Source organism: Monocercomonoides exilis, assembly GCF_001643675.1.
Source record: "Monocercomonoides exilis strain PA203 chromosome Unknown scaffold53-602328, whole genome shotgun sequence".
In the NCBI taxonomy this organism is placed as follows: domain Eukaryota; phylum Preaxostyla; order Oxymonadida; family Polymastigidae; genus Monocercomonoides; species Monocercomonoides exilis.
The window spans coordinates 1-60,589 of record NW_027150598.1 but is presented as its reverse complement, the minus strand read 5'-3'; the positions used below and the strand labels follow the sequence as shown (position 1 = coordinate 60,589).

Here is a 60,589-nt window from a genome sequence, read left to right as displayed (position 1 = left end):
ATTTGATTCAACTCTTGACTTCCAAATGCCAAAAATGTTCTCGATTGGGTTCAAAATTGGAGAATATGCAGCGTTGAATAGAACGACATGCCCAGCTTCTTTAACAAGACTGTCCGTATTAATGTGATGGATTGTTGCATTATCCATTACGATCACAGACGATTTGTAATTTTTTTATGGATAATAGAAAACGCTTTATATAGGCTTCAAACACTTCATGTTCGACAGTTCCTCTAATAACTTCTGTGTAGCCCATTCCTAACATGGATATAGATGTAATAGCTGTTATAGATTGAAAAAGTGGAGGTGGAGGAACCAATACTTTTTCTCGTTTTTCTGCCCAACCGTATTTCCTGATGCAACTGACGTTCCATGACGTCTCATCGATGTGGAAAATAAGCGCGCCATCTTTCTCGCATTGAAATAATTGTTCAATAAAATAAATTCTCCACTTCCTATTTTCCTCTATGTTGGTGTATTCTATCCTGACAGTAATTCACTTAAAAGATAATATCGGAAATAAATCTGAATCATTGTTTTTTTCTTGAAGCATATTGTGTACAGAAGATTTTGAAATATGCAATCCAGTTGAAGAAAGCTCGTGTGAAATTGTTCGAAGTGTGGTTAATGGATTCTGTTTCATTTTCTGTCTTATGAGATTCTTGTAACGATCATTGTTCACTATTTTTTTCCTTCATTTTAGTTTTTCATTGTGAATAATATCTATTCCAATCTGCAGTTTTTGTAAATATCTGCTGGTGGTGATGTTTGTAAGGGTACATTCATTCGCATACCAGCTTTCGGATTTGCTTCTTCCATAAATTCTGAATAAATCTGTAAGTTTTTTTCTTTTTTCGACAGTTGCTGGAGTGTATGGCCTTTTGCATTTTCCCTCAATCTCCGTATCCTTCTGCCTGAATTGTTCAATTTTTTTTTCTCTGTCTTCCTTTTCTTTCAAAGCTGCTCTCATTCTAATATTTTCATGCATCATTTCTTCCAAAGGATGTGAAAAATGCGTTGAGATGAATTCAACTCTGTATCCTGATATATCTGGAACTTGGCTGCTCAATAATGTCCTTTTGTTTGGTGTTCTCGCATCCAGAAAGGAAATTGTTTGCATTGAATTTTTCTCGTAATTTCAGCTAGAAATTGTGGGAATATCTCTTTTTTTAATATTGAGGGATGATCTACATTTTTTTTGGACAGACTGTATCAAAAAAAATCACCCATATTTCTTAAAAAATTTCATAAGAAAAAAATTTTTTTCATGTTCATTAAAAGAAACCAAGATGATATAAGATAAATTTTGAAACATAAAATAGCAACATAGAGTTTGTAATGTTATTTATTATTTTTTTTTTTAGTTTTTTATTTTTTTCAATATATAAAAAAAATTAAATAACTGTTTTGTTGGTCGTCTTGTCGAGAAGCTCTTGAAATGTCGGTCTGTCGCAGAGGCTTAATGAATTTTTAAAGGAATGCGATGAATCTTAAAAATAACAAAACTTCATATTGAAAAATATAAATCCAAAAAAATTATATATTCAGTGATCTGATTATTTTTATTATGGGCGTTAATTTTTTTAAGTTATTTTAATTTTGAAAACAACAATTCTATTGTTTAGATTATGAATTTTACGCAAATGAGCTCAATAGCACATGAAATAAATTTACACCTGCCACTTCGAATTGCAGATAATACCATTTCCTGCATACAAAAAACATTTTCGTTTTTAACTCCAAATGATCAAAAAAAGATTCAGGAAATCGCTGATTTGATAATGGAAGAAATTGGACAAGGACTGATTACTGATAAGTTAATACAACAAATTGACTGCTATGAAGAATTTATTGACGAGAATTTGAGAATTAATGATGAAACAACCAACAATCAGTCTGTCAAAGAATTGAAAGATTGCTTCAATGAGATTAGAAAAATACAGATATTATATGACTATCCACAGGACATCAACAAGCTCCAGAGGATTTCTTTGGAACTCAAAAGGCCAAAAGACTTATCAGGTGGAGTTGAAGATTGTGAGACAAATTCTTCTTTTTGGGAGACAGCAGACGATTATATTCCTTGCGTTGAGGAAGAAATTGATGGCAGAGAGTTATATTATGGGCTTAATGATTCTCTGGCACCGATGATGCAATTATTACAAAAACTACTTGACAAAAGCATTCGTTACTTGGAAACCGACGAAAATATCAGAAATGCTTATGTTGACAGAATACGGAAGAGGTCTGAAGAGAGCTGTGATAACTTCATCAAGGCCTGTAAGCGTTCCTTTCGCATACCATACAGAAAGATTATTCCTGAATTTAATCCTATTTGGACATGTTATATTCCTTTTTATCAATTTAAAGCAATAAGAGAAAATAAAAAATTGATAGAAAATTTTGATAAAAAGTTCAAGAAATACGAAGACGTTGCCCTCCAGTCAGAAATGCTCGCATGTTCGATTTCACTTTTAAGAAAAGCCATCGAAGATTATGGATGCGAATGTGGTTATGACAAGCCAATGTGCATTTTCAGATTCTATAAGAAAGAAAATTTCATTACGGTCAGTAAAGTGGATAGCAATAGTTTGCTTCATGATATCATTAAAAATGCCGATTCAATTGTTTGCTCAAGCGTTTCTTTGGAAAGCAAGCTTACGACATTGCAAGAATGCATCAAAAAAGTTGAAACAGAGCTAAGTCCAACGATCAGATATCCTGTGATTAATGGAGTGTTTTGCTTATTTATAAACAGAATAAGTCACATATTAGAAGGATATGAAAACTACAGGCAAGGCAAAACTATGGAGGAGCTGAAAGCTATGTCCAATCTACGAAAAGATATCAATAGATGTGTTATTGAATACAAAATCAAATATGTTTCGCAGACAGAACCAATACTTGGGGTTGAAATTCACCAATGCAAAGTTGTTGCTGACAATCCATTTCGCAAAATGATTTTTCTGGAAAAGACTGATGCATTGCATTTTCGGCAAAATGTCAATGAAGCTTTTGACAAAAAAGCCGAGAATATATCAAGAACCTATCCGGATGAGAAAATTTCAAGTCAGGAGATCAGAGAAATTGCAGAAAAATTGAATCCGGACTCATACAAAGATATGGTCGAAAAATTACAGAAAGAGCAAAATAAAATGGAATCAGATGCCGAGAAAATGGAAGCTTTTGCCGAAGAGTATTTCTCGAAATTAGTATTAAGTCAAATTAACTTGGTTGGATCTATTGCAAAATTTGGCGCTGAATGCGTGGAATGGGGGATACATGAAGCAAAGGAATTTTTGGTACTGAAGGCCGATTGGCAGAGGATTTTAGCAAGCCGTCCTGGTGTTCCAACAGCCGGCGTGAAGCCAAATGGCTTGTTAACTGTAATTGGAAGTTCACTCACGCAATTGATTGAAAGAAAGATACAAAGTTGGATAGGAACAAAAAAACGAAATGTCGCCGATAAAAAAGATAATCCTGCAAAGAACGAAGGAACGAATGAAAAAGGAGGAGAAAAAAAAGAAGCAAGCAAAAAGGAAGAAGCTGACAAAAAAGTAGACATCACGAAGAAAGAAGAAGCTGACAAAAAAGAAGACACCTCGAAGAAAGAAGAAGCTGACAAAAAAGAAGAGAACAGCAAAAAAGACGAATCCGATAAAAAGGAAGAGACCGATAAAAAAGAAATAATTTTGCAATCCAAAGCTAACGATATTAAGAAAGAATTCCCCGAATTGAACTTGTCACCCCAATACATTGAGGAATTTGCGAAAGGATGTGAATACATGATTAATGCAGATGAAATTCGCAAGAATATCATCATAGTTTCCAATCAAAAAGAATATTGGAAGCGAGTTCAATGTTATGAACAAGATTTCATAAATTTGCTGAAGCTGAGCATTCAATTGAAGTGGGCTAAATTGGATGAAATGAACTTCCAGGGAATTTTAGTCGATGAGAAAAAGGCTGTTCGCAGAAATGACAAAAGCGGAGCAAATCTTGCCAGATTTAATGAGTATTCTGTGAAAAAGTTGAATTGCATCGAATAAGTGGGATTTTAAAAGGAACTTGCCCAAAACAAAGAATTTTTAACCTTTTTTTCCTTCAATATAATTTTGATTTGGTAATTTCAAAGTTAATGGTGTATTTTTAGTGTTGTTTTGCTTTACGCCATCTTTTTTTAAAATTTTTAGGATTCTATTTGTCAGTAATTATTATTTATATTGTGCTCATTGTTGTTTAACTTCTTCATTGCAGACTTTCATTTTCAGAAATGCAGATTTTAGCTTTTTTCTTGAAAACTTCTCGTTGGAAAATTGAAGTTTTTAATTATTGTTTGCAGCTCATTTCAAATTTAAAAGTTTTATGTTTTGGTTGTGGCTTTGTTTCAAGTTCATGAATATGCGAATGAAATCAAAGAATTAAAGTTTTTTTTTTGCATGATGATATTTGATAAAACTATTGCATTTTTTGATAAAAATGAGATATATCGTAATCTATAAACCCGGACTTTTTTTAAAAATCCGGGTTTATAAATCACACAATCTCCTATAAATTTCAACAACATCTGACAAGAATTAGTATGGAAAAACTATTTTTGAAACAAATTAATATTTTTTCTTTTCATATTTTTTTCTTTCATAATTTTATTGATTTAAAACAAAACGAAAACACTTTATTGCTCATTTTTACCTGTGGAATAAACAGATTTAATATGGGAAAGGAAAGGAAACAAACGTTGAAATCTTGGCCGATCAAATGGCAGATTGCAAAAAACGCGATGGGAAAGTTGTCTTTGAAACGAAAGATTTGTTTCAAATTATGGATGAATTTAACGAGAGATGGAACATATGTGAAAAATTTGAAAATCTGGTATTTTTCTTTGGGAAATGTCAGGTTGGAAAAAGCCCCTTAATAAACAGACTGAGAGGAATGGAAATGGAAGAAGATGAAAAAGGAAAACTTGTTGCAAAAACAAGATTGGAGAAAACAGCCAAAATGGGAGACGAAATAAAGGCCGAAACTGTTTTACCTGAAGCCTACGATCTTAATGACAAAATTACATTGCTAGACACGCGTGGATTCTTAGGAGAAGAAATAGATATCGCTGAAGATGTGCTCAGTTCGTTGATCTTGCAGTTCCATCACAAATACGCCACAAAAGTGATGATTATTTATATCACAGAATTTGAAAATTACAGCAGTTTGACAAAGGCGTATGCTGATATGGAAATACTGAACAAGAAATGCAATAAAAAGGACATTCCAATTTTGTTCCTCACAAACAAATGCAAAGAGTACCAGATAATGCAAAAGAAAAATTTCAAAAACATGAAAGAGAACTATCAGAGTGAAGACACTCATGAAGATGCAAAAATGATAACAAAAGAAGCTCAAGATCTTTTGATTAAGAAAATTCGAAAACTTGAAAAAGATACAATCGGAAAAATTGTCAAAAAGTTTTCTGAGATTTCTAAAGATATGACACTTGAACAAATTATTGAAACACTTTTGCGCAAAGAAAAAGGAGCGACAGGAAAGGAAGCAGAAGAAGTTAGAATTGGTTTGAAAGAAATGCAAATCATCTATCTGTGGGACAAGGCAATTACTGAAGGCAGACTGCTTTATTATGATCCAACATTGGCTTGCTCTGTTGAACGAATTATTGAAAAGATTGAGGATTTGAATAATTACAGGGATCCTTGCGATGTGAATCTTGAATTTAACTCGAAATATTATAACTCGTTTATTGATTCAATCACGACAATGGCAAATAAGTATTATTGGTTGGTATTAGCAATGAGAGGAAGGCAACGAATTACAAATATTTTGAAAGACGTTGCAAATACCTGTGAGATACTTGCAAGTGAAACAAGCAAATTATGCAAAGATATTTACGTAGACGTGCTAGAAATTGATGTCTCCTTTAGAAAAATGAATTTCCAGCCTATCGACTTGTTAAAAATCAACGTTAAAACTGAAAAAGTTGCAATTAAAAGATGTGATGATGAAATGCGCAAATATCAAGAGATGATCAGCGAACTTGATAAAGATGAACCAATTATATACGAAACAATTATATTTTACGAGCACAGTTGTTTCTTGACAAATGAGTGCAGAATTTACAAGAAAATCAATGTTCCGAAAGCAATGGCTAAGTTTATTCCCGGAAACGAATACACATTCAATGATGAGACTGACAAGCTGTGCATCAAAGATGGAAAGTTACAAGGAACATTTAGAGCACCAAGAACTGGTCACAGGGTGGCAAATGACATTTTGAGATATGCAACGTTCGATATAGCTTCAATGTTCTACAATGAAACAAGTGTATGCAAAGGAACGATTGAGTTATCTGCTCCAATGAGAGATATCCCATCAAATGTTCAGAAGATTAAGGAATGCAGGATCAAGATGAATTTATGTGAAAAGCAAAAAAACGAATATATAAATAATCTATTTTTTAATTATGAAGAAGTAATTGATAGACTGATCAATAACAAAGAAAAGGAAGATGAAATTCAAGAAAAGGAAAAGGAGAAAAGGGAGAAGAAGAAAAAAATAGAAAAATAGAAAAATGTCGAAGAAAATTGGAAAAGCAAATCATCAAAGTTAAGGGCATATTCTGCATTTTGCGAGGAATGCGACAAGAAATGGGAGGAAAACGAGAACTTTATTAGAAAGTTGTATCATTTTGCAAAAAATTTTATTTCAGAGGCATCTATCAATGAAGCGAAAAGAGAAAAGGCAGAAGAAACAAATTTTGACAATGAAGCTTCTTCTTCAACAACTCCATCGCATCTGCAACACCATCAGCGTTCAGTGTATCTGAGAGCAAACAAGCAATGGCAACATCTTCAAAGTCTTTGAGCGAATCGAAAATGGAAAGTGGGAAACAGGATTTATCTTTCATATTGCAGCCAAATGAGAATTTTAAGATCATTGCAAAGTTTATTATCGCAATGGAAGACATGGAAGCCTCCGCAAAATATCGAAAACAATTAGAACTGAAATATGATGAAAATTTTGATCTTGAGTTTGCTCCAGAAACAGCTGATAACAGCATTCTCGTTTGGTATGAAGTGTTCGAGTGCAAAGGGTATTTAGAAGAGTTCAAAGAATGCTCATTGAAAGAAGAAAATGAAAAGTTAAAATAACTAATGGAATTTTCTTTTTTTGGTGCATAAAATTAAAATTTCATGAATTAATTTAATTGGCATCAAATTGTTCTCAGATAGAGATTTCTATTGTTCCTCTTCTTCTTTCTTCTTCTTTCTTCTTCTTTCTTCTTCTTTCTTCTTCTTTCTTCTTCTTTCTTCTTCTTTCTTCTTCTTTCTTCTTCTTTCTTCTTCTTTCTTCTTCTTTCTTCTTCTTTCTTCTTCTTTCTTCTTCTTTCTTCTTCTTTCTTCTTCTTTCTTCTTCTTTCTTCTCTTCTCTTCTCTTCTCTTCTCTTCTCTTTCTTTCTTTCTTTCTTTCTTTCTTTCTTTTTCTTGACGATTTTTATGATTTGTTCGCTCGCTGTTATTCTAAACACTATTTAAAATTTTTTTATTGAAGTTTGAGGATTTTCAATCAATTTTTATTCTGATAAGATGTTTGGCAATTGTTATTAACGAATTTTTATTTTCTCACACAAGCACATGCCATGAAAAAATTATTGAAATTATTTATAAATTATCCTTGGATGAATTGTGAAATAAATAATCATTTCTATTATTTTGGTTTATTTCGAAATACTCAATATTTTTTTTTTTGAAATGATTTTGTTATTTTCAATTACCAAGGAAGCAAAAGTTTTTTCACCGAAAATGTTTACTGCAAATAATTGGGACAAAATTTTTCGTTTCATGAATTTTGTTCCACACAGTCCTTTCAAAAATTTTATTCGATTTTTCATTATTTTTTTCATTATTTTGCTTGGGAATGTTATCCTTATTATGATACGATGGAAGAAAAAATGGGAACAAATTTTAGTTTTTTTCATAAAAGCAAAATTTTTGCACCAATTACGATGTTTGATTATAAATTATTTCATTAAGGGAGATGTTGATAAGAAAAAAATTTTTTGAAATAAGAAGAAAATATAGCTTTATATAAAGTTATTGTTATTTACAAGTTGATTTTTTATTCATTACAAATTGTTTTCATTTCAAATATCTGGAAATAAAAATAATTTTAAATCAATATCGAAAATTCAATAAACATAATAAAACATAAGTTATCTTGCTTGAAAAGCATGACAATGATTGTTTCAATACTCAATAAATCAATTTTTTATATAGAAATAAGTTTTATGATGTTATTGCAAAGATATTTAAAAATTGAAATAGAAGATCATAAAACTTTTGTTGAAATGAAACAATTCACATTAACACATATAGAAAATGTGATAGCATAACAAGATATTTATCAGACATACAAATATTTGCTGTTTATTTTTCTATAAAAGCGAATAATACTTCAAAGAAATTATTTTGACAAATTGATCAAAGTTGTCGAAAAAAATTACAAAGAAAATATTATAAAAAATAAAAAAGAAATACAAAAATATCTTCTTTTTTCACTTTAAAGCCCACAAATATTATGATCTCATCTTTTTCATCCTCTTCTCTTCTTTTTTTCATTGCCTCAGTTGCTTAGCGAACATTCCATTCAACTATTTTTTTTAATATATTTCTCTGTGCTATTTCTTCTTCTTCGAAAATCACTTTGAAAGCTGGACGGATATGTGAATAAGTTTCATTGAATTCTTCAACAGTCTTTACTGGTTCAGTTTCAATTCTAATAGAGGATGCAAGTGTGACTTTTGAAAGTGGAGAGGATGTTTTTCGGGCTGATAATTATCAGCTCTTAGAGGCTGGTGCTGTGCGAAGAAGAATCACTGGGCGAAGTGGTGAGCACAATGTTTTCACAGATCAAGTGCACTGGGAGCAGCAGTATGGTGGAGTACAGCGGGTGTGTGATTGGGGGTGGGGAGAAGGGGAGCGAAGGCTGGGAATGTGTAATATTCGCAGCGAAGCCAGAGGAGGCTGCGATGCGAGGCACAGACCCATGGATTGAGCAGCTGGGTGTTCTTGGGGGAGGCAGACTCTATTAGACAGTTGACCCTCGAGCGCTTGGTGTTTACCAGATACGATGTGTGGAAGGGCAGAAAGGTGTTTGTGTCACCCATCATGCTGTTGGCTGTGGTTGATGCAGCCCATTTCAAGTGGACCATGACCAGATTCTTCCTCAGTACCCTCGACGAGCTCAGCGGATACGTGCTGGACACAGCCAGCCCCCCTCCCCCCCCCCCCCCCCCCCCTCTCCATTCTCAACCACCACTTCACCTCCCTTCCTTCACCCACTCCATCGCCTCCCACTCCTCCCACCGACCCCGACCTCGATGTCGACCTCCTCCCTTTCATCACCTTCTTCCGCGTCCGCCAGATATTCTTCCACCAGGACACCGGCTCCTCTGCCCGCCAGTGCGGCTCCCAGCTTGCCCCCTGCGCCTCCCTCTCCACAGCCGTCCTCCACATCGCCCCTTCCATCGGCAACATTTTCTGGATCTGCTCCTCCTCCTCCTTCGACGCCCCGACCTCCCTTGCCGACATCCGCGTCGAGTCTGTCTCTGCGAGTCTTGTCCCTGTGCACTTCGCCACCCCCATCCCCATTTCTTCTGATCTGTCTTCAGACCGCTCTGCTGTTGTCGCCTTTCTCAACACCTGCATCCTCACACACTGCCACTTCTCCTTCCACTCCTCCTTCGCATCTGCTCACTCTTCCCTCTTCTCCTTTTTCGACGGATCCCTCGCTGTGTCCTCCTCCCTCTTTTCCGCAGCCGGCCAGCCTGTCTGCCTCAACTGCACCATCCTTTGTGCTTCCCGAGTCACCCTTTGCATCTCCAACATATCTGTCCATTCCCTCCACCTCACCTTCTGTGCCCTTCAAGCACTTTCCGATAATTCCCTCTTTCTCTACCACGACAACCTCTCCGCTCTCAATTTTTCATCGCCTGTGCTCGTGTTTGACGATGGCTCCAGCTTCCACCTCGAGCATCTCATCGCAACAAATCTCTCCATTGAAACAGATAGCACTATCTTTCTTTTTCTTCTAGATCAAGTTCAAAAAGTTGTTCATTCAACATGATGCACTCCGTCTTTACTGCTATCTCTTTAGGCAAGCTTTGAAGTTGTATTCATTTCAACAGCTTAAGACTCGCCAACAATAGCAGCTCCATACAGAATAATCACTCCATGCACAGCAACCTCATCTGCTCAGACGCCGCAGGACTCAACGTTGCATCGCTTTGGAAAGGAGACTGCACGTCCCCTGGCTTTTATAAGTGGATTTTCAACCACAGATGAGTTCTCCGGAGCACTGACTATCAGAGTCCTTCCTCGCTCTTCGTATCTGTGCTTAAAGGCGGCAATGAATGTAGTAACTGATAGAATGATTCAGATATTCAACAAACTGCTTCTTGCTTTGTTGTCGCACTCTGTTCTGGTTCATCATCGTTTTCTCTTCAAACTTTTCATCTTTTCCATTTTACACTTTTTTCTTTTGAAATCTCTTCAATTCACTTTCTATCCGATTTCCATTCATTATATTCTGTCAAAGCAAGTTCGTCATTCTCTTTATCCTCATTCTCCTCATAAACTTTTTTATTTTCTTCTCATTTTGTACTTCTTTCATTTCTTCAGAAATGCCCTTCTTCTTTGTTTCATCCAATCAATTTCTTTCCTATCATCGACAAAATCTCTTCAATCCTTCCAGATAACATCTCCATTCATCACACACTGGATAATCAGGAACTTCTTTCTCGTCTCACTCTTCATTCATATTTCTTCTTTTTTTTCCTTTTTATCTCATTTCTGTTTGAACTTCATTTCTTCGAAAATATCCTTCTTCTTCGATGTTTCTCTTAAAATATTAGATTCAAAAGCAAAAAAATGAAGAAATTCAAACAAACGAAGAGGATGAAGAAGCAGAAGAAGTTATATGAGATTATGTGAGAGCATTGAAAGAAAGAAAGAAAGAAAGAAAAAGGAGAAGAAGATGATGATGATGAAGACGAAGGTGAAGGTGAAGAAGAAGTTGATAAAACTACCTATTATGATCGTTATTTATCTTTTATTTCTTCTTTTTCTTTTTCCTTTCTCATCATTCTCTTGTTTTCCCTCCCTTTCCTATTATCCCTTCCCTCTTCTCCCTCAATATCCTTCACCCGTCAAACAGCCTGATAACTCTTTCCCCATCTTCTCCTTCTCCTTCTTCTCCTTCTCCTTCTTCTCCTTCTCCTTCTTCTTCTCACCTTCGCATCTGTCAGCAGACTCATTCAAATGCATCAATATCTCCATTCTGTTAATGGCAGTTTTCTCCTTTCAGAAGCTGTTCAGTGATAATGGAATGCCATCCAACGTTGATCTGAGCGATTCGATGATTATGGATGGACGGAAAAGAGGAAAGTGCATTCAACAGCAGATATTGCTAGAAGCAATGGCCGACAAGCACGATGAGTGCGAGTGCATTCACAAGCGACTGAAGATTGCCGTGGATGGAATTGATGAGAAGCTGCAAGAAGAAACAGTTTTTGAGTGAAGGTTCATAAAAGTCTGAAAACAAATCAAAGAATAGAAAAAGAAAATGAAAAAAAATAGAAAAATAATGAATGAAAATTTTCATTTATAAACGATGCAATACCTTTTTTTTAAATAAGCACATCTTCTCGCCTCTCAAATTGAAGTTGCTTGCCTTTGATAATCTCTTCACAGCTGTTTGTATTTTTTCTTTACAAAAAGTTAAAAGAACAGCAATGTTAAAAAAAAAAAAAGAAAAAGAAAAAACAAAAGTGAAAATATGAAATTATTATTGTCCATAAAGAATGAGTAATATTTTATATGTGTGATTATTTTTGTAATCATAACTTTTTTCGGGGTATTGATTTTTCAAAGGTTGTTTGTCGTTAAATAAAGATTTTGTATTCTAATGAAAAAGTTCGTCAAAACCATTTCAAATACAAATGTAAAATCTGAAATAATGATAAAGATATCAATTATAAGTATTTTCACTTTTCAGTGTTCTTTTGTTTATATTTAAGAAAATTTTTCGAACCTAAAAATTTGAATGAAAAAATATGATTTCAAAAATAATCACCCATATTTTTTATGATTTCCTTCCTTCTTTCTTTCTTTTTCATTAAAGTTTAATTTTAAAAAAAAATAAATATCAAAATATGACTTTATTTGGATAACACACCTTAACTTGATCAGACACTTCAATTGCAGTCTGTTCTGTCTTGGCAAATTCATTTTGATATCGTTCGTGTTGCTTCTAGTTTTGCCTCGAACTCCATGCTGATATTGGAGAGTCAACAACTGTTAACAAATCAACCAAAAATAATAATTATCCAAAAAACGTAATAAGCGTCCTTATTGAAAAATATTCAACAAGTTGCATCACCATTAAACGAGTAATACATTGAAATAAATACGAAAATTAGTTGCAATTTGATTTCGATATTGCAACAATCTTCTTTTGTCATCTTCTCTCAGCCTCAAAGCCTTTTGGAATAAAATCTCTTTCATTGCCCGATCAACAATGTGGTCCATTGTTGCATCCATGCAGTCCCAAAGGCATTCAGTTATCATGTTTCCGATCTTCAAAAACATGTGGATTAACGAAAGCTTGATACACTCCATCAATTTTCCTTTAGCTCGAATGGCCAACTCAAGAAATTAACTAATAATAAAAGAATCCCAATAGCTTATAACTGTAACGAATAGGTGAAATCGAAATACCCACAGAAACCAGCAAACACTCTGAAATAACAGGAAAAAATCATTTCTATCAAGGTGTGCTCCAGATGACGCAAAACGTGAGTGCAAAAAATGAAATGCTAATGCTTGCATTTTAATTTGGAGGTGAATGAAGCACACGCACGATTAATCATCAAATGGTTTCTTTTTTGTCTCCTCTTTGCAAAGTTCTTTTCAAAGTCTTTTCTCTTCTTCTTCATGTTGCTCAGAATGTTGAAATGGAAATTTTTTTAATATTCAATTCTAGGCATGTGGGATATCTTCCAAAGAGTTCAAAATATCATTCGTAACCCCATTCTTTTCAATGAAATGAATTATTGTTGGCACGATCAAAAAGAAATAAAATTCTTTCGTATTTGGCTAAATATAGCCTATATCTTGACTTCTTTGTAACCCCTTTTTCAACACATATTTTACTTATCAAAGGAATTGAGTTTGGCCTTTGTCTTTGTTTTGTCAACAATCATCAATGTTGTTTTTGTTTTTTGTTTTTCAGTTGAATTTTTGCGGAAATTTGATCTTTGCTAAAAATAGACAGAATGGAAATATGCAATAAAGACAAATCCAATGATTATACGCAGGAGCTGTCATGCACAGATAAGTTTAATAGTTTGTGAATTTCAATTGTCGTTTAAAAGCATTTTAATTGATGCTTTAACATAATTTTGGAAGTGTTGTTTTCAGAACTGGAAGATTGCGATGAAGATGAACAGAGAAAGAAAATTATCGAAGAAATGAATGGAATTATCGAAGAAATGAGTGAAACCATGCTTTATCATGCTATTTCAGAAGAGCTGTTCAACAAAATAAACAATTTGATTGAAGAAAAGAAACTTTCAATGGAAAATGCCATTTTGCTGTTGAAGCACATTGGATACAGCAAAGTGCTTAATGGAGTGTCGAATGACATTTTTGACAAATGTTTACTGAGCAAAAGAATTCAAAGGATAATTTTTGAAGAAGATAAGAAGAAAGGAGGAAAGAAAGAGAATCTTTTAGGCGATCTTTGCGTATGCTATATAATGTTGTATGAGCACTTTATAGATGACAAATTACTTGTCATTTGTGTGCTCCGCCTTCTAAAAATTGCTTTGAAGAAAGAGGAAGATGAGATAACTCAAAAAGAAGTGGAAATGGCTTTGATAGCTTTGAACTCGATTAAATTCTTCAATGTGTGAGAATTTCTATATATTTTTCAAACATTAATAATTTCTCTTTGTTTATTTTTTAGTGTAAATTTGAAAAAGGACAGTTCTTGAATGAGATCGAAGGGATTGTCCAATATCACCAGGAACACCACAATCTGACTCGGATTGCCTATCTATCTGCTTGGCAGTTTTTGATTTACAGATTTTTCAACGACAAAAGCTTGAATGATGTCATTGTGAATGAGCTGCATTTTGTGGGAGAAGCAAGAAGAGAACTGGAAGAACAGAAGAAATATGTGGATTGGAAGAGAAAAGAAGATGAAAATGAAAAAGAAACGAAAGAAGAGTTTATTTTTTCAGAATGGATCGGAACATTGGATTATTTTTTTATCTCATGCTCATCGTGGAATGAAGAATATGTTGAGCTGATAAGAAGCTTTGTTCAGATATATCAAGCAGCGAAGGAGAAATCCAGAGAAATTAGCTATTGGTGCATTTGCTCGTTGAGAAATGCAGCAAAGAACGAAGCTATCAAAGTTGAAGACTTGTTAGAAAGTGGAGCTGTTGGTGCTGTTTTGGAGGGGATGCAGCAACCAACACTAAATGACAAAATTGCGTTTAACGGCTTGAAATTCTTAATAAGAGTTTCAAGACGATTGAAAGAAAAGGAGAAAGAAGAAATGGAAGAAGAGGAAAGAAAGGCAACGAAAAGGAAGGTTTTTGAAAAGCTGGAAGAAGAAGGATACGAAGATGTTATCACATGCTTTCATGAAATTATAGATTTTCTTAGCAAAAGAAATTATCACAAATTATCTTTGAATCTTTCTGATTATTTTGTGTATATTTGAGGAAATGAGACGCATTTCATTTAATGACTCAAAAACTGTCTTTTTCATTTTGTGTCATTTCGCAAAATAACAAAAAATTGATTGAAGAATTTTTATTGTTATTTTTATTTCCTCTTTCAATAAAAAAGAAAAATCAAAAAAATCCATTATTTTTTATCACCATCAATAATGGTCATTGTATGAATATCGGTCTTCCATCTTATTCAAAGAGATTTATTTTTTCATGAAAAGTTTTCTGTTCAGTTATTTCCTCTTGAAGCATCTTGATAACTCTGCTTTTTTTCTTTCTCATCGCATTCTCAATGAATTCGAGAAGTGAGAGGCGAAATGCGATATGAAAACTCTTGGGAAGAATGCAAAGGCATTTCTGAAGAAGTGTTTGCTGAAGAATGCAGATGTCAACTTCGTGAGTTCCATACGCAACAGCAAACATGGCTGAAAAGAAGCTGATCCAATGATCCAATTCAGAAGGTGAATGACAGAACAAAGTTATTCATGATTAATTGCTCTTCACACCCTTCTCATTTTTGTTCAGTTTTTCATATCTCTTTATTCTTTTCTTCCCCATTGTCTTTCTTCGCTTTTCTCTTCATTCCTTTTATCTCTTCTTCTTGAATAAGGACACTCATTTCATTCATTTCATCTCAAAATTCATTTCTTCAAAAAGTTGATCAATTTCCATTTCTTTCTCTTCCTTTTTCTTTCATCATTCTGTTTTCATCTGCATTTGCCCATTGACGGAGAAAGAGAAGAAATCTCATTCACATTCTTTTCTCACAATATCATCCAAAAGTTCTGCTCCAATTGTATTTCCTCTTCAGCTGCTTTGCTATCACATAATCAAAATTTTCTTCATTAATCATTCATTTTTCATCGTCATTCTCTTTCCTTGACTGATCTCTCTCAATCTCTGCTCAAAATTGTTCTTTTCTTCTCCATTTTTCTTCAATTCATGAAATGTTCCAAAATCCACTCTTCCAAATCCCCTTTTTTCTCAAGCCCAATGCAAAAACAATGCATTCCTTCAAATATTAAACTTTTCATTTTTGGTTGTTGAGAATGAATTGAAAAGACGAAAGAAATGAATCCATAACATTGAGGCTAACGGTTGATGTGTTCAATGGAAAAGTCTTCTTTTGCCTTTTCCCATTCATTCTCCAATATTTCTGTTTTTATAAACATTCAAAATGCAGAAGAAAAAGAAAAAGAAATTCTGTCAAACATTCTCATGCTTTTTTTGATGATGATGATAGAAGAACAAGAAGAACGAAGAAATATCAGATGTGGAGCGTTTCTTGTTTGTTGATAGTTTGTCGAAAAGAATTTGAAATGAGAAATATAACTTGAATATAAAGAAGAAGAAGAAGAAGAAGAAGAAGAAGAAGAAGAAGAAGAAGAAGAAGAAGAAGAATTTGAAGAAGAAGAAGAAGAAGTATTTGAAGAAGAAGAAGAAGAAGAAGAAGAAGAAGAAGAAGAAGAAGAAGAAGAAGAAGATGATGATGATGATGATGATGAGAAGAGAAGAAATGAAGAAGAAAATGAAGAAGAAGCAAATACTGAATAATCATAGTTCAACACAATGACTGCTTTCGCAAATAAAAAATTTGCAGCATCAGAGCTGAAGAAAGAACGAAGCAAGAAACAGAGTTGAAATGAAAAATGAAAGAAAATGAGTTTGATGGAGCTGTTTGAGAGGCTGCTGAGTGGCAAAGGCCAACAAGACTCATCTGAAGGAAATGAAGAAACATTTGATGGATTCGAATTTCATAACAGCCAATAGCAGCAAGAGAAGGCAGATCCATTCCATGTTGCAACATGGAATTTGATTGCGATTCAAACAACAAATTCACAAAGACGAAGAAGGTGCTCTTCACATTAGCCAAGCTAAAATAATATCGTCAATGAAGAAATCGAAGGAGAAGGAGAAGAAAACTCACTGCCCACAAAAATGCAACTTGAAATGGGTTGTCCTTGGGAATAAAGCTCAACATTAAAAATGCTGTTGGCTGGATGGAAAAAAGATTTATTAAATAAAAAAAAAATTTGTTTTGCATTGATTATAGAAATTCCCTCAAAAGTTCACGCCTGTCCTTTCTATTGCAAAAGCAGAAGATTGCTTTATCACTGATGCTGCCATTCTCCTTTTCCATTGTTTCCCTGTGCTCCTTTCTCCATCATCCTTTTTTCTCCTTATAAATATCCTTCTTTCTATGTTTTCATCCATTTTTTTCCCCACTGGAAAAAATATCTCCGAATTCTCTTCTTTCCATGTGCTCTCCAATTGTTTGTATTCTCCTTTTCATTATCAATCAAATGCTTTTCAACTTAATTTTTTTGAATCCACTGTTCCAATTGAATAGCAAAAATATGCAACTCCCATCTGCTGATTATATCTTGCCATACAGCTCTCTTCTGATGTTCTGCTCAGAAAAGCAAAAGAATGGCCATTTATATAATTTATCAGATTCCTGAACTTTGAGAAGGCCACTGATGGAAACATCTTTAAAAATGAATAACAACCATTCAAAAAATAATATACATACATCAATATATTTTCTTTCAAATATTCTGAAATTGCTGTACTCCCTTCAAATATGTTTTTCACAAAAATTATTTCACTCAATTCCATCATCAATTCCCCGTCTTCTCTGTTTCGTACCACCACACAAAATAAAATCGCATATCCTACAGAAAATATTCACTCACCAATTTCTCATTCAGCCTGTTGTTATTCCAGCCCAAAGTGTATCTTTCGATCATTCAATCCATTACAGATAAAGAAAAATTGAAAAAGAGTTGTTTCTTTTCATAATCCTCAGCCAAAATGTCAACAAAAGAAAAAACGGTATAAACACATATTTTTATGATTCTTTTGAGTTTTTATTTTCCATCTATTTCTTCTTTTTAAACAAATGCGAATTCAATGTGAATGGCAAAAATCCTTTTGTTTTCTGAATGTAATGCGTTACAAAAATGCAGGAGATGAGCAACACAAAACAATTCACAGGTTAGCATTCATTGTTGTATTTGAATTGCTGGAGATTACATTTTTTGTTTATTTTTTTAAAGAATTGTTTTCTGAACTGGAGCGTTGCAATAAAAGTGAACAGAGAAAGAAAATCGGAGAAGCGAATGAAATAGTTGATAGAATGGATGATGATGAATTTTGTTCTATTTTTGAAGTTGAAATATTCGACAAAATATTTCAAATGATTGAAGAAAAGAAAATGTCAATGGAAAATGCAATTTTGTTATTGAAGCATGTTGGATATTGGAATGCGTTGAAACGTACGTGCGTTTATGGATTTATAGAATCTTCATTGAACGAAATATTTGAGAAGATGATTATTGAAGAAAGTGAGAAGAAAGATGAAAAGAACGAAAAGCTTCTGGCTGATCTTTGTGAATGCTATGCGTCTTTATATAACGACTTCCCACCTGAATTTTCGTTGATTTGCTTACCTTATCTTCTGAAAATTGCATCGAACAAAGAGGAAAACGAGGAGGCTCAGAAAGAAGTGGAAATGGCTTTGCTGGCTATAAGCAATATTGAGTATTATGCGGTTTGATTATTTTTGTGTTTTTTTATTTTTATTTTTATTTTTGCCAATCCTTTTAAAACAGAAAATGCAAAATGAATTGTATTTGAATAGGATCAAAGAAATCATGAAACATCATCAGGAACACCACAATCTGACTCGGCTTGCCTATCAATCTGCTTGGCAGTTTTTGATTTACAGATTTATCAACGACAAAAGCTTGGAAGAAGTGATAACAAATGAACTGCATTTTGTGGGAGAAGCAAGAAGAGAACTGGAAGAGCTGGTAAGAAATGTGGATTTGAAGAGAAGAGAAGGGAAAACGAATGGAAAGGAAATAAAAGAGATAGCAACTTTAATGAGGTGGCTCGCAACACTGAACGTTTATTTTAAAAACTGCAGATTGAAGAATAAAGAACTTGTTGGGCTTTTTAGCTGCATTATTCAGGTTTTTCGAGCATCAAAGGATAATTTCAAAGAAATAAGCAGAAATTGCTTATTTCCGCTTATTTCAGCAGCAAATAACAGAGCAGTAAAAGTTGATTACTTGCTGAAAGGTGACGTCGTTGATGCGCTTTTGGAGGAGATTCAACAGCCAACACAGAATTACAGATTGACATATGAATGCATGGTTTTATCTCTGCATATTTCAATAAGGTTGGGAGCAGAAAATAATGAAAAAATTTGCAAAGCGAAAAGAAAGGCAACGAAAAGGAAGATATTTGAAAAGATGGAAGAAGACGGATATGAAGATTCAATGACAAGTCTCTATGAAATGACGTCATATCGATCATTTATGCTTCGATATAATCAACCAGTAAAATATCTATCTGATTATTTTGTGTTTCCGTAAAGTGAATGTACAATTCATTTCCATTCCTTTCGTCATCATATTTGACAATTTTGAAGCATCAAGAAGATGAAGCAGAAGAAGAGGAAGATGAACAAACAGACAAACGAAAGGGGGGAAAAAAAGGAGAAAAGAAAAGATTTTATTTTGATACAACACTTTCTACTGTGCATGAAGTGTCATCAACACAGTTTTCTCATTATTCATTCATTTTAATCAGTTTTCTCTTTGTTGCCTTTTGTTGTGCTTTCTTTTTTTAAAGAACAAATCATCTTGCTTTCTATTCTTATATATCTTTTGTTAGTTTTTTGGCTTTTTTTATTCACTGCTTTGAAATTCATTTCATGAAGCAGATTATTTTTTATTTCTTTTTTTTTTCAGTATTGTTCTTGTTATCAATATTTTTGTTATCGATAACAACAAACGGGAAATGTGTATGATATGACCTGTAAAAAATTCCGGTGGCAACCGTTTCTTTTTCATATTCTTTTTAAATCCATCATGAATATTAAATAAAAAAAGTCTTTGTAGCCTATCAAAATATGTCAAGAAAGAAACCATTATTTTTTTTATATTTGTGTCATCAGAAACAATTTCTATTAATTCAAGCATTTTATGGATTTTAAATATTGAAAAGCCACCATTGATCTATTATTACATCCATTATTGTTATTTTTTTCTCGTTCTATTTCCATAATACAGTTTGTGCAAAAAATACCGGACAAGATCGATATCTCAATAACAGCAAGAAGAAAATTTCTGTTAAATTTCCTCAAAATGTATCTCATCAATACAAACTCACGTGAAATACGAGACTTTCAAAACAACTTTATTTGTGCTCAGAAAAAATAAATGATTATAATCTCGGAGAAATTGGAAATTTTGTTTCTCCGAGATTTCGATATATATTTTTTCAAAGCACAAATGAAGCTGCTTTGAAAGTTTTGTATATCAAATGAGTTTGCATTGATGAGATATGGGTGATTATTTTTGTAATCATATTTTTTCTTTCAAAAATTTCGGAGCAAAAATATTTCAAGAATACAAATAAAAAAAAAATTGAAAAGTGAAAAGGTTAATTGGATACATTTTAATCTTTGATTCGGAAAAACGATTTGTTTTAAAAAAACAATTGTCATGCTTTTTCTCCTTTGAATAAAAATTTTCTTTCAAAAAACAAACATTCTTTGAAAAATCAACACTCCGAAAAAAGATATGATTTCAAAAATAATCACCCATATATTTTGAGGAAAATTGTCAGAATTATTCCTCTTGCTGTTATTGAGATATCGATCATGTCCGGTAATTTTTACACAAACTGTACAAATGAAAGCAATAAACTTTCAAAGTGATGTTTGCATAATCATTTTTAGCCTCTTTATAAAAATTTCATTTTGAAACAAAAAATTGTATTTCTGTTTTTCATATCAGAAATTAAATTGTATTTTTCAATGAATAAGTGATTTATTTTTTTATCCTATTCTGCAAATGCTGATTCATAACTTGTTCAATGTTTGTTTTGATTCTTTTTTTTTAAAAAAAACAAATATTCCATAATTTTACTAAGTAAAAATTTAATAAGGATTTTTCACTGCCATACCTCGGCAAATACCATTTTCAGGATGTAAAGCCAGCTCGCACAAGTCATGTATTTTGTGTTTGTTCAAAATTGAAGAAAACATGTGTGATTATTTATGAAATCATATATTTTTTCAGTTTGTGTAAAATTTTCGAATACACAATTATTTTTTTAGAAATTTAATCAAAAAATCATCACTTGCTTTTAAATTATTTTTGTTCAAAGACATTTTATCATAGAAGAACAGAGAAATTCAAATATGATTTTAATCACAACATCTGATTGATTTCGAAATATTTGTGATATATTATTAATTCGAAAATTTTGATAGAAAAAATATGAAATCAAAAAGAATCACACACATTTCCTTTTAAAATTGTCATATTATTTCTTATTTCAAACTGGAAATTTTATCTTGTCATTTGTTATTATCCTCAATAAAGATGTTAAAATCTCATTTCAAGTGCACAAAATTCATTCGTGCTCTTTGTGCTGCATTGTTTCTATATTAAAGAGCACTGTTACTAACAGTGAAGACTCACATCATCACAAATTTCGAACTCGTAATACTTTCAATTCTCTGAATATTCATATGTTTAGTGAATGTTTTGATGGATGTTGGATCGAGCGATGGGTCAATAACATTGATAGTCTCCCATTTCACATTAAAAATGAAGAAAGCGGAGAAGAAATGATCAACTATGGGCTCATTAAAACAAATAGTGTCAACTTTTTAATGTGACTTTTTCTTTTATTGACACTTTTTTTGTTTTTGACTGCAAACTTTCAACTAAACCTTTGCGACACATGAAACAGGAGAGGCTTGTGTCGGTCGAATAATAATACTTGTGTCGAAGTGTTTTTTTTTTTTTTTTTTTTTTTTTTTTTTTTTTTTTTTTTTTTTTTTTTTTTTTTTTTTCGAGTATTTAAAAGTGTGCAAACGTTTCTTTATTTGATTGAACAAAAGTTAATAAAATTTAAAAAATTTATTTATTATTAAAAATCAAATTTTTTCAAGATCTTGGCACACATAATTAAAAATAAATTATTTGATAATTATGGGAATGATCAAAAATGTTAATAGTTTAACTGATGAATCTTCATGTATTAAATGTTGTAAACATAACATTTTATTTATATTTGATATATATATGTTGATTTTTCGTTTTATTTTTTGATAACAACGAATTTTATGTTATTCAAGGAATTGCTATCAAATCAGCTTTGAGTTATTTCAATTTGACATTTTTTCAATGCATGAACAACTTAAATCATTTGCATGTTAATATTATTAATGCGTTGCACAATTTGCGGTTATTGATACAAAAATTGAAAAAAAATTAACATGAATAAAGTTTGCTGAAGTTTGTGAGATTTTTTTGTGTATTCGTTCATTCAATTGATTGCATTTTTATGATTTTCATTAGATTTTAGAAATACAGGCAATTTCCAGGATTTGATCGGGAAAAAGGAAAATAAGCAAGGAAAGACTAAATTTTCCAATTTTCTAAAGGTTAGAAATTATTTGTTTTATTTAATTATCTTTGTTTTTTCCTCGTTTTGTCAGTTTGATTTGTATAATATTGCAAAAAACATAGAAAAAACAAAATTGTGGAAGACACAGTGAGGAAGGATCCAAAAGCATTTGAGATGGTGACAATGGAGATGTCTCCTGAGGAACAATGGCGAAGAGCCGAAAGAGAGGCAGAGAAGAAAAACGATGAGAGGATGAAGAAGAGGGCGTACGAGAAAAGCTTGGGACACTCAGAGTCAGAAGAGTATCTTTTGAGCGAGAGTGGATCGACAGAATACATTCTGGGGAAAGATTCAGATAAGATTCCAGAATGGGCATTAGAGAAGGTTGAAGAAGAGGAAGAGACAAGAAAGAGAACACCATCTCCATCCATCTCATCCACTTCAACAACAGACACTTCAGACACAGATTCAACTTTTGTTCGATCAGAGAGTATGTGCCCAACAACCTCATCGATGTCGAATCTGGTGGATGCGATGGCCTGCTCATCTCCTCATGAGAAGCTGATCGTGGACTTGAGGGATTCATTGTTCATGCTGCTTCATGGAAGGAACGAGAAGAAAGAGATGGCGATAGGTACACTGGAGGAGCGGGAGGTGACAGCTGCTCAGATCATGTTCTGGGTGGCGAACGGGGTGCTTCATTGCTTCGACGAGCTCAAAGTGGCGCTTCAATCGCTGGATGGCCTGAGTCCGCACATTGTGCTGTTCTCAGAGCACATGGTGATCTGCATTGCGATGCACTCAGACTGCTCGACAGACTCGGATTCATCGTCCATCTCATCATCAACGACTGTTGTGACATCTGCAAGTGATGATGAAAGTGACTCCCTTCCTTCATCGGTTTTTGAGGATGAGGAAGAATTCAAAAATGAGTGCCTTCTGTGGAAGGCGCCGGAGCTGGTGATGAACAAGAAGATGGATGCAACGAAGGAGTCGGTCTCGTTCTCGATTGGGATGATGTTGTGGGAGTGTCTGACGCTGCAGATACAGTTTGGGGAGAACGAGGTGAACATGAAGCGGAAAAAGATTGCAACAAGAAAAAGGCAGAAAATATCAGAAACTTGTCTGAAGCTTCTTGAGGTCGTTTCCAGCTTTGAGATTGTGTGGTTATTTAATAATTATGCAAAATGCAAAGGAGTTTTGTCTTTTTTTGCTGCAATTTTGATAATTTTACAACATTTTCTTGCTTTCTTATTTATTTAATAATTAAATAATTATTTGATATAAAAAAAACAATACTCACTTTACATTAACATAACATATCCTGTGAATCATCTTTTTTCGTGAGAGTTATCGAATAATAGAGATAAATTTCATTATTTCTTTTGAACTCATCTGTATTCAATATTTTTTATTCGCGATTTCCAATTAGAATCTTTATTTAATATCATTTACATATAAAAACAATTATTTCTCAAATGCTGATTCTTAAATAAACAATTGAAGCATTATTTCAAAGTTGAATCCACTAAAACTATTTAACTGGATGAACAAAAGACCCTTATGTTGCAAACAAACTATCTTTTGATTGGCGATATGAAAAAATACAATTACTCAAAAAATATATGATGAATTGTAATTATTATCAGTTATGAACATCGCTCTTCATTCCGAAGAATGAAAAACGTTAGAACACAATATAAAAGTTCAACGAACGTTGTTAAATGGATCAATGTGTATTACAAGCATCTGAAAACGGAGTAGATAAATTAATTAATAAGAACAAACATATTTGAACACTGAAATATAGTTGTTGATTGGAAATTTGAAAAAATATTTAACAAACCTTGTATTTGTAACTCACAATTCCACATATTCACAATAAGATTCTTCTATTAATGACAAATATCGAAAGTTTGTTTCAAAAACAGTTCAGAAAAATTATAATTGCAAACTTTGTTCGGCAAACCTCATTGTTTGTCAAGAAATTTCATTTGGATTCAAATATATTCAGAATTCTTCACTGAAATGCAAAAAGATAGCTATAGCAGTTGAATGTTTTATTGAAAAAAATATAAACATCTACAGTAAAAGCAATGCGTTGAGCGTTTCTGGTGCAAGCGAGTACCTTCTATCTCCAACAATTCGTCTCAAGCGAGAGAAAATTCTTTCACAAGATGCTTCGCTGCACGGAAACATCGTCAACGAATAACAAATGTTTGCAAAAATTGTTGATATTGTTCCTTGCTTTGAAATTTCAGAATAGAAAATTTGAGTATTAGTGTGATCCACGTTTTGAGCATTATCCAGCAACATTGATGAAAATAAAGCTCTAATGCTCTCAATATGACTTGAAGCTTTCAAACAAGAAATTTTGGACAAATAATCATTGAAAGCTAACTTCAATCGGAGAAACCAGTCCATGCAAATAGATTGTTGGATTTTTGAAAGTGCTTTCTTTATTTGTTCTGTTGTCTTCATACAGACTGTGATAATAAATTCATTCACGCCGAGTTCTTCAACATCATTATCATCTTTTGAAAGGCTTTTTTCATTATCTGAACATTTATCTTCCTTTTTTTCGTCTGAATTTGATTGTGAATCACTTTCTTCAATATGTGAGTGTTTATTTCTTGTTTCATAAATTGATAATTCCTGTTCGCTACGTTCAGAAATGTTAGATCCTTCATCATATTCATCATCCGCCGAATCGTTTTCTGCTTGAATAATGCCTGTTTCGTCAAAATCAATTTCCCCAAAAATATCTTCTTCATTAGTAATAACCTCTTTTTCGATAAGTGTGTTTTCTATCAAAAGAGCAAATAAATGGAGCAAACTGTTATTTGGTGAGTTGGTTGGTGAAGTTGATGAAATAGAGTGCAAATCTTTTGGAAGCGGCAGAAGTTGAACTTGTGTTTCGGTAATTGCTTCTGCTTTTCTGTCTTTTTCTGGGCTTATAAACTGAAGAGCAGAATAAAAAGTCTCAACTGATAATGAAGAAGAGAATATTGGGTGAGGAAAATTTGTTGGAAAATTAATTTTTTCATTCTTCGAAAAAAATGAAAGCGCATATTGTTTGTCTGAAAAAAATTCATTTTCGCTGGTTTTATCTTCCATTACATGAGAAAGTGTTCGTAACTTTTTCTGTTGATTCTTTGAAGATGCAGTATTTGGAACTTCTTTAGAAGGACAAAGAAAGACCGAGTCACTTGGCATTGTATCTTTTATAGATTGAATAGATGAATCCCAACGCATCCTTTGAATTTGAGTTTGATCTGAATCCTTTGAAAACATTGATGAACATTTAAAAGATCTGTATTTTTCTTTCAATGTCATTAACTCTGTCGAATAAGACTTTGAGTACAAACCGTTTCTGTAGTCAAGGATTCCAATTGGAGTTAAGGAATGAGCCAAAGCGATTTGATCTCCTCGTTCTTTCCCTAAAAATGAATTGAACAGTTGGATTACAATAAAGCAAACTCCATATTGCCAATCAGGGGAAGAAAATTCCTCAAGATCTTGCAACCACAAGTATTGCGCAATGGATTTAAGGATAATTGGAAACACATCTCCAAGCTTTGTGTCGTCTTTTTCAAAGAACAATTGCAGTTGTTTCAGATGAATTAGTAATAATTCACATCGGATCACGTCATCTATTTTGACTTTGCAGAAATAGTCTGTAAATGAGATATTGTGTATATTTTTTGTAATAAAAAAACATATGTCAAAAAGACATAGCCATCTAGATTCAATGAACGAAGGGCATTTCGGTAAAAATGGATTTTTTGTGGACTCAATTCTGGAAATTTTTGAATATGACGTTATTTCTTCTTTTAATTGCACGAAAAATGAATTATCCTTAAATATGCGTGTGACAATTAAATTAATCAAATGGTTGCAGCAGTAAACAAATAGAGGAGTAATTTTTTTCCGTGTTTCTGTGATTGAGGTCGACTTTGTTTGATCTGCAAAGCTTTGAATTGCGAGTTTTTGTGGCAGCAAGCCATCCGTACAAAAACAGCGCACCTCTCCTTTCAAGTCAGCTATTTCTGTTATAATTTCATTTGCAAGATGAAAATAATCGGAAGTTGTGAAGCACGCCTTTTCAATTTTCCAGAAAAATGGAGATGCCTTTGTTTGCAACGGAACGAATGTGATGACAGTGTATTTTTTTCCTGCTACAACACCTCCATCCATCATGACGCCAACCATTGAATTATAAATCTTTGTATTTCTATTGGCAATTCTTTTCTTACCTTCTTCATGAATAAGTGATGTTAGCTTACGATATGTGAGAGTAGGAAATATGGTTGTCGGTGAAAGAGTTGGATTTTGTTGGGAAGTGATAATTAAAGAAGTAATATATTTGTTGAATTCATTGGAGTAAGCAGAAAGAAACGCAATATTGCAATGACCAATTAAACGCAAAAAATGTTCAATTAATGAATCAAATTGAAAATGAGTTGGAACTATTTTTTTTGAAGGAACTTCAGAAAATCTTGTAGAAGATGGATGAAACTTGAAATATGGCAAAATAGAAGATGTAGTCGTCAATGCGCATCGATGATTTGTAACTTTGTCACATCCTTTTCTTCCGGAGATGGCACAATTTATACCGTGTTTACTGTTTGGACACAAGAAATAAATGTGTCCATCTTTTTTTTATGATCCATCCATCTTGACAGGAGTATATGCCAACCAAAGCTTTCCATCGAAAGTTTCAAAGTGAATTTTACCAATTTCTTCTCCAGTATTGTTTGGGTGCTTGTAGACTTGTTTTAAAGCAGAAAAATGCAAATTAATCTGAGTGATAATTAATATGAAACATACAATTACCGCCATCGAAAGATTTTGTTCTTATTAATTCCACGAATGTGCATTCATTGTTTTTTAATTCCTCAACTTTTCTTTCAAATGCTTCAAGCTACAAAGATGAATTAAATTAAAAAATAAATTATTATACATGCTGGGATAAAATAAAATTGCCAAACAATATTTTTCGCTGACAAGCATCTTTGTAATTCTATCGGCAATTCTTTAATAAAGTCATTTAGATTCATTTCACTCATTTTTCAAATGATCTCGACAAACCGACTGATCTTGACAGACAGACTGATCTAGACATGATCAAGTCGAAAAGATCTGTCGATTTGACAACAAAAAAATTCTTTTTGCATTTTCATGTTTTATTATTCATTTTTAAAATTCTCAAAATAAATGGAGTTAAAAAAATATTTGAAATAAATTATTTTCCAATTTTTAAAATTTTCCAAATTGAAAAGTCTCAAAAGAGTTTTGAACGTCCCTGTCGGTCGGATTGTCGTTTCCGTTTAACAAAGTCAGTGTGTCGCAAAGGCCTTCTTTCAACAAACGTTGATTTTCTTTTTTCACTTTTACACAATATTTTTACAAAATTTAAACAATTCATTAAAAGTTTGTTTTATTATTTTAGTTTGTTTCTCACTGAGTTATAGTGTTTTTTATATTCTTAAAAGTCACTTTTCTCAGCGAATCAAGCTTTTCCAAAAAATGTGAAATACAGTTTCATAAACTGTTAACATTAACCTATTTGTATTTCAAATCTCAAGTTCTTCATTTATTTATTATGACACTTTTTTCTCATTTCATTTTTTCACAAACATGCAAGTATTAATCTGAAATTTTCTTTGTTTTAAAAATGAAGTGTTAAAAATAAAAATATGCCATGTAAAATAAAAACTTTAATTATCATCCAAACAAAAATCTGACAATTATTATTCTCTCTAAATCTTGATCTGGCAAATGGTACAAAAATTGCATGATCCGAGATAACATTTCTGTTATGGTACAAAGTTTGCCAGATCTAGATTTAGAGAGAATAATAATTGTCAGATTTTTGTTTGGATGATAATTAAAGTTTTTATTTTACATGGCATATTTTTATTTTTAACACTTCATTTTTAAAACAAAGAAAATTTCAGATTAATACTTGCATGTTTGTGAAAAAATGAAATGAGAAAAAAGTGTCATAATAAATAAATGAAGAACTTGAGATTTGAAATACAAATAGGTTAATGTTAACAGTTTATGAAACTGTATTTCACATTTTTTGGAAAAGCTTGATTCGCTGAGAAAAGTGACTTTTAAGAATATAAAAAACACTATAACTCAGTGAGAAACAAACTAAAATAATAAAACAAACTTTTAATGAATTGTTTAAATTTTGTAAAAATATTGTGTAAAAGTGAAAAAAGAAAATCAACGTTTGTTGAAAGTTTGCAGTCAAAAACAAAAAAAGTGTCAATAAAAGAAAAAGTCATATATGTGATTCTTTTTGTTAAGTCGCAAATGTGAAATTTTTAATTTGATCAAAAATTACATATTTTGTTCATATTTCTGTTTCTGCTTATGAATCTTCTTTCGAATGTGTGAAATAGCATTATCCTTTTATAGATTCCACATTAGTGAAGTTTTGTGTATGCCAACGAAAATTTGAGCCAAATATGAATTTTTAATTTTTGTTAAAAATTAAACAAAAGGAACTTTTCAAAGAAATTTAGACATATGGGACAAAATATTTTGCTTTATGAATTTTGTTCCACTTAATATTATCTAAAAATTTTCTCAATTTTAAAGTTTTTTTGTATTTTTTGAATAGTTATTGAAGACTTATTATTATGTGAAGGTGGAAATAGTTTGGAATAAATCTCAGTTATTTTCTTAATTGCAGAAATTTTGCCCCGTATTTAGTTTTTAAAACCATTTTTTTATTTGATCCTTCATTGTCTAAACATTTTTTTTTGCTTTCATTTTCAATTTGTGTTTTTCCTTTGGAAAAAAATATCCATATATTTTTTTGCTATATATTATTTGAACTAAAATCATAATAAATGCCTTTTTCTGATTACCCATCAAACTGCACTCACAAGAAAGTACCAGAGCAGCGACCACTGAAAAAACTCCTGAATTCAGAAATGCTATTTTTTTAGTGAAGGAGGAGCTGATTCAGATAAAGCTACTGGCAAAACATTAACCAAAGGATGGCGTTACGAAGAAATTAAAAAAAAAAGAGTGGGAGCAATAAAGGAGAAAAGAAAAACTGAGGCATTGGTCTGAATTGGACCATTTTTTAGAAGGCTGAAAAAAATCAACAATTAACAAATGGGTGATTTTTTTTGATATCATAAAAAATTCCGACGTTTGATCAAAAAATTTTTTCATTAAGGGTGGTGTTGATAAGAAAAAAGAAAGTGATGATCTCACAAATATTTTGCTCAAATTATTATTGTTTTTATTTATTTGTTGATTTCAATTTGTTTCCAAGTGATTTCATTTCAAATATCGAGAAATAAAAATAATTTCTTAAAAAAATATCGAAAATTCAATGAACATAATGAAACATAAGTTATCTTGCTTGAAAAGCATGATAATGATTGTTTCAATACGTTATTAATCTATTTCTTATTCAAATATTGTCAAATTATGTTATTGAAAAGAATTTAAAAAATTGCTGATGAAGATCATTAAACTTTAGTAAAAAATGAACAATTTTCAAAATTTCACATAGAAAAATATGATAGTTATACAAGACATTTATTGGATAAACAACAATTTATAATGAATTATTATTAAAAAACAATTAATTCTTTGGAGAAGTTTTCTAAATAAATTGATCAAAGTTAAAAAAATAACTAAGAAAAAATTAAGAAAATGAGAAGAAATACGAAAATTTCTGTTTTTTTCACTTAAAAATGTTTTGCTTAACAGCAATTCTCTTTTATTCTCCATCATCCACATCTTATGCATAGACTTGCTTGAAAGCTGAGTTTATCTTTTATCTGGCTGTTCATTTTCCATACAGACTCTGCAAACACTCCTTTCGTTTGCGATGATTGAAGAAGAAGTCAATGGTGTGCCCATTGATCCAACTCCATCTCCACTGTCTCCTTGAATGGCCTATTTCTCCACATGGCTGCAACATTCACTTTCACTGTACTTGTATCTCATCTATTTGCTTTCTCTTTCTTCGCTGATTCTTCACTAGTGGCAGTCTTCCCGTCTGCTCTGACCGACTCAACTGCTTTGAGGCAACCTGAATCAGAATCAAGAACAGTATTAAGACGAGAATGTACAAACAAGGCCACATTACGCTCTTATGCAAGGGGCCAGCTCTTATGTGAAATGCTGAGTGCGAATGTGCAATGGAATGTGCTGTTGAGACGTGTGTGTTCACCATCTATGTGAGCGATATGTCGACCGAAGAAAACTACCTCTTTAAAGACTGCATCGTCTCCGCTAAAGCTCCTCCAATCCCTGTCTCCGTTCTCAACATCCGCTTCGTCTTGAGCGACGCCTTCCGAGGAAAGGAACTCTTTCTCCGGAGCTCCTATATCCCAGCCTAAATCGATGAGTCCCTCTTTTCCATCGAGTTCACCCAACCTTCTCTTGCTGCGAGCACATCCAATTGAAGCTCTGATTCCTCTCACACCGATCACGATCACGACTTTAACATCCTGCCCTTCATTTCTTTTCTTCCGCACCCACAGGATATTCCTCTGCAAAGACACAGACTCCTCCACCAAGCTATGCTACTCACAGCTAGGCCTCTATTTCTCCTTCTCCGCAATTTTTATCCATATCTTCCTCCAAAATTGCCTATCCAATATTCGAATTTGGTCTAACTCGAACAATCGTGTTTTTGTTCACTTTGTATTTTCCAGCTCAATGATGTTGCATTTTGCAACAGCTGCATCTTCACCTCCTTCCACTCCTCCTTCCACTCCTCCTTCGCTTCAATCAACTTTTCAGTCTTTCACATTTTCGACGGATTCCTCCATACATCTTTCTGTATCTTTTCTCTCTCAGAATAGCACATCCACTTCTCCCAGTACAATCTTTTCTCTCTTATTTCAATATCTTCTTCGGCACTTCACAGCCTTGCACGTGCTTGACATTGGATTTGGCAACTCCGTTGAAAATCTCTCGCAACAGATCTCTCCATTAAAGCAGACAGCGCTATTCTTCTTATTCAACGTCAAATTTGTCATGAAGCTCCCTTAGAATGATGAATTCCTTCTTCATTAACATCTTGCTCTCCAAGATCAGCAGTTGCGCGCATGCCGACAACTGTGAGTTAACAAACAACAGCCTTGCCGTTTGGAATTACCACTTCTCCCACAGCAACTTCGTCTGCTCCGATGCCGGTGGACTCAACATCGCTTTCATGAATCCGCTTGTAACATATGCACAGTTGTTCAGCACAATTCACTGTCACTCAAATACATCGCCTATGGTCCGGATGTTCCTGCTTCCAAGCATTTTCAGATTGCAAAATATCTTCTTCCCAAGAACAGCACTTAAAAAAAGCCGCAAGAATGTAAATATTTGAGCAAAAAGAGAAAAAGAAGTTTAAGAAATGTTCTGTGCTAAGAGCGACTTCAGCAAGAGCTAATAAGAGTCTGTTGCAGAAAATGAAGGAATTGGTGGCTTCGCCGGAGTTCCAACAAGAACAGAAGGGGCAGACAATTGTGTGTGTGGAAAGGGAGAAAAAGGAGGAGTAGCAAATGTTGAGGATGCTGTGATGTTTTGAGTGTGCAGCTTGGCAGATGAGAGTGCGCTGTCAAACGAAAAAAATGTCTGCTGCTGTTCATTTTCAATATCACCTCCTCCTTTTATTCCCATGTACCTCCTCCTTTCTGTTGATGCCTGTGTAAGTCTTGTGTCGAAAGTGCAAACTTGCGACGAGTGAAACTCTTCTTTCTCTTTTGTCTTCATCTTCGTCTTTAATTCATTTCATCTATCCTTTTGATGAAAAAAAGTTTGGTCTCTTTCTTTCACTTCTTTTCCTTTCTTTTCAACTTTTCCACTTTCAACATTCATCTCTCCTTCTCTCTCATTCTCAATCTCGTTATTTTCCATTCCTATGTTACAATCAAATCCATCAACTACGTTAATTTCAGCCTCCTCTTTTTCTGTATTCATTCTGCTATTGACTTCATCCATTCCTCCTTCTGAAGTCTCTTTCTCACTCTTCACATTTTCCGCATCTTTTTCCATTTCATTCTTCTCCTTAACCTCCAACCCACATCAACAATCGTACTCCATCTCCAATTGTGAATCCTTTGTGATTAACAGATTGTTTTCTTCCACTCTTTTCCGTCCTTCTGAATCGCCTTACAACGACCAGATCATTTCACACGTTTGTAATATCTCTCACATTGCCGTTTCGCACAGAACCACAGCAGCTGTCGTTAACCGAATTATTCTCATTTCGCCTATTTAAATAAGATCCAGCAGCAGTAGTCAGAATAACTTGAACAGCATGAGGAAGAAACTCAGAAGATTACTCAAGGGAAATGAACGATCCTCACACAACCGCCGTTGATTATGCAAGATGTTTCAGGAAAAAGATGCAGAAGAAGAGGAAGAAGAAGATGACGAATAACACCAAACAGTCACAACGTTCAGCCAGCCTTCAAATTCGTGAACTTTGTTAAGGAACTGGAGGTGCTCAATGCTGTTAAACACACATCTCAGTGAGAACTCAGAGTTTCACCAATATCTCAGAAGGTCCGGCCATATCTTTTCCTTCTATGAAAACTGCCCAGACGAATGAACAAAAAGAAGATAAAGGATATTCGCTAAAGACAAAAGCAGTCGAACATTGCTCGTTTTTTTTCAGCGCGTGTAGCAGACAATTTTTGAGTGCACCCCAGGCTTCCAGCTAGTGTTGCTTTGAAGAGTAGTAGAGAAGCGTGATCATCATCATAAAGAAGACAGAGAGAGGAGACAAGCTGCTGCTACAGTGAGGAGGAATAGAGGCAGGAGGAGGATGCAGAACCGGGCTCCGAGGAAACAGTAGATGCTGTTGATAATAATGATGCAAAAGGCAACGCATTTTATGCTGTTGCATTCTCTTTCGATGTTTGAGCGAGTAACTCATCGAGCGGCTCAGGGCTTTCATGCCATGCAAACGGCACAGTCAACTCAACGTCTTGCAGATTGGAAGATTCTGCAATGAGCTTGTGGATTGTTGTCTCAACGCTTCTCTTTTCGAATCTACAACTTATTCTAATTCTTTTTTGGGGCTCTGAAGAAATGACAGAGGGTTCCGTGTCAGTCAGGCAAGGCTCATTTGAAACAGAACGTTGTATCGCAGTCATTTCGTCATATGGGCTCATGAACACTCTTTCGTGATCGTAGAAATTGTAGACCCGATCAGAAATCGCGTATGAACACAAACTTGATTTGAGTGCAAAATATGAAGTTTGTCTTTCGAATTCTGCTTTCCCCTTTACCAACTGAGAAAAATCAACGCGCTTTATTTCGCTCTGCAAGAAGCACACAGTCTCCAGCAGCTGCCCTTCCAGTAAAATTCCTTTGACGCTTTTCTCTTTGGATTGAGCCTCCTGTCGTACGCAGATATGCCTATAGCCTCTGCGGTTTTTGAGTATGCTCCCTTAAAAAATGTTGGAATAAAAAAAATTGAAAAAAGAAAGTTGCGATGGAGTTGTGCTTGTAATACATGTCTTTTTCCAACAGTGGAGGCGGCTTTCACATCTAATCCCACTTTGATGAAGAGAAAAATATCAAAGATGACAAAAACGATAACGAAAAAGAATAAGAGGAGGTGGAGGAAAAAGACAATGAAACAGATGAAGAACAATATTATTTCACTGCTCTTTGAATTCTATCAGATCCAGTAGATTTTGGTGTTCTGGCGATCTTCACTTGAATTTGCATGATCACGCTTGTATGATCTTCTCATTTTCGTATGTGATCTCGAGAAACTTCTTTATGATCTTGTGGATGTTTTGTGTTTCACATAAACCGTGAAACTTTGCATTGTTTTCGGTTCAGTGAATTTTTGAATCAGCCAACTCCTTCGAGCCTGATGAATGATGATTGGATGGAGAAGCATTTACAGAAGTTTTTAAAGCGATTCCCTTGTTGATAATTTGGGGTTGGTTGTTGTTGATGATGATAATCAAAGAGAGTGAAAAGCCCTTTGAACAACAAACAACACAAAAAGAAAAAGCAGTTTTTTCAGAAAGGTGTTCCATTAAACTCATTGAAATAATGCGCACCTTTTTTCAAAAAAAATAGATAAATGATGAACTGTTTTCATAAAAAACAAATAAAATAAGAAATTGAGATAATCAGAAAATGAATTGTTCAAATGAAGAAATAATTGGAGTGAACACACGAAAAAAAGCACACTTCTTATATATTTTGCAAGCTAACAATATATTTTTTAAACGGTCAAATCAAATATTCATCAATTGCATGCAATATCTTCAAATTGATAGTCTTTCTTCATTTCACTTAAAAATATTTTATAAATTGAAAAGATCATGGCGTTGTGGGCATTTCATTTTTTTTGATCGAAACAACATAAAATGATATTTAACAACTATCTGGTGTTGAAAAGTCCTCCTCCACTTTTGCCCAAAACGCACAAATAATTTGGTTAACTTATGATCAAGAATTTAGAATGTTTTAAAATATATTAATAAGATCATGGGCGTTTTGGTCATTTTATTTTTTTGCTTAAAACAGCATAAAATGATATTTTCAGCTTGTAAAGTACAGAAAAAGTGACTTTCAATGTTGACCAAAATGCACAAATAATTTGGTTTTATTATGATCATTAATTTTGGGAATGTGATATTTGTTTGAATATTATTCATTTAATTTGTGAATATTATTGCTTTAATAATGCTTTCAAGTCATCAGAAAATCGTGATTAAATTTTGTTAGTTCAAATGAGGTGAAAATTAATTTTTTCATATTTCATTGAATTAACACCTCATATCAGAAAAATATCATTGAAATTTTTGTCTCTTTAAAAATGTTTTATTTTTGAATGAACATGCTTATTATTATTCTTCTATTCAATATATAACTGTTTTGATATCAATATCTTCATTGTTGAGTTTCAACAACAGTTGACGAATATTCAGTGATAAGAAAAACAGAAAAATAAATACATTGCTAATTTGATAACAATCATAAAACAACATAACACATAAATAACAATAGCACTTCATTGTATTAATCATCTTGAAAATAGAAAACAACAAATAAGTTTCTTTTCTTGTTGCATCACTTTCTAAAAAAAAATATTTTTACCACATCATCATTAAAACATTCCCCAATTGTCAATTCCATACCAATTTGCATGAACAATAAAAGATTCAATAAAAAGCATAACTATTACAACAAATACATGGTGTCATAGTCAATTCCAAACAAAAAAGATTACAAATACTTTAAGTCCAAAAACAAACTTGAATGTTTATCTTTTGTTTTTTTCTCACTCTACACTTTCTGATATTTCTCTTGTCCAAACTCAAAAAGATCAAATTCAACAGAGAAAAAAGGCAGACACAGTGATTATACATCACTTCACACTCTCAGCTATTCTCCTTTCCTAAAATCAAATTCAAAAATCATTGAAACTCTTCACAACACCCATCAAAAAATGAATCTCTATTTATTCAGGTTTATAATTTACATTCGGGACTATAATAAAGTGAAAATAGGGACATTATCGGTTCAAAAAGCACAAGAAAACAATCGGATTCTAACTATTGTGTACCTGGGAGGCTGTTCGTCGTATCCAGGTCCGGATATTGCAGCCCGAAGGCTGCAATATCTAATACGAACAGTCATGTCCAGCACCCTTCCGATAGAGCGCCAGCTAAGCATACACAACAACTAGTTTCTTAAAAAGGAACACCATTAATACAATTTTGAGATTCATTTAAAGATGAAGAGTCAAGAAGAAGATCAAATCTTCTTGAAAGAAGATCTTGAGAAGATTGAGAAAGAAGAGAAGAGTTAGATGATGTGATATCAGAGTGAAATGACTTTCTTGAACGTTGAACTTTTTCTTTCATTGTTGAAGATTCGAGGGCAACCAGAGAGCGTTGAGGAAGATATCCAACAGCAGATGCGCAGACAAATGAGCCCTTGCGCTCAAAGAATAAGTAGTCCTTCATGTGAGGGACTGACAGTGAAGGCCATGAAATTTGCTGAGATGGCACATACTCTTCAAAGTACCTCTCATGCACACACTCCTTGATAGATGATGACGATGGGGAGTTGCTTGATGAGGATGATTCAAAAATATTAAATTGTGATGATGATGAAACAGATGTCGAAACATTCATATTGCTTTCGAAGAAGTTGATTAAGTCATGAAGTGAAGTGATGTGTTCAGTTGAAAGATTGTTGTCGATAGAATTAACTAATGCACCAAATTCACTATCACAAATATTCTTTCCGTGGTGCTCAGCGAAGAAGTTGAGTTGTGTATTTTTCTTTTTGAGAAGTTTGGATTGTTTGGAGAGAATGAAGTGAAGGAGGAAGCGATTTCGGTTGTGTGGACCCGAATCGCAGAAGAACTTAAAAGTGTGAGTGTCTGAGAAGAAGTGTCTTTTGATCACAGATTCCAGACACTCAATAACAAATCTGTGATCATTTGAGAGGCAGTCGGAGAAGAAGTTGAAAGTTCTTTTTATTTGTTGATTATTAATTTTTTGAAGAGAGATGATTGTGAATTGAGAAACTTGTTGGTAATTAAAGAATTCTTGTTGAAGTTGATTTTTTCTGATGGGGAGTTTCCATTTCTCTTTGAAGTCGAAGACGAAGACTGCTTCTCCCTTTTTCAGATTGTCGACAGTTGATTGATAATGTTTTCGTTGCATTTCTGCAACAAGACGATGTTGTCGAAGTAATTTAAGTGTATGAAACTCTGCTTCAGACAGTCCATTTTTGTTTTGCGATGACTTCAATTTGTTTTCCAGATAGTTCAACTTCTCACACATGCCGCAGAGATCCGTTCGTCTTTTCGCTTTGGAGAAATTGGTGGTGAGTTTGTAGAAGTGGGAAAGAGAAACTTTGATGTTTGATTCTTCAGAAAACTCTTTCCATAATTTCGTCTTTGGCTTGAAGATTAATCTCTTTTCGTTGGGAGAAAAGATGCCCGTTTTCTTTCTTTTTTCTTTAAGTGCTTCTAATCCATAGTCAGTTCTGATTGATGAAGTTAATTGAGGAATGGAAGTTGAACAATGCAGTGGTGTGATGAACGATGACGGGGGAGTTGTTTCTGTGGACGAATTGTTGATATTTTTGGATTGTGAAGAGGAAGATGAAGAAGAGGAACCACCAAATTGGACACTTGGTTGAGTTGATTGTGATTTCTCTTTCACGTAGAATGATAAAGAAGGAATATAGCCCTGAGAAAAGAGATCTTTCCATGACTTTGACCATTTATCACTGTCAAATGCATCAATATCATCATCGTTACAGGTGATCCACATCTTTTTCATTCCTTTATTTCTTTCCACAACGGCTATGTAATGACCATTGCTATTATCAAACTGTTTATGAAGGATTTGTCCAATAAAGTGATAGAATGTTGTTTCTTTATTTTTGTTGTGAAATGAAGTTTTATTTTCATTCGCAAATCCTTTGCAAAATGAACGTTTATTCGACATATCAGTCTCGATAAGAAGTGTTCGAGAAGGTGGAGAACTTGCAGAATCAGCACATTCATGGGAGAGGGCTAGTACTTCTGGAAATGAAATCATTTCCTCCCAACAAGCAGTACAGCATTTTTCTTTGCACTCTTCACAATATACACTATTTTTTCCATCCAGTATTTCAGTTGAAAACAAAGAAGATAAACCATTGTGTGTAGATGAAGAATTGATGATTATGCTATTGTTGATGTTGTCGATATGTGATGTGAGTTTTTGACATTTCACGCATTTCATATGTGAAATTATAACTGGATTGAAACTATCTTGTTTTAATAATCCGTCTTTTTCAAACAATTTATGAAGATTTTCGAAAGCTTCTGAAACATTCTGCTGCTGTTTGCTTCCATATCCGCAAAAGTCTTCCCATTTGCTAACAACTGATGGGATCCATGAATGCACTTTTGTTCCATCTTTGAGGATTTGATTGCATATACTCATCATTCGAGAAGATAATGTCTTATTTGAATGTGTTTTTGTGAAGATCGTTGGTTTTGAACTGCAGATCGAGGACCAGCATTGCAGAAGAGATGCCAAGTAACATGTGTTTCCAAGATTTGCCAACCCTTTTACTGTTTTTAATGGAGTATTTGGTGTGAATTTTAAAACATTAGCCGTTGATTTGGATGAAGAAGAAATAAACGGATCAAAATTTGTTGAATTATCTCTTGTAATAAACTGTGACTTTTGTTGTTGTGTTAAAATGTTGCTCTCTTTTGTGAAAGATGAGACTAGATTTTGGAACGCATGAGGAGGAATAAGAGTGGGTGAGGTGATATATTCCATAAGTTGGCTGCTAACCCACATATTTTCGTTGCAAAAAGATGAAGTTGCTTTGTCTTCTGGAGAAGAATTGATTGTATCTTTTCTTTTCACTTTGATCGAAAAGGAAGAAGAGGAAGAGGAAGAAGAAGAATATGAAGATAATGATGAAGAGGAAGAGGAAGAAGGAGAAGGAGAAGAAGAGGGAGAGGGAGAGGGAGAGGGAGAGGGAGAGGGTAAAGGAGAAGGAGAGGGAGAGGGAGAAGGAGATGATGATGACGAAGATGATGATGAAAATGAAGATGAGGAGGAGGAGGAGGAGGAGGAGGAGGAGGAAGAAGAAGAAGAAGGAGAGGAAGAAGATGATGATGAAATGGGAGATTTTTGTTTAACTAGTTTATGAAATGGTATTGGTGATGGAGAAGTTCGACGGTAATGAAGTGTATTATTTTGTTTGATTTTTGTAGTCCATCTTTCAGCTCGAAGTGGAGTGTTAATAGGATCGTTAACTGCATGAGATGGAGAAGATTTTTTTTCTGATATAATATTTGATTTTTTATTTTGTTGGCATAATTTTTCTGATGGAGAAGATTGTATATTGTGAGAATTATTTTTTTCTGTAATGATAATATTATCCCATGCAGATTCCTCAATGAACTGTGCGTAATCAGGAACTTTTTTTGGTTTTTTCTTGGCTGATTGCAGTGAAGTTGATGCCTCTGTGGAATGGGCCAACATCCAATTGTTGCCCTTTTCCCAATCTTGTTCATTAAGACCTCAAAAAAGTTAAATAAATGAATAAACAAAAAGACAGTTAAAAATGAAATTATAGAAAAATACAATACAAACCACTTTTACACGATGGTGTGTGAGGCAATTGTGCAGGTATTAAAAATCCTTGGTTTTTTGTGAGAGTTTGTTTTGCATAATTATACTTTCCTTCAGTGATGTCAAATCCATAGTCCAGAAGTTCAGATAATGATGCATTTCGCGTTAGTGCTTGAAGGATCATCGTTTGCGTGTGCAATTGTGCGTGCTTGTACACAACTGAGAGATCTTTAAGAAGTATTTCGTAGTATTCTGAGTTTTTTTAAATAACAAAAAAACAAATATAAATTAAAAATCAATATTGCAAGAGAAAAATATAAGTTAATAATCAATCAAAAAATATTGAAGTCGAAACCATTCAAGGATTTCAGTAAATCATTGATAACTGCAGATGATTTTCTATAGTTGTAAAACAAATAGACGAGCAATGAATCAACGTCATCTCCACCGATGCGTTGTATTTCTTTCCATAGAACGTTGCACCGTGAATTTAGAGTTGACTCTTGTTTAGAAAATGACATATTTGTGATTTTTTTCAAATTTATTATGGAATTATTATCAATTAATAAAAATTTCACAGCTCTGCATTTATTGTTTTAATTGTATTTTCAACATAGAAATTTCGATAAACAAAACCAAATATCAATATTTTTGCTCAAATAAGAAATATATGTTTCAGAATTTTTTTTAACCTCATATTGAACGATAAAAATTACAAAACTATTTTCTGATGACTTGAAAGCATTATTAAAGCAATAATATTCACAAATTAAATGAATAATATTCAAACAAATATCACATTCCCAAAATTAATGATCATAATAAAACCAAATTATTTGTGCATTTTGGTCAACATTGAAAGTCACTTTTTCTGTACTTTACAAGCTGAAAATATCATTTTATGCTGTTTTAAGCAAAAAAATAAAATGACCAAAACGCCCATGATCTTATTAATATATTTTAAAACATTCTAAATTCTTGATCATAAGTTAACCAAATTATTTGTGCGTTTTGGGCAAAAGTGGAGGAGGACTTTTCAACACCAGATAGTTGTTAAATATCATTTTATGTTGTTTCGATCAAAAAAAATGAAATGCCCACAACGCCATGATCTTTCGACATATTTGAAATTAAGAAAATATTAAATTTTATTTTATATTAATTTTCAATTTATAATGTTAATTAATTGCACATGAAAAAAATTATTAGCATATGTTGATGTTAATTTTATTCTCAAAAATTCTGTTTGGTAATAAATTAATTATTTGAGTGAAAATTTATTTGAGAAAAAGGTTTTTTTATCTTTATCAAACGAATTAATATAACAGCTGGAAACGAATTGATAAAAAACCAAAACAACATAAAAATGCTAGCGTCTGCAGGTTGTCGTTTTATTTATGAATAACAAATGGATTGATTTTGGTTTTTTAAGTTATGAAAAAAATGTCTGTTGTATTTCATGTGTAAAATTGTTCAATCATTTAAATATAACATAAAATATTTATGAAAATATCTTTAATAATTAAATACTGAACATATAATACATTTTTTTCGTTTGAGTGAAGAGGTTATGTGCGATGATGGAAAAGAAATAAATTAACATGATGATTGAAAATGTTGTCATTTTGTTGCACTGGTTGCAATTGAGTAATTTTTCAGTTTACTGTGATTTTCGCATTTGTGGAACGGAAGGTTGGTGTTTGAAGAGGAACAAACGTTGAGGTGAGAAATGTGAGGAAGGCGTCATGCAGGAGGGAAATGAAGCTGGTGAGGGCATGCTCGATGGTGGCACATGGGGCATGTTGGTGTCTGCCACAGGCATCGACATCACTTCCACCATTTGAGACTATTTTGTTCTGGGCGATGAGGGGGAGCCAGCCATTATACACGGAGTTATCAGCTTGTCCATTATTATACACTCTTTTTGTTGGAGTTGTTGATCCACAATTCTCAAATGGAGACTGAGTGATTGCATTGCCACTGAAGAACACATCATTCCCCCTGCCATTTGTTGCGGTGTTGCCATCGAAGAAACAAAATGTGATGAATTTTATTCCATTCATCCAGGAATAGGTTGAATAGTAGAAAATGGCAGCACCTCCATATGTCGAAGAAGCAGTTAATTTATTATTGATGAACGTGCAGTCATTTACCAAAAATTGATTTGGTTTATTTTGTGGAGGATTATTGAATGTGAGAGAGCCAGCAGAATCACCACCAGAGTTTGAGATGCACTTGCATTTGGAAAACAGGAATTGGCCGTTTGATGGAAAAGCACCAATATAAAAATACCAACCAGTTCCGCACCAACCAGATATTGAACAATTTTCGACTTTGTTTTCTGAATGGTAATAAGCAGAATTGTGCTGTGGATTTGTAGTATGGACTGCTCCTCCATGAGCAGCAAATAATTTGAAATATTGGATTTTATCATATCAATATTCAACAAACAATTTCAGCACAACGCTCCTCCATGATCTTCGGTTAACCAATTATTGAATTAAAAAGAAATGATTGTGAGATTGGCATTTGTACAAGAAACATAAAGTGCACCACTATGATCACTCCCACCAGTTGAATCGTTCCATTCGCACCATTCGAAGAGATTTCTATTCAAATCAGTAAAGGATAATCTACTTAATTCTTTTCTTTGAGATTCAGATCCAATATATTCAACAGCAGCATTTGGTGAAGAGCGTGTTTGGTGGAGAAAAGAAGCATTGAAGGCATAAAGAGAAGTGTCAGGACTGTTGAAGTTGTGTAGGATAGCACAACAAATGACAGTTTGTTCACTATGAAATATTGAAACAAATTTGAAAAAGATGATGTGAATAAAGAAAACTTTTGGATAATCTTTCTTTATTCACAAAAAATCAATGTTAATCATTACAATAAAAAAATCAATCCACACGTTTTCAAAATTATTCTTTCGAAAAATCTTGCAGAAAATTTTGTTAAACAATGTAATTTAAAAAGGTTGTTAATAAAAATCCGGATAGCATTTTTTCGCATTAGCATTTGAAAACTTTTATAATTGTGGAAACGAAATATCAAAATAACTCTTCAGTTGTGAACTTCATTCCAAAATCTTAAACTTATGAACAACTCACATTGAGAATAATCAAAAATGGGTTGTTGAAGAATTTCTAAAAAAAAAACTTTGTTTTCATATCTTCAAATTTTAATTTTGTTAATAGAGACTTTTATTGATAATATTCATTAAAATGTTATTTGTAAGAAAATGTTAAATGATGTGTTTTTGTTTTTGAGAATAATTCTAAAACATATTGTGACAATCGTTTCTTTAACAAGTACAATTATGAAAATATATTCAGTTTATTGATATTGGTCTCTCAATTGGCATAATATCGTTCAAAAAATATTTTTCGATTAAAAACGATATTTTTATATGACAATTTTTTGTTCACATTTTCTTCACTTCACTCCTATTTTGAAAAAGATTCCACTTGCATTTTTATTGGAAATGAAATGAAATTTCTTGATTAATGTGGTATTTACCATTGCATCTTAAAAAAATGAAAGCTAGCTATTCTTATTGAAAACTTTATGACAAAATAAAACAAATAATCTAAAAAAATTATTTCCAATATCTTAATCTCTGAAGAAAGATTTGGTAAAATGATGATGGTATTGGAATTTTCTTTCAAAAAGTTCAATTAAATTATTAAAAACAGATATTTTAATATCACTCAAAAAATTTTTTTTTGTTTTTAAATTTTTTTTTTTAAAATAGGAAGGAGGGGTGGAGAGAGAAATATTTACGACAAAAGAGTCTTGAAAATCAATTTGATAATTCAGACTCATCGAGAATAAATAACTTTTCAAAAAGAGCACACTGTGATGGACATTAATAGTTTGCATTTAATTATTGCTTGATGATGAGGAGATTGTTTTTAGGCTCTTTCTCCTCTGACAAGTTTTTTTTTTCACAACAGGATCATCTCATTTTTTCGTTACAAACCTTCATTTATCATCAATGAGAACAAACAGGTTTCGTTCATAATGTGATTCCCCATCCAAATCGTTCAATTGTCGAAAAGTTTTCAATTTCATCACAAAAGCACCTCATCCCTGTTGAGCTCCCGCTGCTTTGCTTTCTTCTCCTTCACATGGTTAAAATAACGCTGGGCAGTCTCTGTCTGCATATCTGTGTCTCTCTCTGGATCATTCAGCAGAGCAAGAGCCGAAGACGCACCTTCCACCAAAACTGATAGACCGGACACAAAGTCCTCTTGGTTGTGCAAGAGATATTCCACAAGCTGACTCTTCTTCGTTTCCAGCTCTACCAAAAATTCTGCATGTGTCTTCTCCAAAGCGCTGTACGATTCCGTCGACTCATTCAGAAGTGACAAAATCTTCTCGTTGCCTTCTGGTCGATATTTCACAAGCTGAGTGATCTCTTCGTTCATATCATTAAACTTTATCTGAAAATCGATTCTTCTGCCGAGAAAGTCTGAAAACTCAGATGAAAGTCTACGCATTTTTTCGATTTTTTCCGATGAAACATCCACGCTTTGAGTCGTCTTAGTCAGCGTTTCAACAATTATTATTATCAGATAACAAAGTTCAGCATCAAGTCGATTCGCAAAGGCAGTCCGCCACTACAAAAGCTGAACAAAGAACTCAAGAATGACAGAGGTGAACGAAAGCACAACTGACGAGCTTGCTAACGATGTATAAAATAAAGTGACAAGGTTTGCAATCAGCGGCTCGGGTGGCGGTTGGATCAGAACAGAACCTGATCGCGCAATTCCCATTGAAATCTTGTCGAGTGAAAGCACATTCCGCGAAATTGCTCCGATTGAGCGGAAAATGCTGTTGTGTGACACTGGTCCATATTCACTCATAGAAGAAGTTGAATATGATAAAGAAGAAGGTTGCATGAATGTCATAATTGAGGAAGGCAGAGAAGATTCAGTAGATAATGGAGAATATCTATAGTTTTAGAGCTCAGAAGTTGAAGATGAGGAAACAGAGTTAACAAAGGCAGAGGTGTACGTGTTGGTTGACGAAACTGTTATTGACTCTGATGAGACTGTTGCAATTGAAGACGTTGAGCCACCAGAATGTGAAAGACCATCGCCCATTCTGTTGAATTCGATTAGGCTAATTTCATCTCCTTAACTCTTCTTCGCATCTCCTCTGAAACTAAATGGAATCTTCTTCTCAGACAGCAAATCGAGGGAATAAGGCTGTGACGCAGATGCGCTTGCTCCAAATGAACTGAATTGTTGTTGTTGTCTTTGCTGTTGTTAGATCACTTGTTGAGAATGGATGTTTTCTGTTGACTTCAGCGTAGACAGTTCATACGAACTGAAGATGTGCAAAACAATGTGCAGCAACTTCTCCAACATTGTTATCTTCTTCATTCCTCTGAGCAGATACTCTCTCTCCGCTTCGAAAAGCTGCTTTATCAGCTCCGTCATGTCCATCTTCGAGTATGCCTGGTGGATGTGTGTTGGAAGCGACACAACTAACACAAACCGCATTTCGCAAAAGCTGCACACATATGGCTGGTTATCTGGAACGGACTGAGGAGGAGATGTTGGATCGGGAGTTACTCGTAACTCCACCACGTCAAACTTGAGCTGCTTGTTCTTTAAAAAGAAAATAGTATTCTGCTCGTGTGTCAATGCACGAACAGGCTGATGCGAGCTGACAGATGAAAACGATCTGTGGTTGAACCTGCCACATGCACGGATAGAGAAGGAGCCGTTTCGAGAATGCCCAAAGGACTGGCGAAAAAACGAGGCTGTTGTGCTTCGTGATGTTGTTAATGAAAAAAACACAGAAAGAGAAGCCGATCGGTGAAATGGTATCTGCTGTCCAGTCGACTGAAAAAACATTGGAGCTGCAGACTGAATGAGAGTGTAAAAAGCAAAAGTCGTAAACGAAAATGCTCAAGTTGATGGTGCATAGCCTGTTTCGATGACGTATTGGTCAGAAAAGAGCGAGGCAAACGTTGATTGTCTGTTTTGAGAGAAGGAAAACTGGTTCTTGTGCGAAATCTGATGATGGGAAATATGCTCCAATGGATTTGGTGGTGTACTCAGCGACAGAGATGTGCTGTTCGGAGGAGAGCCAATCAAAGAAAGCTTTTCTGTTGTTTGCGTTGATGAGGCATGTCTCATCCACTGAATTTAAAATGATTTTTAAAAGGAAAGAATTGCAGGAGTTTTGAGCCTCCCAGCCGAATTGATAATCTTTGACGTGACTGCTTTTCAAATACTGATATTTCCCTTCTTTCATCATTCCATCCTGCCCCACCATTAAACCCAGATGAATGGTGTGAATGTGAAGCACCATCACTTCCTTCTCCCTGTTTAAGAAATAGCGACTCGTACAGTTGTGAAACGTGCAAATTGGGCAGGTAACGATGATGAGTGGATGAGCGCACCGCCAACTCTGCTCGTCACACACTTAAACAGGATTGGATTTGAACAGAAGATCGAAAAAATAAAACGTCGGTTGAGCTCTTCCACAAATTATGTGACGCTCCGCAAGGAATCCACAACTTATATCGTTTTCTTTAGAAAAGCACGGCTTCTTGATAACTAATTCCAGATATGTGGAGGCATTTTTTCATGTTCGGCATTGCCAATTTGCTCGGAATGTTCAGAGTTGTCTGCATCAGCCCCCATCTTGTCGTTTTGCAGTATGTTGTTGGTTGAATACTACAGCGGAGCAAACAGGTTAGTCTTTCCAGGAAGTGTTGTGGCTGATGATGCATTTTCCTTTTCTGCAAGGCGGAATCCTTCCATTTCCAATGTCTCAAGTGTTGTTTCTCCAGATATCATTGAAAATATTCTGTTCAACGCATCCGAATAAGGATCACTGATGAGAGAAATATTTGTATCGTTTATTCTGATTTGAACTTCTTCTGTTCTCCTGTATTTTTTCCTTGAATAATGACATTTCTTGTTTATCAGTTCTGACAAAAAAATATTCACAATATCGTCTTCGAATTTTGCATTGATTTGCTCAGCAGTTTCAAGCCCCAATTCTTGTTCAAATGTTTACGATTCTTTCAGTCAGTTCTTTATCAACTTCTTCAAGAACTTTTCCGAATGAAAGTTTCCAAAATGACACAATTTCAAGATATGAATGTATAAATCAGTTTGAACTTCAAATTTTAGTCTGAGTGTGCAAGTTTTATTTTTTTTTCATTAATAATAAAGAATAAATGACGAATATTCATGTTTAGAAATTTTTTTGTTATTTTCAAAGATCATGGCAATTTGGGCATGAATTGTTTTTGTTTTGTTCAGCACAACTTGATCAAAAATACAAATTAGAATAGGAAAATAAAGTTTTTTGGATCGCGCAAAATGCACAAGTTATTTGTATATTTCTGATCAAAAATCACTTAAAAACATTTTTTCCTGTTTTCATTTTTTATTCATCTTAGTGAAAGAGGTAAAGAACAGCACTGAATTCATTATTTGAAATTTCATAATTTTGTATTTTCATTATTTTTAACTATCTTCAATCAATATTTATTTCTTGCTGATAAAATTGAAGAAAAGATATTTTTCTATGTTCAATACTGGAAGAAAACATCATGGAATGAGCAGGAAGTCAATTAAAGCAGACGTTGACAGCATCGAAGAATTGCTTCGTAATATGCCATACGATAGAGCCTTGCTTGTGTTTACGAAGTTCGTGAATGAAAACGATTTAGGCAAATTGCTTTGTTTTGATTACATGAAATCACCTCTTTGTTTGTTTTTTTATTGTAATGATTCGAAATTTTTTTTCATCATTTTCCTTTGTGCTAACATTTTTTCCTAATTTATAAATTTATCTTTCTTTCGAAACCTTCTTTGAAGCTCCTCTCACGTGTCTTGTGAAAGAATTGAAGTTTGCGTTCAATGATGCTTCTGCTCCCATCAAGAATAAGATGATTATTGCATTAACAGAAAATTATACACAAAAGGAATTACGAAATGAATACGGATACAATATAGAAATATCCTTTTATGATGATGCTAATTGGATTCAACAAAGAAAAAGGAAACTGCTTCCGAAAGAAAATACATTTAGAAGAAGTGAAATAAATGAAAATTTCAGTAAGGAATTCTTGCTCAGTTTTGATGAAGAAAGCGACACATCATCGAGCAGGAGATATGACGAAGAAGATAAAAGAAAAGAAGCATTTTCATTTAACCCTCTTCATGTTCAGTCTTCTTCTTCATCGTTGACTTCATTTCCTTCTCCTTTCTCATCTCCGCCTTCCATCTCACCTGACTCTCCTTTCAACACATTTCCTTTATCCTCATTCGTTCCTTTTTCTTCAGAAAAAATTTCTTCATCTTTAGCTCATTCTTCATCAAGTGCTTCTCTTCCTTTACCATCCACTTCATCACTTTTTCATGAGCCTTCTCTAACAGAGAAAAAACGCAACAAATTGCCTGAAAATATTACTTCAAAAAATATTTCGATTCCTTCTTTTTCTGTTCCAGGCTCATCAGTTGCATCTCCACTGGGAAATACATCAACAAGCTCATTTTCTTCATTCACTTCGAGTTCTTCATTCATTCATTCAACATTGCCACAATTGAAGAATAATACTGATCAATCAATAATGTCAAAGTTTCCGTCATCATCAAATGATAATAACTCTTCGGCTTCAAATCCTTCTCAGCCATTGTTATCTTCTTCATTGCATTGCTCCTCTTCTTCTTCCTCACACAACTCCTTCACCAACATCTCCTCTTTCCCCATCATTTCCGTACCCGATGTCTCTTCTCCCCCATCTTCATCCCCTTTCCCTGCATCCCTTGAACGCAATTCATCTTCTTCCACTTCCTCTTCATCTTGTCCTTTTTTATCTTCTTCCTCTTCTTCTTCACTTGGAACACCACTTATCTTCTCCTCATCATTATCTGCTTCAGTTGATCGCTCATTTCCTCCGCCTAACGTGAGCAATATTAACTCTGAAAGTGATCTTTCCAATGTATCATATCATTCTCATGCGAACACTTCTTCATTGAAAAATGAGATCAATTCTACTTCCTCCACATCCTCTCCTTTTGCATCAGCTTCCTCAGCAACAACAACTTCAGCTCAGCCTTCTTCTCTGTCTCCTTCCTCATCACCGGCTGCAGAAGATGTTTCAACTTCAACTTCTATCCAAGCATCATTAACTTCTGCACTTCCTCCTTTGCCTCTGTTATCATCATCTTCCTCTTCCTCTTCCTCATTATCCTTTTCTTCCTCTTCTTCTTCTCCTCCTCCTCCTTCTTTTAATTCTATTCCTAATTATTCATTTATTACTTCATCATCTTCTTCTGTATCCTCCTCCTCCTCTTCTTGTTCCCCTTCACCTTCCTCTTCTTCATTGCAACTTCACCAAACTTTACCATCCACACAAAAAGATCTTATTTCTTCATCTTTTTTCTCTTCTTCTTCTGAACCGCCTCACACTTCTTCATCTTCTTACTCTTCCTCTCCCTCTTCCTCTCCCTCTCCCTCTTCCTCTCCCTCTTCCTCTTCCTCTTCCTCTTCCTCTTCATCTTCATCTTCCTCTTCCTCTTCCTCTTCCTCTTCCTCTTCCTCTTCCTCTTCCTCATCTCCCTCATCTCCCTCCCCTCCCTCCCCTCCCTCCTCTCCCTTTTCAGCAACTGAAGACGGTTCATTTCATTTATCAGAATGTTCTATGAAGACTCCATTCCAAAATGAAAAATCCACAAGAACCTCTCAAACAGTTATTCAAGAATCGCTTTTTGCGTTCTCTTCTTCCCCAACTTCAGTAGCATTCACAGCATCTTCTCCTTTTGATTCAAATTCTTCATCACCTTCAGGAAACTCACCACAATCATCACTGCTGTTTTTAAACGCGAAAAATTCAACATCTTACGCATATCATAATTTTTCTTTGTCCTCTCTGCAGAATTCTCCATCATTTGCTCCAGAACAATCATCTTTCTCACAACCACCAACTGTCCCAATAGAAAAGACAATTTCTCCATCTTCTTCAATTGATAGAATAGTTGATTATCTTAATAATTTTCAATTTGAAACTGAAGAAAATATGGATAAAAGAAAGAAAGATTCAAACGAACTATTAAAACCGTTTTCAAATACACTCAAACGGGATGATGAAATCGAAGCGAAATCACGTTCATGTGTGCTTCAACAATTGGAGTCGAAAAGAGGGCTTGTGAATACAGGGAGTGTCTGTTCGTTATCTTCTGTTTGTCAATGTTTCGCTGCACTTGACATAAACAGAAATCAAGTTGCAATGATGAAGGATGAACATGTAGAGTTCATTCAATTATTCGAAATGCTCCGGAAGTCAAAAAAGAACAGCAAAGTTTGGAATGGAACAGTTATATGGAACTTTTACGAATTGAAAATTGGACCAAGAAATGTGGCACAAAAACTGACTGATGTTTTTGATAAAATGTTGGATAAGTTGTCGGATAAAAAGAATAAAATCTATCATATGTTTTCAATCTACAGCAAAAACGTTCGTAAATGCACTCATTGTGAAAATTTCTTAGTCTCGAATCGTGAAACGAGGTATTATTTCACAATAAATGGATCTGACATTATCGGAGGCCTGTTAAAATTACTAACAAACATTAATCTTATCACAGAACAACGAAATCGAAGGTGTAATAGGTGTGAAACGGACAAACCCTGTATTCCTTTCGTGCGTTTTGTATCATTTCCAGATATTCTTACAATTAATCATAATGTCAATGAATCTTTCAGGGTTGTCGCACCTCCAAAATCGATTGTGTTTGTTGAAAAGGGACCGGGACCGAATGACATGGAAATAAAAAACCCATTTAAGTTCAAGGAAGAAAGGGATCTGATTTTGAAGGACATTAAGCGATCTATCGTTTATGATTTGGTTGGTTGCATAATTCACTCAACAGCTATATACGAGCAAGGTCATTTTATTGCGATTGTCAAAAAGGATGTGAATAGACCGTCATATTCTTCAATTTTTTTGGAGTGCAATGATAATAGCGTGTCAGAAATAATTCCAGACAAATGGGAGGAATACTGGATTTTAATGTCACAAGAAAATTGGAAACCTTCACTTTCTTTTTATAAAAAAGTCATGTGACATATTTCACACTTCAAATTTATTGCTAATGCTTGTTTTTTCTCACTTCAGTTTTTGAAACAAAAATTAATAAAAAAAAAAAAAAAAGAAATAGAAAAAAAGAAATTCATTTGAATCATTCGATAAAAATAACAAAAAGTTAATTATTAAATAATTAAAAATAAATAAAAAAACAAAAAAAAAATAAAATTAAATAGAATATACAAAATTAATGATCTTAAAAAAACCAAATTATTTGTGCATTTTGGTCAACATTGAAAGTCGCATATTCTATGCTTAATGAGCTGATAGTTTAATATAATGATGTTCTGAGCAAAAATTTGAAATGCCAAAAACGCCATGATCTTTTCAATTAATAAATTTTTTTGAAAAAATATAAGATAAATCAATTTTCAAATATTTCGTTCAGTTGATGATAATTGCCTTTGTAATTTAATATTTGGAAATTACAATTGAATTGCCAATAATCTTCGCAAGTATTATCTTCGTATTCTTCCTTTTCCTTTTGATTTGTTATTTTTAATTTTTCCCAACAATTTTCGTCATGGCTGTTATAATGTCTTTTTGTATGAGCTTCATTTGTTGCATAAGAGTTTTTTCATCTTCTCAACAGGAGATGAGCGGAAGATGGAGCTGCTTGAATAGATCAAAACCAAAGACACGAGCTAATCGAACAGCAGTTCATCGGAACTCGTGAATTTGATATTATGTTTGAAACAGGTTCTTCCAGAGATTCATGCTCTGAGGGTCCTGAAGAAAGGAAAGAAGAGGAGCAAGAGGAAGGCAATGGAACAGGTTTGGGAAAACGAGGAAGTGGAAGGAGCAACAGAAAAAGAGATTGAGAACGAAAAAGAGGGGCAGAAAAAAAAGAAAAAGAAAAAGAAAAGAAACAGAAAAAATTTCACAAAGGCACAGATGGTTGAGGAGTCTAAATGGAAGGATGAAGCAAAAGGATTTATCATTAATTCCAGTCACAAATCGTATTCAGCTGAAGTAGATGCGATTTGAGGAAACAAAGAACAAAAACTTGGACAAGATCTGCCATCTGCAATCGCTCCTGAATGAGAAGAAGAATGAGGAACAAGGAATAAGAGTCCTGAGGAAAGGAGGAGAGGAATGGCGTCAAGAGTGTCTGTGGTTTAAAGGATGTTTGACAAGCGGGACGAGGCAGATGACAAAGAGGAGAAGGTCAACATCTTCCATATGCACTTTATGCGAAGAATACTCAGCATGTTAACTGCGATTTCTCTTCTCTTGTGCTTGCCCCACAGCCTTCGTCCGATCCAAAGCACGCTATGAACTTGTTCTGTGGCTGTGACAGCAGAAGCAGGGCGAGGATACTTCAGGTGAACAGCGAGTGCGCGCTGTATATTTTGTGTGCGGTGCGGTACGTGGACACGAACCTCTTCTATGTGCTAAACGAGAACTGGATTGTTTATGACGGCAGACTCTCTGTCGATGAGAAGTGGGCGACGAACGACCTGCTCATTTTAGGTGCGGACCCCCTTGCAAAGTTCTTAAACCTGCACTGTTATCCGCGCAGCCTGGGAGGATACAACAGAAGAGAATGTGTAAGCTTCGTGAGGTTATATTTGAGTCACAACACGCAGACCAGTTACTGATGAATGTGGAAGAAGCAGCAGAGGAAGAGGGGGAAATGGAAACATCAGTGGGATCAATTTGTCTGCGTTGGATTCTTCGCTGTTTGTGTCAAATGGGGCAGAAACGCTGACAAAAAAGAATATCATACGGCCAAAGAAGATTGCGATCGAAAAAAAGAAATAATTTATATCATTGGAGGAGTTTGGAGAAGAGTCGAAGTTGAGCGAGCGCAGAGCAGCAAGCTTTGCAAGAACAGCAAGTGAATACAGCAATTATCGCGGAAATTGAGTTTTTCCATTCAATGTTGCCAGATTTCTCGAAGAAGAGATAAGTCAGGAAAGCGGAGATGGTGAAGGAGGTTGAGGAGATTCTTAACTCAGCGAGAGAAAAGAAAAGAGTTCCAGACGGATCTACTTTTGCAATGGAGAAGATCTGAAGCGATGTGGTGTGAGTTGAAATTTTCTTTTAATAATAACAAAGAATTATTGTGTATTTATTTTTAATTATATTTTTTTTTTCAATTTTTGAAATTTTCTGAACTTTTTTCCATCATTCATTATGAACTTCATCTTTTTTATGTGTGTTGACAGCAACGTCCATTTTGTGAATGTGCTTATTTTCAATCTTCATCGAATTTTTTGTATGTGTCACATCTGCATGAAAATCACAGATTCATTCAATCTTTCCAGTCAGATTGGACTCATTCAAACAATTGCTAATAAGCTCTATACAAGATACGATGAAAGAGCAATTCATCATTTAATAAGGTTTGAAATTTTTTTTGATTATTGTTATTATTGTTTTTATCGTATTTCTTGTTTTTCTATTTTTTATTTTTTCAAACTCTTATTTTAATTTCTTTCAATTAATTGATACATAAACTGATGAACTATCCCTTTTCATGTTTTTTTATACAGATTCTTTTTCTAAGTTTGAGCACTGTGTCTAAACCACAACCGCTTCACATCATTTCTATCATCATTGAAATCAGAGCTGATGAAAAAGAATGAACCAGGAACTCTCTTCTGCGCATTTGGCTTCCACTATTGTCACTGTGTTGCAGCTGACTGTTCATTCCACATGAAACCAGACTTCCTCTTCTCACAGACCACTAAACATTTCTTCTCTTCGTCATCAATGCCTTCTTCTTCTTCTTCCTTCTCAAATCAGTCATACACAAGCAGCTTTGTTGTTTCCATGATCGAGTAAGTCATGTGCGCTTCTCAAAAAGCAGGAATTATCTCCTCTTTCCAATAAAAGTTCTCCTCTTTCAATGTCACTCCTTATCTTCTGTGAATGACACTCCATTCAAACACCACAGATCTCCTTCTCCTCCTCTCTTCTTTCTCACTTTACCTCAATAAATGATTCAGCTTCCACCAAAAGCTCCCTTGCCTCAAATATCCTAGGCAGATAGAACATCTTTTTGTGTAACATCACAAGCACAACCAGAGCTGCCACGAGCCATCAATATGTGGATTTTTGCAGATCTTCAACATCTTCCAACTCATCCCAACGTTCTTCTTCTTTTACAAGAACCTCCTTCCACCAAAAGAACATCAATGAACTGATCGCTCAATTCTTCCCATCGTATTCATATGTTTTCACGCCTGAAGCGCATTCCTTAATCAATAACGTCGTCTCTTCCTTCCTCTCTCCAAACTTTGCACCACCGCTGCTGGGCGTTTCAAGCACAGGTATTTATTAACAAAAAGACAATAGACAGAAAAATGGAGTCTTTTGTATCATTTATTTTATATAGCTAACAGCAGCGTCGGATGATGAGTTGAAGAAATTATTGTTCCCATATAAGATATTCATTAATGAAATGGAGGTTATTTAGAGAAAGAAGGAGGAAGAGAGAAGGAGAGAGAAAAAGTGAAAAAGAAGGAAGAGAAATTGAAAAGACTGAAGATGAAGACAAAGAGATGTGGAGCAATGCAGATGAAATATCAACACTTTCTTCTTCAGCCTCTTCTTCTACGCCAAATTCTGTTCTGAAGCTGCTCTTGCATCAAATCATCGCTTCTGCCACTCCTTAGCTCCAATCAGCGAAAACGAGAGCCTTCGGCATTTGGTTGCAGATTATTCCAATGACAGACGATTTGACAGAAGAATGTGTGTTTCCGGTGTGCGAATGTTTATGAGATAGAAACAGACAAATGAAGTAGAACAGGCATAGTCATAGAAATAAGCGTTATCATTGACATCAATACGGAAATCATCATCATCATCATATTTTTCTTCATCTTCCTCATCTTCTCCAGCAGTAACTGACCCCTCTTCCCACCCCAAACCACCTCATCGTTCTGAAATTGCAATGGCTCGCCGCATAAGAGCAATGCATCCTCTCCTCCGCCTACGCTATCTCAACCGCTGTGCGCAAGTGACTGCTGCTTCTGGTGCTTCACATTGTTCTTCTTCCTCTTCTTTTTCCTCCTCTTCTTCTTCCTCCTCGTTGCTTCGCTCTTATTGAAACAGATTTATAACAAGCGAAGAGCAGATGAGGAGGATGAGGCAGCAGTTCGGAAGAAGAAGGAAAAGACAATATTTTGTTCTCACTTCCGATGTGTTTGAGGCGCTGCCGCTGTTTGCGTAATTTCGGATAATGGAGCGATACGCGAAGCATCAGGAGAATAGGAAGAAAGAGAGAGGGGGGAGAAGAAAAAGAGAACAAATTAAGTTGAGGAAGGTATTGAAGCCTGCTAATGAAGGAGATTACAATGATGATGAAAAAGAAAATAAAGTGAAAGCAAAAGAAAACGAGAATTATTCACTGATCAGAAGAAATTCTTTAAAGGAACCGAAGTGAAATGAAGAAAGCGAATGCCTTTACGACAGCTCCATCATCAGTGATGAAGAAGAGAGAAGAGAGAAGAGGTACAAACGGAGAGAGAAACAGAGGTTGATGCGAAGGTATTATCAGGCGCTTGAGCATCAACGTGATTCTGTTGTGAACGAAGTGCTTTTGATGGTCAGACCAAACTTGCTGCTTTCTCCGACGCCGATTGATGAATCTATAAAAAGATCAGGAATGAGTGGGAATGCTGCAAAAAATGAAGGAGATGATAAAGAATGTGAGAAAGAAGAGAAAGAAGCAACAAATTCTGGAAATGGAAATGGAAACAGGGAAGAAGTTGAAGGCAATACAGATGAAGGAAAAGACGAAAATCAAAAAGCAATTTTGGATGATTCAATGAACAACCGCAAAGAAGTTGCTTGAAAAGCAAAGACAATAAAAAAGAAGCAGAAAAGAATGCAAACGCGAAAGAATCAATTCAAAACGGCAAAAAAGACGAAAAGCATTCAGATGAGCCAGAGCCAGAGCCTCTTTCATAACAATCCAAGCAAAAACAGAAGCAGCAGCAGTAACAGAACAACAATTCCGTCTCCAACGCTATCACATTCTCCACAGCCTAAACAATATTCTTCCGGAGGAGGTGACTTTGGAACGATACACTTTACACGAGGGAAGCGAATGGACGGTGGATGAAGAGGAGTTGGAGGGAGAGCGTTGATTGTGTACAGCCAAGAGATGGAGATGGGGAGAGGAGCTGTTGGTGCACCAATAACGCTTCCATCAACAGTTGTTGTTGTTGGAGGAGAAGGAGGGGTGACGTTGGGTGTGATGAGGATGAAGGATTTGAACAAAGAAGTGACAAAGGTAATGCAAGATGAATTTCAGAATGAGAGAGGGAAAGAAGACGATGAAGAAGCGAAGATCACGTTTTGTTCATTCGAATCTGATGATCAGAGAGGAAAACTGCTTCGGTTGATGAAACTGCAGGAGATACAGAAGAAGAAGAAGGAGAAAGAAGAGAAAGAGAGGAGGCGAAAGAAGAAAGAAGAGCGGGAGCGCAGGAAAATGGAGAAAATGGCGAAGAAGATAGAGGAAAAAGACAAGAATCTGTTTAGCAGCATCCAAGGAATACTACAACCACACCTTGAGACAGGCACGCCAACCAACCAGAAAGAGAGCAAAATGACAAGCGATGTGCAGCAAGAGGCGAAAGAAAGTCAAACGCCAATTTTGACAAGAGAGCGGAAATTGGACTGCATGCTGAATGACCTCGCTAATTCTGACTTAGAAGATTTGAGCGATGAACTGGATGTGCCCTGCCGTTATGTGCGTATCAAAAGCGAAGAAAACGGGCAATTTGTGTGGAAGATGCGAAAAGTGCCTGTTTATGCAGCAGTCGACGCGAGGCAGACAAGAACGCTGTTGGATCTGATGAGTGCGCTGAAGAGTGGGCTGTGGCAAAGCCGGGCGGAGCTGAGAAGAGGAAGGAGGATGAAGTGGAGGGGCTGGTGGACACACAAAGAGGAAGCAGAGGTGACACACAGAAAGGGAAGGAAAGGAGCAGGGAAAGGATCACCTCTGCTGTTTCAGAAGGAGAAAGGGACAAGAACATTCAGTCTGAGCAGTGTGCCTGGGAAAAGAGATACGTTGTGTTTCTCAAAGTTGGAATCTTTCTTCACATCGCAGAATTCAATGGTGATGAATCTGATGCAGAAACACCCTGCCCTCAATTTGGTTGCGCCTTTTGATTCAACTGCAGAATTTGACGCAAATTCAAACATTGCTCTTCATCCTCTTTCTCACTGAACTTCATCACTTGTCAATTCTTCCTTGTTTATGAACATCCAACAGCAATCTTCTTTTTCTCTCAGAACATCTTTATCTCCTTCACTGCAGTCCCAAGCTAAACTTCTATCTTCTGCTAGTCTTGCTGATCCTGGTTCTCTTTCTCCGCTATCCCTGCCTTCCGTAACTTCTTCGTCTTCTCTTTCACCATCGTTATCTTCTGCTCCTTCTCTTTCATTCAGCTCCCGTCAAATTCATCATCAGGCCTCGTCTTTCATTCCTACTCAGAAAGACGAAAGAAATATTTATTCAGACATAGAATTTCAACCAACCTAACACAGCAACGGAAATGATTCTAAATCCTATCGAGAAAAGCTAATCATAAGGCATGCAATCTACAAGAAATTCTATTTTGGCCATTTCGTTTTAAGATTGAAAGAATTCACAGAAAACAGAAGGAGCAGGGCAAAAATGATATTTGGTATGAACGAGTTCCAAAAAATAACCTTCAATTGATTTCACAACATCAAAACCACGTGAATTGCAGGAAATGAAAGGATGAGGGAAATTGATTCAGAGGAAAAGGCTTATTTAAAGAGAATTTGGAAAAGGCAGTTAAGTGAATCGGATACAAGCATGTTTAAATCGGAATGTTGAGGAAATAAATGTTTTTGAAGAAAATTACCAAATATGATTGAAGAAAGGAAAACGGATGATTCCATTTAGCAACAAGCGAAATTTGCATTTGATGAAGAAGCGAAATTAGATAAGAAAGTGGAAAAGAAATATTTCTATGTGAGCTGATTTTCGGATCTATGAAAGAAAAGCAAAGATATATTCCTCAAATGAAAATGCGATGAAAGTTCATGAATATTGATATTACATGGAATATATACAAAATAAATGGAAGGAAATTATTAGGAAATCAGATAAATTTCATCATCGCCTGTGATTGTGGTGTCAACCGTGCTGAAAGTGAGTGTTTGAGTGGGAACAAATATTAAAAGAAAGGGAGTGTGAGGGAGGCATCTTGCAGGAGGGAAATGAAGCCGTTGAGGGCATACTCGATGGTGGCGCATGGGTTCTGTTGGGGTCTGCCACAGGCATCAGCATCAGTTCCACCATTTGCAACGATTTTGTTCTGGGCAATGAGGGGATCCATCCATTGAACTCAGCTTTTCTAATTTTCCACGATTTCGTTTAACGTTTGATGAATCCGATGAATCGAATAAAAGGAATGGAGATTTGTTGGCTATACAAAGGTGAGGGAAAAAAAAAAAGAAAATTAACATTTTTTGATCAATAAAAATTAACAATTTTGTTTTCTTTTTTTCTTTAATATTCTTCTTCGTAAACTTTTTCTTTGCAATATTTTGTTTTGCCAATTATGAAATTTCTATTTTCCTTTTGAAGATTGATTTTTCAATTTTTTTATAAAACTTGATCAAAAATTCTTTTTCACCAAAAACATTAAAAAGGTATGTTTTTGCATATAATAATAAAACAAATACATATTACAGAAATAAAAGCTTAATACTTGAAATAAATCAATTTAATTTATTGATCAATAAATACCTCTATAAATTTTATTTTTTCGATTTTTGATCTTTTTTATGATATCAAAAAAATCACCCAAATTTATAATTATCATAATAAAATTTTGCTGATATGGGTCAAAATTTTTGCAATTATGAAAAAACTGTGATTTGTTCCAAACTTTTTCTCCAACCTTATCATTATGTTTCAACCGTAACAACACAAATTATCACAAAAATTCTAAAATTGAGAAAAATAAATGTTAGAGAAGAATGGAACAAAATTCATCAAGCAAAATATTTTGTCCCATATCACTTTGAAAGAATCATAAAAGACAATGATGAAAAGTTCTTATACAAAAATATGATCATTGTTTCATAACATTTTCTCATTTATCGCTCGCATTTGATATTAGACAAAAAATTTTCTATTTTTAAAAAACCAGGATATGTTTTCAACATTTTCAGTAATCGTGACATAAGAAGTCTTCCTTAACAATGCAAAAATCCATAGAAGCACAAAAAAATCGAGAAAATATTTGAAAAATTTGTGTGGAACATCATTCACAAAGCAAAAACTTTTAAGTTTGAGATTTTTGATCTAACCACAAGAAAATTTAATACTATTTGGAGATAATAATGCAAACCATTCCACTTACAGATGTTAAAGTCAAACAGCAATTCAGTTATTCGAATGACTCTACAGCGAAGAATCAAGAAATCCATCAATATTTTGTTACTAGGAATTATAAGGCATGCATGAGTACAATTGAACAACAATTGAAAAAATATGACAACAATAGTGAATATGCTTTGTACGTCAAGGGTCTCATACTTAGACAACAAGGAAAAGTTCAAGAATCTCTGACTGTTTTCCAAACGGTAGCAGATTTAAATCCTGTGAGCATTGACAATATTAAACAAGTTGCAAAGACTTACATGCTGCTTGGACGATACAAGGAAGCTGTTGATAACTTTGATGAAGCACTATCATTAACGCAAGATCCAGATTGGGAATGCTTGCACAACAAAGCTATGTGTCTTCAACAGTTAGGAAACGATGAACAAGTGTGCTTTTTCAGTTGTTTTTTTGGAAAGAAGTTATTTATTATTTGCATCATATTTTACAAATACTCTTATTCTTTTAGGCAATTGAGACGTATCTTCAAGCAATTGAAGCTGACCCTCAACAAGTTACGCTATGTGCGTTAGGAAATATTTATTCGCAACTCGAGCGCTATTCAGAAGCGTTGCCCATGTACGAGCATGCATTAACACTTTCACCAGAAAATTCAGAGCTTTTGACAATTGTTGGCTTAATATGCCTTCGAATGGGCGATCATGATAAAGCATTTGAAAAGCTGGGGAGTGCGTTAACTATTGATCCAAGGAATTCAAAAGTTTGCTGCATCATTCATCACAAAAACATTGACTGATAATTTTTCTTAAAATATTCGATATGTGATTACAGACCATTCTGGCTGCGGGGATGATAATCCAAGATAAAGGTGACACTGATGTTGCACTCGCAAAATATCGGTATGAAAAAAAATTTTTTTGAATTTCTTTGTGCATTTATGATCAAATCTTCTTTTGATTTTTGTTATTTTATTCATTAAATTATTATTACATTTATTATTTTTGTATCATTTTCCCAATAGAATTGCTGCTGCTCATTCGGAATTTGCGGAGTTGTGGAACAACATTGGGATGTGTTTTTATTCAAAGCAGAAAATTCAAGCAGTATGAAATTTGAATTCAGGATGTTGATTTTCTTTAGCCGCTAATATTTTCACGATATCATTCAAATTTGAGGCTATTTCCTGCTTGTTAAAGGCGAGGTCGATGGCGCAGTTTGACTGGCGCATTGCATACAATCTGGGAATTCTCTATTTGGAAACAGAACAGTTCGATAATCACCTTAAATTTCTATCAGAATCATAAAATTGTCATTGCTTTATATTCAATATCCTCTTTTAAACCACATTTATCGCTGCTATTCTGATATTTCTATTGCATCTTGAAGAGTTTTATCAGGTTATCTTTCACTTTCTGCTTCAATTTTCTTGAACAGGATGCATGCGCCATCTTACATGCATCTGGGAATTGCCTTATCAAAATTGGGTGACATTGACAACGCAGTTGATGCTTATCATAAATCAATTGCTCTTCAAAAGTTTGTTTGAAGTTAAAGCAATGTTGTTTTTTCTTTTTCTTTTCTTTTTCTTTTTTTTTAAACAAATGATTTCATATTTTCACCTTTATTTCATCTCTTGTTTCTCATCTTTTTCCATTGACAATCGATGCATTCGCTTGCTTATGAATGCTCATCTTGATGAATGTTTCGTGTATCTGCCACCAGCAACCCAATAACACACCTCAACATGGCCATATCGCTGCTCAACCACGATC

At 34.3% G+C, this 60,589-nt stretch overlaps 15 protein-coding genes across 15 annotated transcripts; 9 read left to right on the top strand and 6 right to left on the bottom strand.

Annotated features, from left to right (window-relative positions):
* Window positions 1-1,628: 1,628 nt before the first annotated feature.
* MONOS_5875 (uncharacterized protein) lies at window positions 1,629-4,049 on the top strand (the record flags this gene model as incomplete). The annotated part of the gene is made up of 1 exon (XM_067876060.1): window positions 1,629-4,049. One exon carries the CDS (start codon window positions 1,629-1,631, stop codon window positions 4,047-4,049), a length of 2,421 nt encoding a protein of 806 aa, XP_067720440.1.
* Window positions 4,050-4,821: 772 nt separating this feature from the next.
* Window positions 4,822-6,573, top strand: MONOS_5876 (uncharacterized protein; the record flags this gene model as incomplete). The annotated part of the gene is made up of 1 exon (XM_067876061.1): window positions 4,822-6,573. The coding sequence occupies one exon, from the start codon at window positions 4,822-4,824 to the stop codon at window positions 6,571-6,573; it is 1,752 nt and encodes a 583-aa protein (XP_067720439.1).
* Window positions 6,574-8,791: 2,218 nt separating this feature from the next.
* On the top strand, window positions 8,792-9,097 carry MONOS_14847 (uncharacterized protein; the record flags this gene model as incomplete). The annotated part of the gene is made up of 2 exons (XM_067867683.1): window positions 8,792-8,797; window positions 8,855-9,097. The coding sequence occupies 2 exons, from the start codon at window positions 8,792-8,794 to the stop codon at window positions 9,095-9,097; spliced, it is 249 nt and encodes an 82-aa protein (XP_067720438.1).
* Window positions 9,098-9,339: 242 nt separating this feature from the next.
* MONOS_14846 (uncharacterized protein) lies at window positions 9,340-9,903 on the bottom strand (the record flags this gene model as incomplete). The annotated part of the gene is made up of 2 exons (XM_067867682.1): window positions 9,340-9,585; window positions 9,679-9,903. 2 exons carry the CDS (start codon window positions 9,901-9,903, stop codon window positions 9,340-9,342), a joined length of 471 nt encoding a protein of 156 aa, XP_067720437.1.
* A 3,224-nt stretch (window positions 9,904-13,127) lies between these two features.
* Window positions 13,128-14,891, top strand: MONOS_18202 (uncharacterized protein). The gene is made up of 4 exons (XM_067871199.1): window positions 13,128-13,233; window positions 13,297-13,409; window positions 13,473-13,972; window positions 14,032-14,891. The coding sequence occupies exons 2-4, from the start codon at window positions 13,340-13,342 to the stop codon at window positions 14,794-14,796; spliced, it is 1,335 nt and encodes a 444-aa protein (XP_067720436.1). The 5' UTR covers window positions 13,128-13,233; window positions 13,297-13,339; the 3' UTR covers window positions 14,797-14,891.
* A 2,672-nt stretch (window positions 14,892-17,563) lies between these two features.
* Window positions 17,564-19,625, top strand: MONOS_18686 (uncharacterized protein). Its single transcript, XM_067871728.1, has 4 exons — window positions 17,564-17,641; window positions 17,776-17,803; window positions 17,866-18,359; window positions 18,421-19,625. Exons 1-4 carry the CDS (start codon window positions 17,621-17,623, stop codon window positions 19,186-19,188), a joined length of 1,311 nt encoding a protein of 436 aa, XP_067720435.1. The 5' UTR covers window positions 17,564-17,620; the 3' UTR covers window positions 19,189-19,625.
* Window positions 19,626-22,414: 2,789 nt separating this feature from the next.
* MONOS_14845 (uncharacterized protein) lies at window positions 22,415-23,503 on the top strand (the record flags this gene model as incomplete). The annotated part of the gene is made up of 1 exon (XM_067867681.1): window positions 22,415-23,503. The coding sequence occupies one exon, from the start codon at window positions 22,415-22,417 to the stop codon at window positions 23,501-23,503; it is 1,089 nt and encodes a 362-aa protein (XP_067720434.1).
* Window positions 23,504-31,666: 8,163 nt separating this feature from the next.
* On the bottom strand, window positions 31,667-31,993 carry MONOS_16478 (uncharacterized protein; the record flags this gene model as incomplete). The annotated part of the gene is made up of 1 exon (XM_067869386.1): window positions 31,667-31,993. One exon carries the CDS (start codon window positions 31,991-31,993, stop codon window positions 31,667-31,669), a length of 327 nt encoding a protein of 108 aa, XP_067720433.1.
* Window positions 31,994-43,427: 11,434 nt separating this feature from the next.
* MONOS_18201 (uncharacterized protein) lies at window positions 43,428-43,784 on the bottom strand (the record flags this gene model as incomplete). Its single annotated transcript, XM_067871198.1, has 1 exon — window positions 43,428-43,784. The coding sequence occupies one exon, from the start codon at window positions 43,782-43,784 to the stop codon at window positions 43,428-43,430; it is 357 nt and encodes a 118-aa protein (XP_067720432.1).
* A 192-nt stretch (window positions 43,785-43,976) lies between these two features.
* Window positions 43,977-44,222, bottom strand: MONOS_16654 (uncharacterized protein; the record flags this gene model as incomplete). The annotated part of the gene is made up of 1 exon (XM_067869544.1): window positions 43,977-44,222. One exon carries the CDS (start codon window positions 44,220-44,222, stop codon window positions 43,977-43,979), a length of 246 nt encoding a protein of 81 aa, XP_067720431.1.
* A 405-nt stretch (window positions 44,223-44,627) lies between these two features.
* Window positions 44,628-46,172, bottom strand: MONOS_18200 (uncharacterized protein; the record flags this gene model as incomplete). The annotated part of the gene is made up of 3 exons (XM_067871197.1): window positions 44,628-45,060; window positions 45,605-45,694; window positions 46,066-46,172. The coding sequence occupies 3 exons, from the start codon at window positions 46,170-46,172 to the stop codon at window positions 44,628-44,630; spliced, it is 630 nt and encodes a 209-aa protein (XP_067720430.1).
* Window positions 46,173-48,015: 1,843 nt separating this feature from the next.
* MONOS_16338 (uncharacterized protein) lies at window positions 48,016-48,740 on the bottom strand (the record flags this gene model as incomplete). The annotated part of the gene is made up of 2 exons (XM_067869254.1): window positions 48,016-48,322; window positions 48,733-48,740. The coding sequence occupies 2 exons, from the start codon at window positions 48,738-48,740 to the stop codon at window positions 48,016-48,018; spliced, it is 315 nt and encodes a 104-aa protein (XP_067720429.1).
* A 6,225-nt stretch (window positions 48,741-54,965) lies between these two features.
* MONOS_11663c2 (uncharacterized protein) lies at window positions 54,966-55,280 on the top strand (the record flags this gene model as incomplete). Its single annotated transcript, XM_067864215.1, has 1 exon — window positions 54,966-55,280. The coding sequence occupies one exon, from the start codon at window positions 54,966-54,968 to the stop codon at window positions 55,278-55,280; it is 315 nt and encodes a 104-aa protein (XP_067720428.1).
* Window positions 55,281-55,592: 312 nt separating this feature from the next.
* Window positions 55,593-56,663, top strand: MONOS_11664 (uncharacterized protein; the record flags this gene model as incomplete). Its single annotated transcript, XM_067864216.1, has 1 exon — window positions 55,593-56,663. One exon carries the CDS (start codon window positions 55,593-55,595, stop codon window positions 56,661-56,663), a length of 1,071 nt encoding a protein of 356 aa, XP_067720427.1.
* Window positions 56,664-58,816: 2,153 nt separating this feature from the next.
* Window positions 58,817-60,121, top strand: MONOS_18199 (putative BBS4 protein; the record flags this gene model as incomplete). The annotated part of the gene is made up of 5 exons (XM_067871194.1): window positions 58,817-59,245; window positions 59,326-59,577; window positions 59,649-59,716; window positions 59,839-59,920; window positions 59,993-60,121. The coding sequence occupies 5 exons, from the start codon at window positions 58,817-58,819 to the stop codon at window positions 60,119-60,121; spliced, it is 960 nt and encodes a 319-aa protein (XP_067720426.1).
* Window positions 60,122-60,589: the final 468 nt, after the last annotated feature.

Excerpts from the sequence above, each read along its gene's own strand:
- MONOS_18686 (XM_067871728.1), top strand. The coding sequence starts at position 17,621 with ATGTCAACAAAAGAAAAAACG. Across the intron at positions 17,642-17,775 it reads TGTCAACAAAAGAAAAAACG|GAGATGAGCAACACAAAACA; the intron begins GTATAAACACAT and ends ACAAAAATGCAG. Across the intron at positions 17,804-17,865 it reads CAACACAAAACAATTCACAG|AATTGTTTTCTGAACTGGAG; the intron begins GTTAGCATTCAT and ends ATTTTTTTAAAG.
- MONOS_18202 (XM_067871199.1), top strand. The coding sequence starts at position 13,340 with ATGGAAATATGCAATAAAGACAAATCCAATGATTATACGCAGGAGCTG. Across the intron at positions 13,410-13,472 it reads ATGCACAGATAAGTTTAATA|TGTTGTTTTCAGAACTGGAA; the intron begins GTTTGTGAATTT and ends TAATTTTGGAAG. Across the intron at positions 13,973-14,031 it reads ACTCGATTAAATTCTTCAAT|TGTAAATTTGAAAAAGGACA; the intron begins GTGTGAGAATTT and ends TTTATTTTTTAG.